Source organism: Capricornis sumatraensis, chromosome 1, assembly GCF_032405125.1.
Source record: "Capricornis sumatraensis isolate serow.1 chromosome 1, serow.2, whole genome shotgun sequence".
In the NCBI taxonomy this organism is placed as follows: domain Eukaryota; kingdom Metazoa; phylum Chordata; class Mammalia; order Artiodactyla; family Bovidae; genus Capricornis; species Capricornis sumatraensis.
Genome location: NC_091069.1, coordinates 25890294 through 25962382, shown reverse-complemented (window position 1 = coordinate 25962382; position 72089 = coordinate 25890294). Strand labels below are relative to the sequence as shown.

The following is a 72089-nucleotide window of genomic DNA, read 5'->3' as shown; positions in this document are numbered from 1 at the left end:
AAGAGGGAAGGGCTAGAATGTGCCACCGAATTCAACCTATCATCCTGATTTCTCCAGCAGTGTCCGCAAGGTCAAAGTCTCCCTCCTGGAACTCAAGCATAGCAAAAACGGCTTTCTGCGGCTTTGTGATCCATCTCAAGGTCATCTCCAACTCAGATGCAACAACTCACTGAATTGCGTCTCTCTTTGAGAATTCAAAGGCACAAGCGACGAACGTCTGTAGAGCCCTCACATACACTTCATGCCTCAGAAAAAGTGGCAGTCATATCCCAAAACTTCTCTGGCTTCAGCTTCATGGAAGTTAGGTGCCAGCTTGCCACTGGGATGCCCTGAGAAAATGAACTTATCTACCACCTTCCCTGATAATACTTGATTTCTCAAAGTTGTCTACAGGCTTACAGAGATGGACTATGACCTCACTATGACCCTGAAAGCTTGGATGAGCATAACAGAGAGCAGAGTCCACTTTCATTCCTGCAAACAGAACAGAAGGGTCTGGAGCAGAGCTCTGAAGAGCCTGTGTTCCCCTCTGACCTAGAATTCACTGCTCAGGATTCTCCCAGGGCAGGAGAGCTAAAGGCTCTTGGATCTTCATGTGTGCACATGCACGTGCTCAGGCGTGTCCAATTCTTTGCAACCCCATGGACTGTAGCCCACCAGGCTTCTCTGCCCATGGGATTCTCCAGGCAAGAATACCAGGGTGGGTTGCCATGCCCTTCTCCAGGGAATCTTTCTGATCCAGAGAAGGAACCTGCGTCTCTTGTGTCTCCTGCATTGGCAGGCAGATTCTTTACCACTAGTGCCACCTGGGAAGCCTTGCATCTTCATGAGGCCTCGCTAAAAACCAAAGTGCTCTTAGAAGGAAGGGAGATGAGAGTACATGGAAATTTATCCCCCACCCCCAACAAACTTCTAATCCTAGCTTCTAGTTTTGACTAATCTGCTGTGTGAAAGGGATAAGTGACAGGGATGGGCAGTCTAAGAGGTGAGAAGGTAAGAAAGAGTTGGAGAAGATAGGCTGTGCCCAGAGCCAGCACTACCCTCCACCCTCCTTTGCATCCACACGTGCAGGGGAGACTATGAATCTCTGACACACTGTGCACTTGCCATGAGGGTCTTGACTCAGATGTACGCTTGTTGGCCCCAAAGCAGTCATTCATTCACAGAACCATTTAAATGTTTTCATTCACTCATTAGACAAATATCCACTGAAGGCTTATTATCTGCCTTTAAAAACCCAGCTAATGGAGAGACACTTATATACACATTTTATATTACCATGGGACTAAATATAGCAAGATATAGATAGATGATGGATGGATGAATGGATGGATGGAGAGATCAGAGGGAGAAGGTGAGAAATTAACTAGGAACATTAAGTTTAGTTGTTTTATTTTTAAGGGAAGAGGAGAAGGAGTTCTTGAGCTGATTCATGAAGGATGAACAGGAATGAGCAGGAAACAAAGCTTTCCAGAGAGACAGAGCAGTGTAAGCAAAAACATGAAAAGCTGAAAAACCAGCTGTGCGTGTGTATGTGTGAGTACGAACAATACCACTTTCAGTCTAGCTGGTTAGTGAAGTCTAAGGGGCAGAGAAGAGATGGAGCAGAAGTGGCAGAGCTGGGCCAGTTCACAGAGGTCGCATGACCTGAGCTGTGGAGTCAGAACTTCACCCTTAGACAGTGAGCACAACAGAGGGACTGGGAGCAACAGTGCCAGGATCAGAAAGAGAAAGCTAGGTTGAGTTAGGGTAGTCGAAGAAAACTCCCTGGGGAAGGGAGATCGCTTGCCTGTGTCTCACTGGTTGAGAGAGGAAGGATCAGCAATTATTCAAACAATCTGAGTAACTGTAGCCACATCACCATTTTCCTCAATACAAAGAAATTTTTCTTAACTCTGCATTGCGGGTGTAGATAAGCAAAGATCTTGACATTTTTCACTATGATTTTGATCAAAACTCTGACCTCTATATCTGCAGGTAATAAGTACTCATATACCCTTTAGAAAAGGAAAGAAAAAGTCAATAAGCAACAGCTAGAAGGTTCGTAGAGGTTGCATAGGGCACATCACAAACAAACAAATGAGCCGTGATTGGAGCTCAGGTCTGACCCCAAGTGCAAAGCCCTGTATGATTGAATACCTAGCCTCAGCTGTGACGCTACGTAAAATGTTCACCCTTTTTTCACTCTCCAATTTCTTCTGCTTAGTGTAATAGCTCCTCTTTCATACTTCTATACCCCTCGCAGCTCACAGTGACTTTCCCCTCTAAGAGGCCCTTTATATTTGTGGTCAAACTATACAATCCCTCTATATTACTCAGACGTTGTTTCATGTCTGTTGTTCATACCCACACAATGAAATTCTAGAGTCTTCTTAGGAGTCTAGGGACCTGTTAGGAGACAATTCATGCTCACAAGATGAGAAGAAACCCAAGAGACCCATGAATTGCCTTCATTCTAAACTACCTTTTCAAGGATGTTTATAGAACAAACAGCCTCAGACAATGGAAAGAGTGTCTCCAGGTGGTGCCTGGAAACAAAAGGTAAGTTTGCCAACTGTGCAGTATAATAAAGTTAACGCCACCCTCTGGGGCAAAGGGTGGACATGCTTACTTCCCAATATAAGACATCTGAGATCCCTCAGCTCTAGTGTCTTCTTCAGGCCCACTTTGCATCACCCTAAGGAAACGGGCTTGGAAACAGGAGTCAACGCTGACACTCTGGTGACTGTTATTGCTGTGATTAATGAACTGCCCATTGTCTCTGAGCCCGGAATCCTGTGTTCTCCACCAGCATCGGTGAATCTATGGCAGATAGGCTCAGGACCACGCAAGCAGGGTAAAACTTCAGACTCTATACAGTCCTCTACAGGACTGTATCTAGTGATCCTCCAGTCTTCTCCCCCTTAAATCAAGAAAATCCTCATCGCAGAGCAGGGTCTCCATAAAAACAGCCATGACAAGAAGAGCAGCAACTGATTTTCAACATTCAGATTTGGAAGTCACACTTTCACTAAAGGTTAAAAACTCAGCCTTTTGAGATAGTCAAAATCCCATCAATCAAATTTCTGAAAAACTGTTAATTGTGTGACTTAAATTAGTACTGAGTCAGTAAATTGTGGGGCTTCCCTGGTGACTCAGATGGTAAAGAATCTGCCTGTAATGCAAGAGACTCAGCTTTGATCCCTGCGTGGGGAAGATTCCCTGAAGAAGGGAACGGCTACCCACTCCAGTATTCTTGCCTGGAGAATCCCATGGAAAGAATAACCTGGGGGGCATAGGGTTGCAAAAGAATTGAACATGACTGAGTGACTAACACTTTCTTTTCAATAATTGTAACGGTTGAGAACATGAATTCTGAGGTCAAACCAATGGCCTTGGTTCAAATTCTAGCTTCCATATTAGCAGCTGGGTGACTTGGGGCAGGTTTCATAACCCCTCTGTTCTTTAGTTTTCTTAATGGTAAAATGAGGGTAAAGGCAGTAACTTACTTCATGGGGTTGTTGTAAGGATTAAATGAGTGTATTTATATAAAGCACTCAATCCAATGCCAAGGATACATGTAATATTATTACTGTACAGCTGCCACTTCAAATGCAACTGCACATCCCAAAGGCACAAAAATTACTTTAAAAACTCCAGCTTTATTAGATCTGCTGATTGCAGATGATTTCCTGAGATGGACTGAAGCATTTCACCATCATAAATGAAGGAGGCTTGTCCCAGGACAAAACTGTGCAGCTCCATTGTAAAAACCTGGTACTCAATGAAGGATGGAAACCTTTGCCAAAATTTTATGGGCCATGGTGATGACTGTCATCACTCAAATACTGTTCATGAGGCAGTTATTTTGGGCCCATGTTGTTTTTAGAATCCCTCATTGTTTGACAAGGCAACACCGAACTCACAAACCTCAGCTAGTCTGTAGCTGCTCCAGGAAGTTCCCGTGGTTCAGGGATCTCCTGATTCAGAATGCACATGATCATCAGGGGAAGATAAAAAGGTCAGTATCAGCAATCAGTCAGGGGTGGAAGAGGTTACTCTTGACCTCAGAGCACTAAGGGCATTTAATATTCTGAGGAGCCAACACAAATTTATCAGGCAATGGATGAGGTGACGAGCAAGAAGATGGTAAGTCTGAATCATCTGGCTTACTGTCCACATTATTCAGATTCACTAAATACATGCCCAGGCTTCAGTTCTTCTTATCTAGAAAGCTTAGCCAAGAGTGCAATACTGGTTAATGGAAAGAAGAGGAAAATAATGTTTATTGAGCCCCCACTATGCATCTTTGGGCTTCCCTTGTGGCTCAACTGGTAAAGAATCTGCCTTCAAAGGGGGAGACCTGGGTTTGATCCCTGCATTGGGAAGATCTCCTGGAGAAGGGAAAGGCTACCCACTCTAGTATTCCATGGATTGTATAGTCCTTGCGGTCACAAAGAGTCGGACACGACTGAGCAACTTTCACTTTCTTTTCATGCATCTTTAATGTGCATTATCTGAACCTTGTGAAATGGGCTGGATTAGCCCCTTTTGACTTGTTGAGAAAACAGAGGTCTTCAGAGAGGTTCAATAACCTAACCACGATCAGAGAAGTAAGTGATGAAGCCAGACCCTCAATAAGGTCCATACTCCAAGGCTTGTGCTCTCTTATTTATTTATTTTTTTGGCTGTGTCACATGGCATGTGGGATCTTAGTTCCCCAACCAGGGATCCAACTTGTGCTCCCAGCAGTGGAAGCTCAGAGTCTTAACCACAGGACCACCAGGGAAATCCCTCCAAGGCTTGTACCCTGTTCCTGCTCTCCCTCGGACACCTCAGCTCAGTTGCCCATTCCATTACACCATGAGCTTCCTGGAAGCAGGATCTGTGTCCTTTTCACATGTATATCAGAATATACAGACATATGTATTAAATAAATATATATTAATATAGAGCCCTTAATAAACTTACATTGAACAAATGAAATTGTAAAGCGGGCAAAATCATAAGAAGTAATCTGGATCCTTGAAAGCAATCACACAGAATAAGCACTCGAGTGAGTGAGTACTCAGTCATGTCCAGCCCTTTTGTGACCCTATGGACTATAGCCCACCAGGCTCCTCTGTCCATGGAATTTTCCAGACAAGAATACTGGAGTAGGTTGTCATTCCTTTTTCCAAGGAACTTCCCAACCCAGGGATCAAAACTGTGTCTCTGCATCGCCTGCATTGGCAGGTGGATTCTTTCCCACTGAGCTACCTGAAAAGCTCTAAGAGCTCTAGGGTCCTCTTACAACAACCTGAGAAGCTACCACAAGTAACTACCCAATTCCACAAAGTCCCACCAAGAGCAGCTGGGACTGCTGGTTATAACTGCTAGTTATACTGGAGGTCCCAAGAATATGCAAAGGGAAGGGTGGTCCATTCAAAACCCTACTACCCATCATGCATTTTCTTAGGTTTGACCCTGGGCTCCTACTGTTAGCTGATAACTCTTGCTATGAAGCCTGGAGTGAAGTCTAATTGGTCCTACATCAATCAGCTGAGCTCATGGATTTTAACAGCCAGAAATGTCATTTCTCCCTGCAGAACTTTCAGGGGGTTGGGCTGATCCCTGGCTGGTTGGGGTTTGGGGTTTTCCTAAGAGGCCAGCTGGGGGTAGATTCACATTAAAAATGGTTTGAAATGAACAGACAAATATACAGAGGGTATGAGGGCAAATAATGTGAGGAACAGAGAAATCACTTGCCAAGATCCACATTACTTTGCCAACAAATGTCCGTCTAGTCAAGCCTATGGTTTTTTCCAGTAGTCATGTATGGATGTGAGAGTTGGACTATAAAGAAAGCTAAGCACTGAAGAATTGATGCTTTTAAACTGTGATGTTGGAGAAGACTCTTGAGAGTCCCTTGAACTGCAAGGAGATCAAACCTGTCCATCCTAAAGGAAATCAGTCCTGAATATTTACTGGAAAGACTGATGTTGAAGCTGAAACTCCAATACTTTGGCCACCTGATGCGAAGAACTGACTCATTGGAAAAGGCCCTGATGCTGGGAAAGATTGAAGGCGAGAAGAGAAGGGGACAACAGAGGATGAGATGGTTGGATGGCATCACCTACTCAATGGACATGAGTTTGAGTCATCTGGGAGTTGGTGATGGACAGGGAGGCCTGGTGTGCTGCAGTCCATGGGGTTGTAAAGAGTCAGACATGACTGAGTGACTGAACTGAACTGAACTGATAGGAAGATGATAAACAAAAGCCAAACCTGAGAGTCAAGAGTCAGATCACACCCAGATCCATTGGAAGCTGGAAGGGACCAGTGAAGAGGGCCTAAGTCTGTTGCTGTGAACAAGAGGGTCTGGGTCGATGGCTGTGAACTTTTGTAGTTCACTTTCATGAGCTAGGCAGCTGGGTTGGCCAGGAGACAAAAGGAATAGAAACCATGAACCACTCTTGCCCCTATCCTAACAGAGCCAACCCCCTTGAGAACCTGAAAAGCATTCAAATGTCCTGGTCTTTGCAGATCCCAGCCCCCAGCATGGCAGCGAAATATATCTGAGATGGTTCTGAAAGCTCTCTTGCTGGGCAATGGCAGGGATGAAGATGAATACTGTAAGTGAGCTGACCTTCCATGATACATCTTCTCTGTGTCACCAAGGACTCTACACTATGACTCTTCCCTTGCTTCTGGAATCTGCTGGGATTGATCCAGGGAAGAATGGGCCAAGAGTCTGATCTGGGTCCTTGCACTTAATTCAGTCCACAATCAGAACTGCACATCCTAGAATCATTACCTTCCATGGAGAGAATCCCATGCAGCAATAACTCTGCTGACAGAATTTATGAATCCATCATTAGTTCTCCAGAAACAATAAGGCTGTTTCTTGCCAGTACTCAGGGATGAAAGTATGTGCTGTGCATGCTGACAAACATCTTTTACAGTTTATAAATACCACAGCACGTGCTCCCTACTCCAATGGGAATAGATCCGGTTTGCCTGCTGCAGACAAGGCGCAATTTCATCAGATAATTGCTACTGGAAAAAGAGCTCTCTGCGTGCTTCATACATCTGGCCTTACAGCACCATGGAACTTCACAATAAAATGTATACTCACATTGGTAGCTTGCAGGATTCATTTGAAAAGAAAGCTTTGTTCAAATAAAGCTACGCAAAGCTTCAGGAGCCATGTTCATTGATTTTTTTTTTTTTAATGAGGCAGTAAAGTCCATCATAGATAGACACCATGTGTAGTTGCTTCTCTCTCTTGCTTATAAAAAGGCCTCATGATAGCTTCTTACTATGCAGTGTTTGTGGAACATAAGTGAAGCATTTTACATCCTCACAACCATGACCTTGTTCCCTTTTCATACATTAAGACAATGAGGCTGAGAGAGGTGAAGTGGCTTTCCAAGTCCATTCAGAAAGAAATCAGCAGATCTGGATGTGAACAAAAGGTATTCTGACTCCAGGTCCAATGCTTTTTTTTCATCTTCAAATTCGTTACATCTCAGTGACATTTTCTGTTTTCCTAAAGCCCTTACTATCTACTTAAAAGTTGACCTAACATTAAATGTGATTCTTCTGTTTTAGATTTATATCTCTTGATTTTGTATTAGCTTCAGTGTCTTTTCACACAAAACTACTTCATAAATAATTTTTCTGCCGACACCTGTAAATGTCTTACAGGTGTCAGTAGAAATTGTATTTGATTTCATTAATGTACTACATCAGATGGAAAATACCAGGTCCTGCCTGGGTACCACTTGAGATAAATCAAAAGATGCCTTGCACTAAAATAACATGAAAGACCATTTACCGGGTGTATCCTATATGCCAGGCACTGCACCAGAAAGTTTATATTGACTAGCCAATTTAATCCTTATACTATCTCTCTGAGAAGATCGGTATCAACCCCATGCATAGATGAAAAGATGAGACTCAAGAGAGGTTAAAGAGCTTGTCTATGATTACAGACCAGGCTAGGATTAGAGCTCAAGCTTATCAGATGCCAAAACCCACGTTCTTATCCAATGTTCCTTTCTCCCAACCAATAAGATTATTGATATTAGCATATGATTGAAATGAAGGCTTCTTGGACTTCCCTGGTGGTGCAGTGGATAACAAAGTCCACCTGCCAATGCAGGGGATGTAGGTTCAACCCCTGGTCCGGGAAGACTACACATGCCGTGGAGCAAATAAGCCTCTGCACCATAATAACTGAGTCTGTGCTCTAGAGCCCACCAGCTGCAACTACTGAAGTCCTTGTGCCTAGTCTGTGCTCCACAACAAGAAAAGCCACCACAATGAGAACCCCATGCACTGCAAGGAAGAGTAGCCTCTGCTGGCCACAACTTGAGAATGTCTCAGCAAAGAAACAAAGACCCAGCGCGGCCATAAATAAATAAATAAAATGAAAGCTTCTCAGTAACAGTGTAATTTTTGGTATAGTAGGCTGAAATGGGCCCTGGAAGATATCCAAGACCTCATTCCTGGCAGCTGGAACCTTACAGGGAAAGGTACTTCCAGCTTTGGTTAAACTGGAGATCTTGACATGGGGAGATTACCCTGAATTATCTGAGTGGATTCTAACAGCAATCACAAAGTGAAAGTTGCTCAGCTGTGTCTATTTGTGACCCCATGGACTATATGGAATTCTCCAGGCAGAGTACCAGAGTGGGTAGCCTTTCCCTTCTCCAGGGCATCTTCCCAAACCAGGGATCGAACCCAGGTCTCCCGCATTGCAGGCAGATTCTTCACCAGCTGAGCCACAGGGGAAGCTCTGTAATCACAAGCATCCTTATAAATGGGAGGCAGAGAGAAGTGTAACACAGAAGAGGAGGCAGTGTGATCACACTGGCAGAGACTGGAGTGGTGCACCCACAAGCTGAGGCAGCCATCAGAGGCTGGAAGATGCACAGAATTGACCCCCACTTCCCCAAGCCCAGGGCCTCCAGAAGCAGCAGCTCTGCCAGCACCTCAATTTTAGCCTCTTTTAGACTAAGTTCAAATTTCCAGCCTCCAGAACTGGGACGGAATCCATTTCTATTGTTTTAAGTCACCCAGTTGGTGATGGTTTGTCACAGCAGCCTCAGGAAACTATCACTCTTGGGAAAGTCGTTTAAGCACTCTACTAAAATACCTTCCTTCATTTGACCGTTGTTCAAATTGAGTAACACCTAATAAATATTTTATCTTCTTCTCTTACCTTCCTGGAAAAATACTGAGTTAAGTTTTCAAAACTGGGATCCTTTAGAGAACTCAGGATGAGTTTAGAGATTTTTAAGAAGAGAACTCAGGATGGAAACTGAATAGCTCAGACACAGACATTCCTTATTCAGAGGCAGCTGTAGTTGGTTCCACCTTTAGGGAGAGTGAAACAAGGATGAATGAACTTGAAACTGCTGTTAACAAGTGTTGAACGTGTTAGTTGCTCACTCTTTTGCGACGCCATGGACTGTAGCCTGCCAGGCTCCTCTGTCCACGGGATTTCCCAGGCAACAATACTAGAGTGGGTAGCCACGCCCCTCTCTAGGGGATTTTCCTAACCCAGGGATCAAATTCAGGTCTCCATTACAGGCAGATTCTTTACCATCTGAGCCGCCATGTTGGCAACATTTAGCTATAAGCTGTAACATTAAATGTAAGCTGTAAGGTGTGCTCTCAGCTGTAAGCTGAGCCTCTGGAAATTTTTAAATCTGGAGAAAATAGTTGTGTCTCAGATAATTTGCAGGTCTCAGCAGAAGTCACTTCAATTACTTCTTGAGGCTCCTTGCTTTCCTGTGACTCTTCTAGCCTTGATTTGTAGAAATTCTTACCTAAACCAGGTGTTCAAAGATGCCAGGAAACTGGAAAGTAATGGCTCTGCAGTATCTTCTAAGACTGTATCATTCAGAGTACTGAGAAATTATTTTTAAGTTTCCTAATGGCCCTGCAATTGTGTTTAGAAAAAATTTATTCTTTTAAATATACTGAAATACTTATGGATTCAATGATATGCCTGACAATTGCTTCAAAATAACCTGAGGAGGAGAGCAAGTGAGTTGAGGAAGAGAAAATGTTTTGATAATAGCAGAAGCTGAATAGCAGGCACATAATGCAGAAGACCCGGGTTCGATTCCTGGGTCGGGAAGATCCCCTGGAGAAAGAAATGGCAACCCACTCCAGCATTCTTGCCTGGTGAACCCCATGGACAGAGGAGCCTGGCAGGCTACAGTCCATGGGGTCGCAAGAGTCGGACATGACTTAGCGACTAAACCACTACTACTATAGCTACATGATGGGCATCCCAGGGGACCCGGGCATGCACTCAGTCATGTCCGACTCTTTGTAACCCCATGGACTGCACCCCACCAGGCTTCTCTGTCCATGGGACTCTCCAGACAAGAATACTGGAGTATTCATACCCTCTTCCAGGGGATCTTCCTGACCCAGGGATCAAACCCCTGTCTCCTGCATTGGCAGGCAGGTTCTTTATCACTAACACTGTCTGGGAAGCCCCTCTTGATGCCCACTTCTTCCTTAAACTAGACATACAGATGGGACCAGCCACAGAGTTTGCCTAAGAAATTGAGAAATTCCTTTTTGCTAACACAAGGCAAACTTTTAACCTTAAATTGGACCATATTGAAACTGCTATTATTCTAAGTCAAAATAATAGCACGAATAATCCCTTTCTGGACGTTAGAAAACCTTCTTCAATAACATCAATCAATCTCTATAAAATAGAACAGGGGTTTCCGAGCATGGAAGTCCCAAGGCAATGGCTCATCTTGATCCTCTAGACAGGGACAATACCAAGTGCCCCCAAAACTCGAAGTTAAATATCAGATCAACACAGGAGGATGGGCTCAGGCTCATACAAAAGCAACGGTGACCAAATATTGCTGGCAACAGCAAACAAACCAAAGAGAGGACAAGCAAGCAAAGACACAAAGTCCACCTATATGGGCATCGCTAAAGCCCCACAGTAAAAAAAAAGGGATCATTGCAACTAAAGGCAGAAGATCCTTCAGCTAAAGAGGGGTGGTCAGCAGGGGTGGGGGAAGAAGCCCTGAAGGCAGAGATTAGCTCTGTCTGTGACTGGGACCTGTCCTCAATCAGTGAAGTTTTTATCCCTAAGACTGAACTGAACTCGCCACGATCATTGATCTGAGATCAATGATCCCCAACAGAGGATGTCACCTCCTCCAGGAAGCCTTCCTTCTCTCTTTCTCTCTCTCTCTCTCTCACATACACACACACACACATATGCAAGTCAATGGATTTATCCATCTCTCATCAGCCTTTTAAAGACTCCCTGAGGGCAATGACTGTCTCATTCTTTTATTTTCAGTGCCTGCCCTGAGCACACACCCCAGTAAGCACTCATGTCGTGCTGAGTGGAGACACAGTAAACTAAAACTATTTCCGAAAGGGAAGGACTGGGACGGAGGAAACCATGCCTGGTGGGATAGGTCCTTGGGTGCTCCAAGGACCTTCCAAAGCAACATAGGAACTGCTGTTGAGAATGAATCAACAAATCCAAGGAAATGGAGAAAGTGGCCACAAGGTAGGTACAGGAGTTTGAAAGAACGAGAAGACAAAATTCTACAAGGTTATCTGGTCCCACTAAAACAAATGAACCCCAGTGGCTGGGACTGATCAACTCCAAGAGAAGCCATGCCAGTTAGGGTAGGTTGCCTGGCTTCCTCCTCTGCCCTCAGCACCCACTCCACCTCCAGAATCCCTATGCAGTGGGCATTCAGCCACTCACTCAGCTCCTCCCTCAAGAAGGAACCCCCATCTCACCACGTGGGAGTGACCAACAGGTGACCTGCGTGCATCCCAGGAAAGCTGAGAGAGCCATAAACACAAGAAGAGTCTGCAGCTCAGCTGCTAGAGCCTTAATGATGCGGCACAAATTTCAACTGAAGAGCATGGCAGGGACTGAGGTGAGGCTCTGGGAGAGAGAGTTCCAGCTGGCAAAGCCCTACCACTCACTCCACACGCCATCACGTGCTCTGGCCAGCCACCCTTAGGAATTAACGCATGATACCAGTGGAGATGGCTGGATAGCGTCACCGATTCAATGGACATGAACTTGGGCAAACTCCAGGAGATGGTAGGGGACAGGGAGGCCTGGCAAGCTGCAGTCCATGGTGTCACAGAGTCAGACACGACCAAGTGACTGAACAACAACAGGCAGAAACACAAGTCCTTTACAGCTTGTAAGAACTCAAGAGCAAAAGGATCCAGAAAGCTCTTCTTAAGGACCCACTAATTGGGAGATGCTCTGGATTCTCACAGAACCATAAGTTTCCCACTGCATCTGCCACTCAGGATCAGGGAAGGACCCTTAGAGGCTGCTTCAGCTTCTAGAAAACCCTGCTCTGTCAACAACTGTGTCAGCTTTGTGAGTCGGGAGGAGGAAGGTACACACGCCACTATTTTCCCTTTCTACTCACGTACTGGAAAAATCAACATCTGACAGAGTTTGTTGCTTTTTGCCTCTTCAGATGCACATGGCCCTGACGCATCCTTAAATCCACTCCTGAACCCAGTGCAGCAGGAGGCAGTGCAGTTCAAGGGACAGGCTCCAGAATCTGGCTCCCAAGGTTCTGAGCCCAAGTCTGTTACTTGCCATGAGAGCTCGAGCCATTTTCCTATGACCTGTGTCCTCATTTTTTAATTGTGGTAAAAGTCACATAACAGAAAACGTACTATTTTAACCATGTTTAAGTGTACAGTAGCACTAAACACATTCACGTGGTTGTGTAATTCTCACCATCACCCATCTCCTGAACTTTTCCTACACTGAAACTCTGTCCCTATTAAAACACTCACTCCCCACCCCCTCCCTGCTCTCCCCTATCCTCCAGACCCAACATTAATCAAACCTTGCTGCTAGGGACGTTGTAAGGAATAAATGAGATTATATAGGTAAAGCCTTTACATAGTAGCTTATTATTATTATTATTGCTATTGCTGTTTATTACCACTACTATTGCTATTACCATGACTACTCCTATCACTATTACTATCTAAGCAGTCTTCAATTACTTCATTACTATTTAGGAAGTCTTAAATAAAATTGGGTTCCAAATCCTATTGCCATGCTTCAAAGTCAACATAATTATGCCAACATCAAAGGCATTTGGGAAAAAGGAAACATTTCTTCAAATGGGCAGTAGCCCACCAGGCTCCTCTGTCCATGGAATTATCCAGGCAAGAATACTGGAATGAGCAGCCTTTCCCTTCTCCAGGGGATCTTCCTGACCCAGGGATCAAACCCGGGTCTTCTGCATTGCAGGTGGATTCTTTACCAACTGAGCCACCAGAGAAGTCCCAGGAGATGACACATATACACGTAATAAGCCTTCAGATTTAAAAGTGACTATAAACCCTGTTAGTTGTAGCCATCTCAAAAGTCAAAGAAACAGCAGGAGTGGTGACTCAAAAAATTACCTTCATCAGATAACCTAGAGAGAACAACCTTCTTTCAACAAAACACATCTGCAAACCTAAAAAACTGGAGCATAAATCCATGCAGCTCCTCCATTTAGAAGATCTCACAGGAAGAACCCAACCTGACAGCATGAGTTAGAGTCGCCATTGGTGGTGCTTACTAGCTCAGTCATGTCCGACTCTGTGACTGCATGGACTGTAGCCCGCCAGGCCCCTCTGTCCATGGGGATTCTCCAGGCAAGGAACTGGAGTGGACTGCCATGCCCTCCTCCAGGGGATCTTCCCAACCCAGGGATCAAACCCAGGTCTCCCTCATTGCAGGCAGATTCTTCACTGTCTGAGCCACCAGGGAAGCCATGCATCTCCAAAATTAAGATTTTAGCTACATTCTCTTCACATTGGCTAGAACTGCTGTCACTGCTCTGGAAATGAGTGTGTACTAATATTTCTCTCCCGTTATGAGGAGTAGAAACATAAGAGGTGGACATGACTGCCTCTCAGGCTATTTTTAAATATTGGCTCATTTCACAGCTGCTGGCATAGCCGTGTTCAGTGATTTAAGTCTCACTCCTCTGGCCACAGTGAGTCACATCTGTGGGTTTGGACAGCATTTCTCTTTCCTTCCAGTCACTGAATGTTATCTCTGTCTGTGAATGTGTAGGTTCACTCTGCTCCACAATTTTCAGGTGATGAGGTTTTATTCTAGCAGTTGAAATTAGAAAATAAATACTGGAAATAGATCTGTAGGGGCACATGTTTTATGCACATATACCAATTTGAGTATGTCCTAAACGTGTACATGCATAATCAGGTTACACTGGAAAGTGTGGTTTAATCATGAACATGACCCTTCTACCTGCCAACCTCCACCAATGCTACTGAACAGAAGGACTAGCCCACTGCTGATGTATATCCAAAATTCAAAAACATACAGAAAGGGCTCTTGATGTGCTAAAAAGAGCATTTTCTCTACCAAGTCGACTGTGAACGTATTGAAATATAGTTACTTTACATCAAAACATACCACCAAGACATTCTCTGTACTGAATTAGGCAATTTATTAGGCTCCTATTGTCCATGTCTAGAGTGTGAACATGGATTGACATGCACTGTCTCATTTTGTGGATCTTACATGCATGTAGCCTCCAGCTTGGCCTTTGATTCTACTTGTCAGTTAGCTCAATGTGAGTAAATGATAAACACAGAATGATACAGAAGCCAGAGCAAGAAATCCCACCCAATACCATATACCATATTCTTTTTTTTGCAAAATCAAAATCATATCACAACTCTCTTGTAAAAAATAAATTTCAGAGCAAGGCATTTCATTCGCCTCACTGAGAAAAATAAAGACGTTTCTATCATTTCAGAGCAATGAAATGTCCAACTATGGCTGAAGAGTACACCCTGAGAAGAAAATGATTTTAACGAACCCATTGAGGTTGATAAAGCTGTGTTAACCTAACATAGGGAAGGGACACAAGGTCCAGGCACAAAGTCCCTGCTCACGTTGGGGGTAAATTCTCCAAGGATGCTGTGTTATAAACATCCTCGTCTTCAATGCTTGAAGCATCTGTGGAGTCGGGGTCGCTCACCACGATTCCCACCGAAGAGAGACTGGTGATGAAGGCATGCATCCGCTGGGCATAAATGTCTCTAATGTTAAAGTAAGGGAGCTCCTGACACTTCTCTGGCGCGTCCTCACTACACTGGTCCACATCGATGTCCTTTTGCTTCTGGTAGTACTTGGAGAACTTGTTGAAGATAATGGTGATGGGAAGGGCCACTACCAAGATGCCACAGATGATGCATGTGCTGGCAATCAGCTTCCCCACCAAGGTGACCGGGTGGGTGTCTCCATAGCCCACGGTCGTCATGCTGATGGTGGCCCACCACCAGCAGACGGGGATGCTGGTGAGGCTGGAGGTGTGGTCGTCTTTCTCCACAGAGTAGATAAGCACAGAAAAGATGGAGATGCCCACCGACAGGAAGAGAAGCAGCAGGCCAACCTCATGGTAGCTATGCCTCAGTGTGGCACCAAGAGATCGAAGTCCCACTGAGTGCCGGGCAAGCTTGAGAATTCGGAAAATCCTCATGAGCCTGAGGATCTGGACCACCTTGCCCATGTTCTCAATGTCCTCACTCTCTTCCTCCTTGGTGTCTACAGCCAACGTGGCATAAAAGGGAACGATGGACACGAAGTCAATTATGTTCAGAGGGTTCTTCCAGAATTTCTTTTGACAGGGAGCGGTAACCAGCCGGATGGCCAGCTCGCCCGTGAACCAGGTGATGCACGCAATCTCCACGCCCTCCAGCACGGGGTCATCCACGTCCCCATCCTCGTTCTGGAATTCCGACATGCTGTGGATGCACATGGCCACGATGGAGGCCAGCACCACGCTCAGGGAGGAGATGGCAATGAGCTTGGCCGACAGGCAGTAGGCTGGGTTCTCCATCCGGATCCAGATCTTCTTCCGGAGCTGGCCAAATCGCAGCTTGTTGAACTTTTCCAGCTCCTTCTCAAAGAGAGACGACTCTTCGAAGGAGGAGTCGGTACTCACGTCGTTGCTCTTCTGGTCCCAGTCCTTCTCGTGGTTCTCCTCCTTGCGCTCCTGGTAGCGATTACTGCAGCAGGAATCCAGGAAGAGCTCGTTGATGCCCCAGTACTCAATCTCCTGGCAGAACGAGAACACGCACAGCTCCTCCATGACGTGCAGCTTCCCCGTGTAATAGAAGTTCAAGACGTATCTGAACAGCGAGGGGTTGCGATCAAAGTAGTACTCTTTATCGGCCACGCTGTAGTCATCGCACAGTTCCAGGATGGCCTCCTCCGAGTGGCAGCTGAGCAGTTTCCCGAGCCTGGTGTGAGGGAAGCGCAGGAGGGTGCTCTGGTCGACCGTCTGCTTAAAGCCCCCCACGTTCAAGTTGACAAGTTCCTCGTCTGGTCCCGGGCGATGGAAAAACTCACCAAACACCATGGTGGATCCAGGCAGTGGAGAGCTGGCTGGGAAGGGAGACGAGGGAGTTCACGCTGGCCCTGGAAGGAACACAAGACGGCGTGAGCCCTGTTCCGAGCAGCCCTGCCAAGCTTATTTTTAATCTGCCCTTTCGAGGATGATGGGCTACATTAAAAGCAAAAACAGAGGGACTTTCCTGGCGGTCCAGGGGTTGGGATGCCATGCCTCCAACGCAGGGGGTGCGGATTCGATCCCTGGTTGGGGAACTGAGATCCCACATGCCACATGACTCAACCAGAAAAAATAAATAAATGAAACAAAAGTCATCTTATTAAAAAAGAAAGACTACATACCATTAAAAAAAAAAAAAGAAAGTAAAATAGAAAACAGAATAAAAAAGAATACACTATCCCCCTTTGACTATAAGAAATTCAACATAAAATAGGGTTTTGGTTTTTTAAAAATGGGTTTATATATCCATTTTCTGGAAAAGACTGCCATATAATTTTTATGAATTTCCAGTTCCTACTTCTCTATTTTTGAGGCATTCATAATAACATGCCATACCCCAAAAGCAATGCATTTGAGATCACTTACTCAATACAAGCATCTCCAGCCTCGACCATGAGGCTTCTTCATTTGGAAATGCTCAGTTCAGACGTGGCAGGCTATTTGCTGCCTGGCTTGCAGCTCATCTCTCCTGTTCCCTATGGTTTGGTCAAGCACACTCAGAACCAGCTCTCTGCTCTCCACCTCAAACACAAGCCACACATCACTGGGGCTCAGATCAGCTCTTACAAAAGATGTAGGTTTCCTCTTATGCTCCCATGTTTCACTCCTTTTAGAGAAAGCTCTATTCCCCACATTTGGATATGGACAATCCAGAGGATATAATTACCTCCTTGTCCCATTTGTATCTTAAAGATACAGTTACACTTCATGGGATGGGGTTTCAGGTGCATCCACAAGGGAAGAAAGTGACTTAGGGAAACCTTTTTATGTTAATTGCAGTATCAGTTTCCTGACACAACTATGCTCTTCTCCTTCCTCCCTTCACAAACAGTCTCCTACACACTCCCAATCTTTGATACTCAAGTCTATATTGGCCCAGCATATACAGGCTATTTCAGTCTTGACTCTAACTAAACTGTACCAAAACTGTTTCTCAGAGAGAAAATAATAGGTTTTGACCATCATCCAATACAATGCTGATTCCTCAGAGCTGATGATGCAAATAAAAGAAAGGTAGGAGATTGTCATGTACTGCGTTCCAACCAAGTACTAATAAATTTTTGCATATATCATATGATTTCATCCTTTCAACACTACACAGTAGACGTATAGGAAAGTAAACACTCAGAGAAGTCCAAGATCACAAGATAAGCAAATGGCAAAGCCATGATTTAAACCCAGGTTGATAAACTCCAAAGCCCACGCTATATCCACTACACACATATCCCTCCCACCTCTTTCTGGTTTTTTTCCTTATTATAATCCAATAACCCAATATAGGTAGTAGTATTATGACCAAAGTGAGTCAAGCATCTTTGGGGTTACTGGGGAACCACCAATGACCTCTGTCTGGAGAAGCTTCATAGCAAAAGTTCTATTTAAGTAAATGTTAAAGGTTTAAGCAGAGCTGAGCAATGAGGGCAAAGGACATTCCCAACATTGGGCATCAAAAGGTGGGTATTCACATGCTAGCAAGGTAATGCTCAAAATTCTCCAACCTAGGCTTCAGCAGTATGTGAACATAGAACTTCCAGATGTTCAAGCTGGATTTAGAAAAGGGAAGAGGAATCAGAAATTAAATTGCCAACATCAACTATATCATAGAAAAAGCAAGGGAATCCCAAAAAACATCTACTTCTGCTTCATTTACTATGCTAAAGCCTTTGATCGTGTGGATCACAACAAACTGTGGAAAATTCTTAAACAGACAGGAATACCAGATCACCTTACCTGCCCTCCTGCGAAACCTGTATGCAGGACAAGAAGGAACAGTTAGAACTGGACAAGGAACAATGGACTAGTTCAAAATTGGGAAAGGAGCATATCAATGCTGTATATTGTCACTCTGCTGATTTAACTTATATGCAAAGTACATCATACGAAATGCTAGGCTGGATGACTCACAAACTGAAATCAAGACTGCCCAGAAATATCAATAACCTCAGACATGCAGATGATACCACTTTAATGGCAGACAGTGAAGAAGAACTAAAGAGCCTCTTGATGAAGGTGAAAGAGGAGTGAAAAAGCTGGCTTAAAACTCAACATTCAAAAAACTAAGATCACAGCATTCAGTCCCATCACTTCATGCCAAATAGAAGGGTAAAAAGTGGAAACGGTGACAGATTTTATTTTTCTGGGCTCCAAAATCACTGCAGACCATGACCATAGCCACAAAATTAAAAGACACTTGCTTTTTTCAAGAAAAGCTATGATAAACCTAGACAGGGTATTAAGAAGCAGAGACATCACTTTGCCAACAAAGGGCCATATAGTCAAAGCTATGGTTTTTCCAGTAGTCATGTATGGATGTGAAAATTGGACCATAAAGAAAGTTGATTGCCAAAGAATTGACGCTCTTGAACTGTGGTCCTGGAGAAGATTTGAGAGTCCCTTGGACTGCAAGAAGATCAAACCAGTCAATCCTAAAGGAAATCAAATCTGAATATTCATTGGAAGGAGTGATGCTGAAGGTGAAGCTCCAATACTTTGGCCATCTGATGTGAAGGGCTGACTCATTGGAAAAGACCTTGATGATGGGAAAGATTGAAGGCAGGAGGAGAAGGGGGTGACAGAGGATGACATGGTTGGATGGCATCACTGACTTAATGGATATGAGTTTGAGCAAGCTCTGGGAGATAGTGAAGGACAGGGAAGGCTGGTATGCTGAAGTTCCTGGGGTTGCAAAGAGTCGAACATGACTTAGTGACTGAACAACAAATAAAGTGGAATCAAGAGGACTTGGTCATTGATTGGAAGGAAAAGATAAGGAAGAAGAAAGTCAAAGGAAGATGTGTTTTCTACTCTGTACAACCGGATGACATCATTAAAGGAAACAAAAAGGTCAGGTAGGAATTTCTTGTCCTTATGTTTACAAAGAGACAAAGCCGTCAGCGAGACAAGAGAGTCCACCTCTGAAAAGGACACTCCAGAGAACACAGCCTGAAAACACAGCCCTCTGCCATCCACCCTAGGAGGAAGCTCACTGTGAGAGAGAATACAAGGCTATTTGCTCCATTTGCTCTGGACGCACCAGCACTGACAATGTTCCCATGAAACCAGAGACCACGGCCTGGCATAGCAAAACACTTCACAGATGTGCTGACCTCTCCAAAAGACATGATTTTTTTCCTGCCTCAGCTTTCTATTTTTAGTTAGAGATCTTCTTTGAAGGGCCTAAATCAAGAGCTCATGGCGTGGTCCAAATATTTATGGAACCTCAGATCTCTGAAAGCAGGCTTATGTTCGTGGCAAGTACAAGAGTAAAATGTTCCAAGGAATGAGTTTTAGCTAAGCTAGCATTAAGGCTTTCATGGACATTTTCTTCTGGTGGATTATTTTTTATCTCCTTAGCTTTCCCGGAAACCCACAGTGGTTGAAAGCCACTGTCTCCCTTCATGATACAACCTGCTGAAGTCAGTCTCATAATCAGAAAGTGTGCCATCCATTTCCCAACTGCTCCAAAATCACTTTTCCAAAGAATGTTGTTATCAACCATAATAGCCATCTTCCTGTTCTGTCCTCCTTGCTTTGTATTCACTCTATGCCAGTAAAAAGGAGCCTGTTCTGAGGTCCACACACTCCACAAAAAGTGTTAGTCACTCAGTCATGTCCAGCTCTTTTTGACCCCATGGACTATAGCCCACCAGGCTCCTCTGTCCATGGAATTCTCCAGGCAAGAATACTGAAGTGGGTTGCCATTCCCTCCTCCAGGGGAATCTTCCCAACCCAGGGATCAAACCTGGGTCTCCTGCTTGGCAGGCAGATTCTTTACCACCTGAGCCACCAGGAAAGTCCTCATTCCACAAAGCCTAATCACAATAGCAACACACAGCATAAAACCAGGGATCTCTCATTATGGGACTTTTAGAGGAGAGAAAAAAGAAAGCAACTCTATATCAGATCAAAGGCTTCAGCTCAGAGGACAGGATGAGATTCTCCACATTATGGCTGCCAGAGTACACTGCTGATTTCCTTGGCTGCGTCTGGCCCACAGCACCCTATGGAGAGCAGGGAAGAAGAAGACCTCACCTTTATAAACTGTAGCAAGGTTCCCTTACGTGAAGCTAGTCCCTGGCCAATTACAATCTGCTCCTCACTAGTACCTTGAGATTTTACAGGTGAGGAAGCAGGATTAGAAGACACGGGCATCACACACCTATTAAGGGTTAGAGCAAAACTCAAGCCAGGGCTCCCTATGTCGGCCCCCCTGCTTTGCAGTGTGCTGGTTCACCCACTCGAAGGAGTAAGTAAGAAAAGCAGATAATGAACATCGTTATTTACAAGACTGCTATATTCAGGCCAGCATTTAACAGCATCATTCATTCCCATTCAGAAAATACAATGCGTCAAAGGTATATTTATATATATATTCAATATGTACCTATGGTATACTTTATATATAATTATCTTACATATATTTTATACATGAAGCTCTACGTAAATGTACACATAAAGGAATGTATGTAATACACATATAGTGTGAACCATATTTAGAGAGAGTTATACAAATACTAACTAAAGATTTGGGTCAATTTCTCTATAAGTGAGACAAATCTCTTTAATTTTGACTAAAAACACACAAAAAAACTTTTGATTATATAGAAGTAAAATTTTGGTATGGAAAACTATGCCATAATAAATGTTAAAAAAATATTTGCAACTTATATCACAAACAAGTGGTTAATATACCTAGCATATAAAAGGCTTTAGACTGAGAAGAAAAAGAGAAAAACAATATAGAAAAATGGGCCAGATATGAATAGACAATTTACCAAAAAAAAAAAAGTCAATGGGTCTTAAAACAGGAAAACAATGTTCTACCTTGCTCGTAGTAAGATAAATGCACATTAAAATTACGGAGTAGTATTATATCTAACGGGCTTCCCAGGTGGTTCAATGGTAAAGAATTCACCTGCCAAGCAGGAGGCGTGAGTTCGATCCCTGGGTCGGAAAGATCCCCTGAAGAATGAAATGTCAACCCACTCCAGTATTCTTGCCTGGGAAACCCCATGGAGAGAGGAGCCTGGAGGGCTTCAGACCACAGGGTCACAAAGAGCTGGACATGACTTAGCAACTAAACAACAACAAATCATATCTAATACCAAAATGGGAAAAAAAAATACAAAAACTGAGCTACATACTCTATTACTAAGTATGTGGGGAAGCAGGTACTTTTGCACACTGCAATTGGGGAAACAAAATGAAGGGAAACTCTTATGAAGGGGAATTTGGAAATATTGAGCAAAACTGCCCAAAAATTAGGAGAAAATATTTGCAAGTTGTTGGGCTTCCCTGGGATTCACTCAGATGGTAAAGAATCTGCCTCCAATGCAGGAGACACAAGTTGAATCCCTGGGTCAGGAAGATCCCCTGGAGAAGGGAATGGCAACCCACTCCAGAATTTTTAGCCTGGAGAATTCCATGGACAGAGGAGCCCGGTGGTCCATGAGGTCGCAAAGAGTCAGACACAACTGAGTGACTAACACTTGACTTGACTTGATAGATCTAATAGGAGTCTAGAATCCAAAACAGATTTAAAAAATCAAAAACTGTTACAACAGTAAAAAGACAAATGGGCAAAGGATTTTATAGACATTTCTTCAAAGATATATAAATGGCCAAAAAAACACATGAAAAGATGCTCAACGTCATTGGTCACTAGGAAGCACAAGTCAGAGTCACAATGCGATACCATTTCACACAGCTAGGATGGATATAATCAAAAAGTAATAATAATACAAGTCTTATGTTATAACACAGTTAAGTGTTTGTGACGATGCAGAGAAATTAGAACCTTCAAGCATAATGAGTAGTAGTAGAAAATGGTGTGACCAAGTTGGAAAATAGTGAAGGAATGATAGAATTAAAATCTCACCATTGTGCAACTCATAATAAAATAACAGATCTGAATGTGCTCATAAACAGCTGCTAAAACCCAGTTAAAAAATGAATAGGGAACTCCACAATGGTTAGCTCAGAGGAAAAATACCTGAACTCACTGTTCAAGCCAGTGTAACAAAAAAAGACAAGACAGAATGTGCCTCCTGATGGAAACACGTACACAATTCTAAACTATCCCAGCCAAAAAATAAAATAAGACATAAATTTGATCTAGCTCTAGGTCTAACAGTCAAAATCAAATAGAATATTTCAGAGGAACATGTTCAAAGACACTATAGGGATGCAATCAGCAAAAACCAGACTGTGGGAAATTATACAAGACAAATGATGGATCAAATAAATGACACATCAAATAGATTCAGTGTGTGGCTTTGTGTGGATACTGATTCGAGCTAGCCAAATGCTTTCAAATATATATATATGAAAATAAGGAGTATCTGAACACTAAACTAGACACTTGATAATGTAAAATTATAATTGTTTGATTTTTCAATGTGCTAATGGTATTGTAATTATGTGCTAAAAAATACCTTTATCTTTTGGAAATATATGCTAAGATTTTATGGATAAAATTTTACTGCATTGAGAATTTACTTCAAAATAATTCATTGGTGTGGGGTTGGGAGGACAGGGAGGAATCACTGATCATATAAGATGGCTATGAATTAATAATTATGACAATTATTTTAGCTGAGTGACAAGTACAGAGGAATTTAATGAATTATTCTCTTTTTTTGCATATATAAAAATTCTCCATCAAAAAATGTTTTAAGAAAAATCTATTAAGCACCTTGTGTGGCTATGCACTGTGATACATGTTTTCATATACATTATTATGCATTCTTTAATTCCCAGCAACTCACATAGTACCTCAGTATAAGCAATGAGTAATTATCATTGAATGAATGACTTCATTTAATTCTCCCGCAGTCCTAGCGGTAGATCCTATACCTGTGTCACAAATAGAGAAACCTGAGGCTCAGGCTTCAGCCAACATTATACAGATTTATATGGCAAACTTTTTCCACTATGCTTCAAACATTTAACTTTTTTAACTGGAAGGAGGAAGGTCTCTAACTGGCTGGTCTTCAATTTTATATATTTTATTAGTCAGCCTCAATAAAGAATGTTCTATACTCTGGTAGGGGATTTGGTACTAGCATGTCAAGGATACATGCAGTCTCTGATCAGGCACATCCACGTGTACCAAAGGCATCTGGCCACAGGGTAGAAAACTCAAGTGCTATTTTCATTCTCTTCCTCAAGAGCTTCACTTCATTGCATCAATCCTCCTGCCTACTATCGACACAAATCACAAATGGTGAGGACACCATATACTGTATTTGGCCACCTTGTGTCTCCTGGTGTTTGTCAGATTGAAAAGAAAGAAAAAAGATGTCAAAAATCCAAGATATTCTCTGACAGTTTAAACTAAACTCCACATTGATCTACTTCTCTCCAAGTGGCATCCATAAAGCCTTTCCAAAGCCATTAACCTCTTACCACTCTCTTTGCTTTATGCTCTCAAACTCACTTTATAAATGCTCTCAAAACTGTGTCTTCTAAAGGTTGACACATATCCATGCACACATGTGCATGGGTGGCTTTGATAACACACTTGATTTGCTCAAAAAAGTAAGAAAGGCATAACAAATACAAGCCACTTCTACTTGCTTTATTGGGCAGAACCACTCTTTAAAATCAAGTCCATAAAAGTAAACAAACAAACAAAAAAAAAACCTAGATTCTTTTGTCCTTCCCACTTGTCGAAAATCTACATTAGTCCTATCATCGAAGGAGAAGTGGGGGGCATTTTTCTGCATTAATACTGCAGTCTTTAAGAAATAATCATCTGGAAAAGCTGTATTTCATTCTATTAACTTTCAAAGAAAAATCATATTTTTTTAAAAGGGTGATGTGCTGTGCTTCAGTCGTGTCCAACTCTGTGTGACCTCATGGACTCTAGCCCACCGGGCTCCAAGGGAATTCTCCAGGCAAGAATACTGGAGTGGGTTGCCATGCCCTCCTCCAGGGGATCTTCCCAACCCAGGGATCGAACCATGGTCTCCTGCACTGCAGGCGGATTCTTTACCATCATGCAAAATTCTATTTCCAGCCATGCTGTGTGAGAATATTCCAAATAAAATGAAACAAATGTAAACAGAAGTGAAAATCTAAATTCCATCCACACCCAAGTATTGAGCATCCTCTCACCAGGAACCTTCCCTGGTGATGACCTTCTCCCAGAGCAAGCTCCCCATGCACTGGGGTGGGTAGCATGTAAGGAAAAGAAAATCAGAAGTTGGCGTTGGGTCACAGAGGAGCAGATAGTATAATGAAATGTCGGTGGCATTGCATGGTCCACCTTGACTGTGGATTTGGAAATGGAGATGCTAGTGGTCCTTGATTCAGATCTTTGCGGATCAGATGTCTTTTTATAGCACAATCCTGAAAAAGAAATAGCTCTTTATGAGACATCGAGGAGGACATGCCCAGAGCCACTGTGCAGGCCATACGAAGCCTCAAAGACCCATCTAGATTTAAGTCTTTGTTTGCAGGGATCAGCATTTCCTGGGTATCCTGAGGCTTCTAAGTGGAGCCAATCCCCCCAGTAACCTTCCAAATGGCCCTTCCCAGCCCATGAGGAAGCCTGGATGCAAAGTGAGTCCCACTGCCCAAACAAAGAAAGGAAACTCCCTCCTGGTCTCTTCCACATCCGTGTTCCAACAGCATTACGTGCAGCTGACAACACACCAGTGGCATAGGTCCCCAGTCACCCTAATTCAGAAGATTCATAACCCAAACGCAACTTTTAAATGTTGCACTGAAAGAAATGAACCCACCAGGTCCCCCTATCCATGCTGAACTATCAGAAGCACCTAAAGAAAAGAAGACAAGGCTAAGACTCTGAAAACTTGTGCCTGAAGTGCCACTTCCCAGCTCTGTGACCTTGGATGTGAGGTTCTTGCTCAATAAAAGACGATGTACACACTTTGATGATACTATAACAAACACAAAAGTCTTCTGAAAGCACAAAGCATAAGATACATGTAAAGTCTTATTTCAAAAATAAGAGATTAAGATAAGAGCCCCCTGGAGAAGGAAATGGCAACCCAATCCAGTATCCTTGCCTGGAAAATTCCATGGACAGAAGAGCCTGGTAGGGCTGTAGTCCATGGGGTCACAAGACGGAACACACATGCCTGAGGCGGGTGGAGGGAGATGGGTTGGTAGCAATAAATAGGTAGAACTAAAAAAAAACAAAAGGTGAGTCCCCTTACCTTCTTGTTCCTGCCCCTACTTACTCCTCTCCCTCTCTTGCCACCTCCATCTGGGCAGTCATACTAGAGAGGTGCTCATTTCCTCCGGATTCCATTTAGAATGGCTGACTCCCTTGGCAAACTCCAGGGATCCCTGTAACTCACCCAGCTCATCTCTAAGCAGGAGAGCTGCTTTAGAAGGCTAATTCAGTGAACCCGAAAGCCAGAAATCTGTCCTATTTGTAAAAAGCAAAGAACCAGAGGTGAAAGATATTCAACTAGAAATTGGAAAAATGTGGACTTTGCCACAAGAGGGGAGACTTAACTCTCCAGTAGCTACCTCATCACATCTCCAACTGAGTCACATTACATAGAGGAACCCTCATGCAGACAGCTGGCCACCTGATGTGAAGAGCCCACTCACTGGAGAAGACCCTAAAGACTGCTGTCAGGGTGACGCAATGAGGGGGGGTGGAGTGCTGGAGCACTGAATGATCTGCACCACATGAATCATTCCCCCTGCCCTTACTTCCCAGCTCTGTTCACCTTCTCCCATAGTCTTTCAGGTGCCTCTTTATCTGCGCTAAACAAGCCCATCCCCCCACCCCCGCCCCGGCAAGGGATTACAGTGCCTTTACAGTTCTCTTTACCCTTAGTTATCTTTATATCCTTATAGTTATCTTTATCCTCTTTATCCTTCTCTTTCTTGCCTTTATAGTTCTCTTTATCCTCCACAACTCTGACCATTACGGTCACCAGACTCCAAGCTTTTCCATGGAGGGGACTATGTCTTGTCATCACCACAGCCCCAGTCCCTTATGCTAACTGCTGCCCATGGTCTAGGGAAAGATATTCATTTTGACCTGGAAGAATCAATAAAAACTAGCACTGTGACCAGACGGAGCACAGAGCATTCGGGGGCAGTGAAACTATCCTATATGATGCTGTGATGGTCCATACATGCCACTACATGTTTGTCAAAACCCATAGAAAGTTCCACACCAAGAGTGAACCCTAATACGCACTATGGACTTAAGTCAATAATAATATGTCAGTAATAAACACTGCACCAAGGCAAGATGTGAAAAGTACCATGAACTGTGTGGATAAGGGGAGGGTGTACATGGGAACTCAGCAATTTCTGCACAATTTTTCTGTAAACTGTTCTTAAAAAAAAAAAAAAAAAAAAAAACTGTTTTTGTGAAAGAGCTAGCAGAAGGCTATAGATCAGGCATGGTGAAATGTCACATGTCTCCAGTGACCAAACAACCAAACAAGTAAGTGACACAAATGAAGTGGGCTGGTTGGGACTGTGGTGAACTACCCAGGCTTATCTCAGAGGCAAAGACTATTCGGCATGAGTCCTTTTGGAGAACAGAAGGCCAGTTTGGGTGTATCTTCCAGCATTCCTGGAAAACCCAGAAATCCTCATTTTTATTTGAAATATCTCAATCAGAATTGATCCAAAAAGTTTTTAACACTATAGGAAGTGTCAGTTGTGCAGTTGTGTCCAATTCTTTGGGACCCCATAAACTGTAGCCCACCAAGATCCTCTGTCTATGGGATTTCCCAGTCAAGAATACTGGAGGGGTTTGCCATTTCTTTCTCCAGTGGATCCTCTCAACCCAGGAATCAAACTCGGGTCTCCTGAATTGGAGGCAGATTCTTTACCATCTGAGCCATCTATATAGCTCAAGCAAAAGTGTGTCTCCAGGCCCAGTACTGCCAATAAGTCCTCAATCTGGGACTAGAGCGAGATTCTTCTCAGCTTCAGCACCATAGCACTCATTTCAGGCCAGGCTAACTCAAATGGACACAAATGGAACCTTGTCACAGTAAGGAGTGTCACTTCCTCAAGTCTGAATTACAACCACAGAAGACAGTGGGCCACGTGGACAACAGGATCTTCCAAAGTTGACCTGCTGTGTCTCCCAGCACACAGCAACCCAGTCCTTCCAGGCCAGCGCTCTCCCTTCCTTCCTCAGTCATCTACCCCAACTGCCCCATGGATTTTTACAAACAGAAGAGTCTCCCGGATGTTTAACCCTCATTTCTGTCACTCGGTTTTTCTCCCCTTCCTTTGGTAAATGCTGGCATCAGAGAAAACACCAGACAGGCAGCTCTTACCCTTGTGGTGTTGATGTCACACACTCTGCCCTCATCCTGCCCAGCGGAATATCCATCATCATCCAAGAAGCTCCAGCCTTCTCCCCTCACTGGAAAGTGTGGGGTACAGAGGCATTTAGCGGCCCAAAAGAAAAGAATCCTGTTCTCTGGTTGTACCGGCCGAAGCAATCGCTGGGAAATCACTCTCACCTGCAGAAGAAAGTATCAGTCATGTTGTAACTCCAAGGAGAAAACACATCCAAGAAGTTTTATCTCAGACTCAATGCTCTGGGCATTTTACTAATTAGACTCATATCATAGAGCCCAATTAGACTCCCAGGACCCATCACTCCCCCTGGTCACGTGGCTAATGGAGACATCACGAAGTGATTCGCAACCACTTTCAGGCTCCAGGACTCAGATCTTGACTGCAGTGGACACCTGGGGCATCTGCACTGACCCCAAAGCCAACAAAACATCCATAACATGAGGTCCTAGAATTAGGACATTAGTCACTCATCTCCCGCACTGTTTCTTCCAGGAGCATCATTTTCCTAGCTAATTCATCAAGGATATACTTATGAAAAGACCCTGATGTTGGGAAAGATTGAGGGCAGAAGGGGGCAACAGGGGATGAGATGTTGGATACCATCACCAACTGCAGTTCACGGTGTCACAAAGAGTCAGACATGACTTAGCAACTGAACAACAACATATTTATAAACTTCTAATTGAATACCTTTAATCCATATTAGAGACCAACTTTTGAGTGTGACTGCACTAATAGAATGAATACTGCTGCTCTAATTTGAAATCGATAGGTTTCAAAGGCTGGCCAAATTCAATGTTGCTTCATTAGTCACTGTCGTCTTTCACAGATCAGAAATGACTACACAGGCTAGATCAAAGTTCTCTAGTTAAAGTGTGTGTGTGTGTGTGTGTGTGTGTTATGTATGAGGGAGAGTTAATATGAAAATAAAAGGAAATTTTTCATTTTTTCTCTCTGAATAAATGAAAGAAAGCAAAAAAAAAAAAAATGTTACTTGCCAACAAGGTAAGCTTTGCCTCATGGTGGTGCTTTCCCATAGTAGTATCTAAGCATCTACCTATCGATTTTCATGTTTTCCAATCAATGCTAAGTTCAAAGGGGAAATGGGGAAGATAAAGAAGAAAGGATTGATCATGAGCTTCAGAAAAAGTGAAAGACATGCTTCCAGCTGCGTCAGTCACTGCAAACTTTCATTATAGCCGAAGCTCTGCCTGATATTATCCGGGCACTGGGATTACAAACAAGATGCAGCCCCTACCCTCGCCCCGATCTCGGAGCCCATAGGACCGAAGCCAAAGAACAAACACGCGGAGGTGTCCTACCAACACCCAGAGGGCAACGGGACAGGAAGCAAGGCAGGAACCACAAGCCGGTCCCAGCAAGGGCCAGAGCAACCCTGCAGTGAATTTCCACCTCTAACAGAGATGACAACGAGGAAAGATACAGAAAAAGCGCAGCTCTACCCACACTGAACTTCTGTGATTGGGACCCTTGGCAAAGAGGTAGAGAAATTTCAACACGGATAAATAAAATTCAGGAGCTAGCCTCCTCCTCCATTCCTTCTGCCCTCCCCCTCCTCACCCCCTCCCCCTCCTCCTTACTCTCCTCCCCCTCATGGTCCTCCCGTTTCCCCTTCCCCTCCTTTCCTCCCTCCTCCCTCCACCTCCTCCTTATTCTCTCCCTCCTCCCCCTTAACGTCCTCCTTCTCATCTTCCACGGCCTCCCGGCAGCACCTCAAAGGGTTACCCTCAGATATTTGTGTTCCACTGGAAATGTAGAAATGTCGTGCCTTTTTTAAAGGGTACAGCACACAAATATAGGCTTCCTTTCCCTATCAGACACCTTTCCAAAAGTAGCACATTTTAAAGGAAGGTAAGATTAATCTGGCTAGGAGATAATTAACCAGCTACAAACAGCTTTGATATGATTACATTAATTACTGAAGAAAAAAAAAATCAACAAAGTCATTAGGCTATTCAGCACTTCTGAGAAACCTCAGCACTGCTGGACACTGGCTCATCACCTTCTCAGGATGGGGCTGGTCCAGGGACAGACTGTGACCTTACCCAAATGTATCATTTTTACAGAAACTGGTGCCCAGTGGGCATCAATGTCTGATGCATGAACAACATCCTAAGCTGTCTTTTTCTCTCTTCTTCCCCTGAAAATTAGAATTCTTGTGCCTTGCCTCATTTCCCCTCACCATGATTTCTGTCCAAAAGACTGGGTTTTTCAAAAACACGTAAACTCAATCAATATTTCTCTATCTGAATTTATGTAAGTTCGGGCATCTCTATAGTGGGGTTAATGGTGACCTCTTCCAAGAGGACTTATGCCATACCCACACCCAGAGGCCCTGTCCCTGAGGCAGAGCACTGCCGACCCATACCTCCAAAGGAAATGCTCAAACACAGTTCTGTCTCAGTCTCATTTGAATAGAGTTCTAAAGAATATCAAGGAGAGCTAAGAAAGTCTTCCTCAGTGATCAGTGCAAAGAAATAGAGGAAAAGAACAGAATGGTAAAGACTGGAGATCTCTTCAAGGAAATTAGAGATACCAAGGGAACATTTCATGCAAAGATGGGCTCAATAAAGGACAGAAATGGTATGGACCTAACAGAAGCAGAAGATATTAAGAAGAGGTGGCAAGAATACACAGAAGAACTGTACAAAAAAGATCTTCACGACCCAGAAAATCACGATGGTGTGATCGCTCTCTTAGAGCCAGGTATCTTGGAATGTGAAGTCAAGTGGGCCTTAGAAAGCATCACTACGAACAAAGCTAGTGGAGGTGATGGAATTCCAGTGGAGCTGTTTCAAAGCCTAAAAGATGATTCTGTGAAAGGGCTGCACTCAATATGCCAGCAAATTTGGAAAACTCAGCAGTGGCCACAGGACTGGAAAAGGTCAGTTTTCATTCCAATCCCAAAAAAAGGCAATGCCAAAGAATGCTCAAATGACCACACAATTCCACTCATCTCACACACTAGTAAAGTAATGCTCAACATTCTCCAAGCCAGGCTTCAACAATACATGAACCATGAACTTCCAGATGTTTAAGCTGGTTTTAGAAAAGGCAGAGGAACCAGAGATCAAATTGCCAATATCCGCTGGATCATCGAAAAAGCAAGAGAGTTCCAGAAAAACATCTACTTCTGCTTTATTGACTATGCCAAAACCTTTGACCATGTGCATCACAGTAAACTGTAGAAAATTCTTGAAGAGATGGGAATACCAGACCACCTGACTTGCCTCTTGAGAAACCTATAAGCAGGTCAGGAAGCAACAGTTAGAACTGGACATGGAACAACAGACTGGTTTCAAGACTGGGTTTCAAATAGGAAAAGGAGTACATCAAGGCTGTATATTGTCACTCTGCTTATTTAACTTATATGCAGAGTACATCATGAGAAACACTGGGCTGGATGAATCCAGATTGCCGGGAGAAATATCAATCACCTCAGATATGCAGATGACACCACCCTTATGGCAGAAAGTGAAGAACAACTAAACAGCCTCTTGATGAAAGTGAAAATGGAGAGTGAAAAGGTTGGCTTAAAGCTCAACATTCAGAAAACTAAGATTGTGGCATCCAGTCCCATCACTTCATGGCAAATAGATGGAGAAACAGTGGAAACAGTTGTCAGACTTTATTTTTTTGGGCTCCAAAATCACTGCAGATGGTGACCGCAGCCATGAAATTAAAAGATACTTACTCTTTGGAAGAAAAGTTATGACCAATCTAGACAAAATGTTAAAAAGCAGAGACATTACTTTGCCAACAAAGGTCCATGTAGTCAAGGCTATTGTTTTTCCAGTGGTCATGTATGGATATGAGAGTTGGACTGTGAAGAAAGCTGAGCGCCAAAGAATTGATACTTTTGAACTGTGGTGTTGGAGAAGAGTCCCTTGGACTGCAAGGAGATCCAACCAGTCAATCCTCCAGGAAATCAGTCCTGAATGTTCACTGGAAGGACTGATGTTGAAGCTGAAGCTCCAATACTTTGGCCACCTGATGCGAAAAACTGATTCACTGGAAAAGACCCTGATGCTGGGAAAGATTGAAGGCAGGAGAAGAACGGGATGATAGAGGATAGAGATGGTTGGATGGCATCACCAACTCAATGGACATGAGTTTGAGTAAACTCTGGGAGTTGGGTGATGGACAGGGAGGCCTGGTGTGCTGCAGTCCATGGGGTCACAAAGAATCGGACAAGACTGAGTGACTGAACTGAACTGATGTGAATTTACGTCAGTTCACCCCCTGCTTACAGCATTCATACACTGGGTGTGACCTTTCCATGTAAAATGATAACTAGCATTTTCTGAGTCCCTACAACACACCAGGAACCTTCCCATTTTACTTGTGGGAAACTGAGGTTCAAAGACACTGTTTGCCCAAAGCTCCACATCTGTGAGTACCAGAGATGGGATTCAAACTCAGGTAGGTCTGCCTGATTTCAATGAGTATAGAAAATCAAGATCCTCTTCTAGCCCTTGGGGGAAAATAAGGAAGGGTTGGGAGAGATGGCAGACATGGCCCAAACCAGCAGGTTTGAGGGGAAGAAAAATGTGTACACCTGACACATTCCCCTCTTCCTGCTGAACAATCCCACCAACTGGCTCTGTTTCTGTGTTCCCATCATCCCTATCTGTGTGCAACTGTTCAAAAAAAAAAAAAAAAAAAAGGCTGGAGCATTCATGATTTTGCACTTATGCACTTATGCTGGTTTCTGACTTTGTTGAGTGATTCAGCAGGATCCTGGCAAAACACATCAACCTCATTCAAGTATCTCCAGCCTCCACAGAATTCCTCTCTTTACAGGACAAAGGGAGACCCTCGGTGGCATCCTTGGGCTCCCATCCAGCCTGGCTATATTTCCTGCTGGGCTAAGTACAGCTTTCAAAAATGAACATGATGTCCGCCTCCAATACTGAGAGGGGAAAGGTGAAGATTAAGTGGCAGAGCGGACTCTTTCATCACCCGGAGGCCTGACATCCAGTCTTGGAACAGAACGAGGAGAATCAAACGGCCGAGCAGACAGTACACAAGACTGCTAATGATGCCCTGCATCATTCTCCCGGAGAATCACAGGAACAATGTTGCTCTCCCAAAATTAAACTTTAAAACCAGCGCCTGAGAACTTAAAGCAGCACGCCAAGTGACACTGCCGCCTAGGTCTGTGTCCTCTGAGTGTATAGAGAATGCTGAGAGCACCTGTCACTGCCCTGCTGACATTCTTCTGAAATGTCACTTCAGTGCCACCCACAAGACTGAGAAGCCTGCAGCTAGGGACAGTATCCTAATATCAATCTTCAAATTAATTGTCTCTGTTATACAACGACACCAGACAGGTTTTTGTTTTTATTTTTGTTTTTAGCCAATTCCTCTCCCCCAGGCCAAGAAGACTAATGAGTAAATTAATTAAAAGAATCAATATGGATAATGAAAGGCAGAGGATCAGCAATGGAAGCAGAGGAAGAAAGTGTCAAAGATCAAAATTGGTTGCCAAGATCCATTCCAGCACTTTCTAAAGGAGAAGAGTTTTATCCTGAAGACACAGCATCTCCAACACTGATATGATACATCTTAAGTGGGGTTTTAAGTCTCCAGAGCTCAGAGTCTCAGGTATCATTACATACTCCCAAACCTCCCCTTGTTCTGCCTCTCAGCTCCTTGAGGCACCTGCTGGAGATTTCAGTTCCCAGCTTCCTTGCCAACACAGAGCAAATAAGCTATGCGGCTGACACAAGTGTCCACTCTGTCCACCACTTCTATTTAAAGAGTGGAACTTAGTAAAGCAAACAGAAGTTTATTTACTCAGCTCTGGGACACCTGAGTTTCTGAAGTCACAAGTCTGAGACAGAGCTGACTCCGATCCGTGATAAGGTTACCAGGTAAATGACACCTTGGAGCACCCGCCCCTAGCAACCGGCCAACTTCCCTGGAGACATGCTGACCTTGCAAACTTCTATAGCAGGGACTCTTAGCCTCAGCATCACTGACATTGAGGCCAGATAATTCTTTTTTTCCTGGGGGATGGCCTATGCACTACAGGACATTTAGCAGCATCTCTGGCCTCTACCCAAAGGCTTCCCAGGTGTCTCAGTCACAAAGAATCTACCTGGCAATGCAGGAGACACAGGTGTGATCCCTGGGTAGGGAAGATGCCCTAGAGGAGCAAGATCCTTCCTGGAGGAGCGAATGGCAACCCACTCCAGGATTCTTGCCTGGGAAATCCCACGGACAGAGGAGCCTGGTGGGCTACAGACCATGGGGTCACAGGAGTCAGGCATAACTGAGTATGCAGACATGCCTGGACGCTACCTGCTAGATGCCAGCAGTATACCTCCTTACTGCCCCAAGGGTGTGACAATCAAAATGTCTCCAGATACTGCCAAATGTCCCCCCCAGAGCAAAATCAACAAGCAGCGTGAAAAACACGTCAGACACCTATATGGGAGCTGGAAGTTCAGAAAGGTCAGAATGACAGATTGTACTAATACTTCATCTGCTGACAGGGGCTGGGGAAATTTCCCCAAAACACATATTCTTTTAGAATTCAGTGCTGGCATTTCTGGTGTCAAACAAGCAAAATTTTGCAAATGAGGAAAGATAAAAGCAAGGTTAACCTTTTGTTGAAAGTCAAAGCATGCGTCACACAACTTGAATCTTGAGTCTAGTGTAAAGATAAGTGATTTTCTCAGAGTCAGTCTTCTGTTTGCTAATATTTTCAGTGCTAGAATAACACCCAGGGCCACACATTCATACAGTTTCAACGATATGGCCTGCTTCCTGTGGGCTGGGTGCTCCTGCTGGCCACACCCACTCCTAATCAAATCTGCCAATCTTGTGGAAACTCTGATCTGCCACAAAATATCAGTTTGGTAGTCTTGCCCCTATTTATCATCTACAGACCAATTTCCCATAAAATCTAAGAGTAATGATGCAATTCAAGTACAAAGAAAAGGTAAACGCTGACCCTACCTCTAGCTTGCTTCATTAGTAAGAACTGTGGTCAAGGATTTTGCTTAAATAAAGCTAAAATAACACAATCAGGCCACCATAGTAGAATTTAATGTGCCGGTAAAATCATATTTAAATCCTATAATCCAAAGCAATCAGAATAATACAACCCTGTCTAGTCAATTCAGAAAGTAGTTTACTAAGAATATCCATCTCCAAATGACTTATTTTTTCCAAATTATCAAATTTCAGTGGAGAATGAGCATGTGGACTAGGAAGGGGAGGTGGGACAAACTGGGAGACCAGCACTGACATATATGCCTACCATGTGTAAAAACAGCTAGTGCGAAGCTGCTGAGTAGCACAGAAAGCTGGTGCTCTAATGACCTGGAGGGGTGGGATGGGGGAAGTGAGAGGAGGCTCAAGAGGGAAGGGATATATGTGTGTATATATATATATATAGATGATTCACTTTGTCGTACAGCAGAAACTAATACAACATTATAAAGCGATTATACTCCAATAATAAAATAATAAATGAATAAAATATGAAAGTGATAGTGAAAGTCGCTCAGTCATGTCTGACTCTTTGTGACCCCACGGACTATACAGTCCATGGAATTCTCCAGGCCAGAATACTGGAGTGGGTAGCCTTTCCCTTCACCAGGGGATCTTTCCAGCCAAGGGATCAAACCCAGGTCTCCCACATTGCAGGTAGATTCTTTACCACCTGAGCCACAAGGGAAGCCTAAAATATAAAATAGAGAGGCCATTAAAAAAGCAATACCTTAAGTCAATAGGAAAAATCCTTAAATTAACAAAGTTTTTTTTTTTTTCCTTCCTTTTGCTCTGTCTCAAGAGGAAAATAAAAGCTTCCCAGGGTCTAAATATTCAGGAATTAAAAATAAATTGATAGGAATTCTGGTATTCAGAGAGAAAACCAGTAAGTGCTTGCTAAAGCAAGGCCTCTAAATGATATTTGAAAGGTTAATACAAATTATACTTCTCTTGGCCACCCAGAATGAGTGAATGCAATAGCATCCCCAGAAATCCCAAGGGCTGCAAGTGTGGTAACTGAACACCACTGTCCTCCCCCAGGGTTATGTTCCTAGACGACCTCCCCTGGGGAGCAGGAAAAGGCAGCAGGCCGCTGCTGAGTCATCTTCAAACACAACCCACAAACAGGAAGGTAAGGAGGGTCCTGTGGAAGCTGTGCACCTCATACGGAAAAGCAAAACCACACTGCCACTGACCCTAGTCCTCCTCCACGACTGCCACCATTCCACTGGCCCCGGGGAGGAATGCCCTGGCTCCCTCCACTTTGCAGGAGTCCCCCAGCTTCACCGCTGACAAGCAGGGGTTCAGCCTGCGGCCAGGAAACAGGAAAATCATCCCACCTGGGGACTTTAGACTTTGAGTTCAGTCTTATCTGTCCCCACGTTTGCAATGACACGACTGATGCCTCCAACATCTACACTGACACAGTGATAAAATGATCAACTGAAAGGAAACAGTTCTGTGAGTACAGGGCTTGGGTGGGGGGCAGCAGGGGGGTGGGCGTGGAATCTATCATGCAATGATAGTAGCAGTGTCAACTGATTAAAGGAAATCTGGAGGACACTAGTAATGTATATCACAAAATCCCACAGTTTCACCCTTTGGAATGTATCCTGAGGAAATAAATCAGACACATGTCCAAGGATATGGATACAACAATGTCACTGAATCATTAATTATTCATAAGAGTAAAAAAGCAACCTAAAAGTCCATTGATAGGGGAATGGTGAAATAAGATTAGGAGCGGGCCATGGCAAAGAATACTCTGTGGCCATTAAAAATGCTACATGATCATAATAGCTCCGCATACCAGGTCAGGCTCCTCGCTAAGTGTTTACACCTGAACCCATTCAATCCTCACAACACCTGGACTAGTAGTATTTCCACTGGGTTCATTTTACAGAGGGAGCAACTGGCAAACGGAGAAGTTAACTAACTCTCCAGAGTCAGTAGCTCCTAAGTGATGTTTGATGGTTTAAATTCAAATAATAATGCTCTAAAGCCCTGTTCATCCACTGGACTCCACTGCCCAGACAGTCAAGAAAAGTAAGTCACAAAATGGTAAGTAAGAGAAGAAAATAATTATAATACAACAGTGTCATGATCTGATCTTTATAAACTATGTCTGCCTTTATGAAATGGGAAAAAAAAAAAAAAACACTATACAAATATGCCCCAAAATGTTAAACACGTTCTCTCTGAATGATGGAATTTGGGGTGATTTTTGCCTTCTATTCTGTATCTCTCAGCATTCTCTGAGTTTCTGTAAAGTATTACAAAAACACTGGAGAAACAGTTATTTCTACTTGGAAAAATAAAAGGTCATAAGCAACCTCGGTCAGTATTTGGGAAGGGAGGAGAGACAGGCAAGCAGCCACTAAGTCAACTTACAGGTCCGGGTGAGACAGAGCCCTCTGCTGACGTGCTCTGGCGTCATGTGTAGGCTTACAAGCTTCTGCCTTTCATTCCGTCTGCTTTAAGGCAGGCCTGTCCTGGAAATAACGGAAGACAAAACACAACATGGCTCTTGCCCTCTGTGCTTAAGGAGCTTAGACAATGCTGGAGGAGAGTAAATAGGTAAATAAACAACTGCAAACCCAAGGCAGAACAGCAGTACAAGAGGAGATACTGAGAAGGTGCTGCAGTTCAGAGGAGGCAAAGGGTCCCCAGGAACGGGGAAGCAGGGACACTGCCTGACCAGGTGTATCAGAGCTGAGCCCTAAGAGTTGGGTCAGATACGAACAAGCAAAGGAGAACTGTTGAGAGTAAGGCTGCTCTCCAAGTAGAGGAAAGGATTCGTGTAATATGTGGGGACTAAACCGTCTATAGTAGGTAGAGAGCAGAAAATGGATGGACTCGCCCAAGATGTAGCCATATGACCTAGACTTCTTGATCTTACTTTTTTTTTTTTTGGCTGTACCTTGTGACTTGTGGGATCTTAGTTCCCCAACCAGGGATTCCTCAATAGTGGAAGCTCAGAGTCCTAATCACTGGACTGCCAGGGAAGTCCCTGGACATATTTAAATAGATTCTTTCTTCTCAGAATATGAAGAACTTGCACTGTCCACACCTTGGTGAGCTGGGAGTTACCCAGGTGAGAGATGTCTCCATAGAAGCAAAATGGATTGCATGTGGCCATACAGAGAATCTGCTGAAACATCAGACCACACCGCAGGTGTCCTGAACTATTCAGTCACAAGGAACAGTCAGAGAAATTCAGCTTTCAGTTCAGTTGTTTAATCATGTCCGACTCTTTGTGACCCCATGGTCTGCAGCACGCCAGGCTTCCCTGTCCATCACCAACTCCTGGAGCTTGCTCAAACTCATGTTCATTGAGTTGGTGATGCCATCCAATCATCCCATCCTCTGTCGTCCCCTTCTGCTCCCGCCTTCAATCTTTCCCAATATCAGAGTCTTTTCAAATGAGTCAATTCTTCGAATCAGGTGGCCAAAGTATTGGAGTTTCAGCTTTAACACCAGTCCTTCCAATGACTATTAAGGACTGATTTCCTTTAGGATGGACTGGTAGGATGTCCTTGCAGTCCAAGGTATTCTCAAGAGTCTTCTCCAACACCACAGTTCAAAAGCATCAATTTTTCAGCTTTCTTTATAGTCCAACTCTCACAACCATACGTCACTACTGGAAAAACCATAGCTTTGACTATGCCAAAGCCTTTGACTGTGTGGATCACAACAAGCTGTGGAAAATTGTTAAAGAGATAGGAATACCAGACCACCTTACCTGCCTCCTAAGAAATCTGTGTGGAGGTCAAGAAGCAAGTTAGAACCAGACATGGAACAACAGACTGGTTCCAAATCAGAAAAGGAGTACGTCAAGGCTGTATATTGTCACCCTGTTTATTTAACTTCTATGCAGAGTACATCATGAGAAACGCTGGACTGGAAGAAACACAAGCTGGAATCAAGATTGACGGGAGAAATATCAATTACCTCAGATATGCAGATGATACCACCCCTATGGCAGAAAGTGAGGAGAAACTGAAGAGCCTCTTGATGAAGGTGAAAGAGGACAGTGAAAAAGTTGGCTTAAAACTCAACATTCAGAAAACTAAGATCATGGTATCTGGACCCATCACTTCATGGCAAATAGATGGGGAAACAGTGGAAACAGTGACAAACTTCATTTTGGGGGGGGCGGGCTCCAAAATCACTGCAGATGGTAACTGCAGCCATGAAATTAAAAGATGCTTGCTCCTTGGAAATAAAGTTAAGACCAACCTAGACACCTAGACAGCTTATTGGAGAAGGCAATGGCACCCCACTCCAGTACTCTTGCCTGGAAAATCCCATGGATGGAGGAGCCTGGTGGGCTGCAGTCCATGGGATAGCTGGGAGTCGGGCACGACTGAGAGACTTCACTTTCACTTTTCACTTTCATGCACTGGCGAGGGAAATGGCAACCCACTCCAGTGTTCTTGCCTGGAGAATCCCAGGGACAGGGGAGCCTGGTGGGCTGCCATCTATGGGGTAGCACAGAGTCGGACACAACTGAAGTGACTTAGCAGCAATAGCAGACAGCTTACTAAAAAGCAGAGACTTTACTTTGCCAACAAAGGTCCGTCTAGTCAAATCTGTGGTCAGAGAAATTAAAACAAAAAACCCTTTGGCATTAACACTGTTCTAGAATATCTCAAAAATTAGAAGCTACCACTGAGTAGAACAGTGCACCAGGAACTGCAGTGATCCAAAATGGTTAGATCGTCTTTAATGAATTAACATAGAAGAACATATGTTGCTAAGTTATAAATTGGTTTTAATATTCTGGTAACTGTATTTCCATACAGTTGGATTCTTTTATATTCTATCTTTTATATTCTATGGCTTTTTTTTTTTTTGCATTTAAAAATGCTATTTTGAAAAGTGGTCCATAGACATCCCAGGACTGCCAGAGGATTCCATGGCACAAAAAAGTTAAGAATGTAAAATTGTTAATCACGTCATGTTACTCCGGTAGTAACTTCCATCTTACTCAGAGTAAAAGTTCCCTTCCCTGGCCTGACTCATCTGATTTCATCTCCTGCTCCTCTCACTCCCTTTCACTGCCATCTGGCATCAGTTCAGTTCAGTCGCTCAGTCGTGTCCGACTCTTTGCCACCCCATGAATCACAGCACGCCAGGCCTCCCTGTCCATCACCATCTCCCAGAGTTCACTCAGACTCAACGTCCATTGAGTCCGTGATACCATCCAGCCATCTCATCCTCGGTTGTCCCCTTCTCCTCCTGTCCCCAATCCCTCCCAGCATCAGAGTCTTTCCCAATGAGTCAACTCTTCACATGAGGTGGCCAAAGTACTGGAGCTTCAGCTTTAGCATCATTCCTGCCAAAGAAATCCCAGGGTTGATCTCCTTCAGAATGGACTGGTTAGATCTCCTTGCAGTCCAAGGGACTCTCAAGAGTCTTCTCCAACACCACAGTTCAAAAGCATCAATTCTTCGGTGCTCAGCCTTCTTCACAGTCCAACTCTCACATCCATACATGACCACAGAAAAAACCATAGCCTTGACTAGACGGACCTTAGTTGGCAAAGTAATGTCTCTGCTTTTGAATATACTATCTAGGTTTCTTCCAAGGAATAAGCGTCTTTTAATTTCATGGCTGCAGTCACCATCTGCAGTGATTTTGGAGCCCAAAAACATAAAGTCTGACACTGTTTCTACTGTTTCCCCATCTATTTGCGATGAAGTGATGGGACTGGATGCCATGATCTTTGTTTTCTGAATGTTGAGCTTTAAGCCAACTTTTTCACTCTCCTCTTTCACTTCCATCAAGAGGCTTTTTAGCTCCTCCTCACTTTCTGCCATAAGGGTGGTGTCATCTGCATATCTGAGGTGATTGATATTTCTCCCGGCAATCTTGATTCCAGCTTGTGTTTCTTCCAGTCCAGCGTTTCTCATGATGTACTCTGCATAGAAGTTAAATAAGCAGGGTGACAATATACAGCCTTGACGTACTCCTTTTCCTATTTGGAACCAGTCTGTTGTTCCATGTCCAGTTCTAACTGTTGCTTCCTGACCTGAATACAGATTTCTCAAGAGGCAGGTTAGGTGGTCTGGTGTTCCCATCTCTTTAACAATTTTCCACAGTTTATTGTGATCCACACAGTCAAAGGCTTTGGCATAGTATGCCATCTGGCATATTGGTCTCTTTGGTTGCATGCTCAGTTGCTCAGCTGTGTCCAGCTCTGCGACCCATGGACTGTAGCCCGCCAGGCTCCTCTGTGAGTGGAATTTTCCAGGCAAGGATACTGAAGTGAGTTGACATCTCCTTCTCCAGGGGATCTTCCCAATGCAAGTACTGGTCTCTGTAACAGTCCTTAATCCTGCCAAGTGAGGCACATTCCTGCCTCAGGGCCTTTGCACTGGTTGATCTTTGTGCCTCGAATGCTCTGCGTCCAGGTGATTGAATCCCACATCCTTCTTCCTCACATCCTTCAGGTCTTTACTCAAATAACAGCTTCTAAATGATGCTTTCCTTGTTTACCCTATCTAAAATATCCCTCGATGAAACTCCTAGCCCCCTTCCTTACTGTATTTTTTCTCCTTAGCATTTGTTAACCTGTAAAATACATAGAGATATATGCTTTGTTTCTCTATCTTATTTATAGTTTGTTTCCCCACTTGGATATGAGCCCCATAAAGGCAGAAATTTTTGTCTTATGCTTCACTATCCCCAGCACCTTGAACCTCACATGACACATATGAGGTTCTCAAAATTTGCATACTGAATTGATTGATGCATCAATTAGTTGGTTAACATTTGTCACATATCTTGGCTACTCACTGCTTCCACACCATGTCGAATTTGAAAGTCTCTGCTGCCCACTGGGAGGAAAGAAAAATCTCACAAAATATGCTTTTGAAACTGTGGTCACCACAGATGAAAAGGAGCTTACTTATCAGCCACTGCAGATAGGAGATACATTTTTTTCCTTAATAAAAAGAGTTTTACATCAAAGACAAAATAGATAAGTTCTAACACACACAAGTTATGAATCAAGTTATAGCATAACAAATACAAAAAAGTAAATAGAAAAATTGGCATATGGCATACAACCAATAAAAGCACACTAACTCAGAATGCAGTAGAAGTGATGCTGGTTGATATGATCATCACACAGATTTCTCCTGGCAAATGATTTAAAAAAGGAAATGGACAGCTTACAAAGGCATGAGTAAATACACGTAAGAAATCACTACATGGATACTGCTTGACTTAACCTGCTGCTTTTAAAATGCAGAATTACCCGTTTGAAGGCTTTGCTGCTTATCTATTAAAATAGCAGAGCTGCCTCTAGTAATGATAAAATCTGAAGCTCACAGCGCTATCTTCATAGACATATAAAGCACCTCACTCCATGCTACACACCAGGAGCATGTGGTTTTAATAAGTACAACCTTCCTCTTGTAGGATAATCTGCCAACCAGGCAATGTAAGACTGGACTTCTTGTAGTTATAAAAGGTAAGTCAAGGACAAATAAAAGAAGTTCTATTTTATATCACATACATCCCTATACAGACATGCTCAAGTCACTCACATATTAAAAAATAACACAAAATAGGGACTTCCCTGGTGGTCCAGTGGGTAAGACTCCACACTCCCAAAACAGGGGGCCCAGGTTCAATCCCTGGTCAGGGAACTATTTTCCCCCATGTCATAACTAAGACCAGGAACAGTCAAATAATTTTAAAAAAAAAATACAAGAAATCTTCCAAATTCCTCCTTACAACACAGCTTTTCGAAAACAGTTTTTACACTCATCCTTCCTTCTTCTCCTATAATACTTGCCCTAATGCTGCACTGAGTGTTTTGCTAAAGGCACCTCCAAACAACCAAGGCCGAAGTTCACGTCACATCTCTGGGTGACTTGCTTGTTGAAGGCATCTGTCACTGCCCACCTCCCAGCCCTTGCAGTTCACTGATGCCACTTCTCCAGCTACTTATTCTTGGTTTCCTATGAGACTCTGCTTCCTCTCCCCAAACCTTAAATCTGAGTTCACAAAATAAAATACCTGCAGGGACTGGGTAGGATGAGAAAGGAGGTCACCTGGCCACTGTGACAACCTGGAGAGCACCAGTCCTGCCAGAAAAGAATCACTGCCCCTCATCTGTGAGCATCAGGTGGCCAGATGACCCCGCACTGTCAAGGATATCCATTAATCTTATTTTTATGGGAACTTTCCCAACTTTTTCAATGTCATCAATTTCATGGTTAATGTTTTAATACTGTTAGCCAAATCAACAGATCTGTAGCCTGGATACAGCCTATGGACCTCAAATTTGTGTCATTTCCCCCATCCCGTGGGTTTCTCATCTCGCTGTTCTTCTCCCTGAAAATTTCACTCGACTCAACAGCCCAGGTGTGAAACTCCAGCCCAGACCCCCCTCCTATCTTGTGGATTCATGGAACTGCCTACTGGATGTATCCATTCGAATGTCCTAATGGGACCTTGAAATAAAACACATGTACACTTTCCCTTCATCCTCTGTTCCCAAGCATCTCTCAGGTCCCTTTCCTTCCCCTGTCTCTCCTGCCTCTGCTTCAATTCAGACACACAGTGTTTTCCATGGTTTACTCAATAGACTTCTGACTGCCCTCCCCACCCAGGCCTGTCTACGTTCTCTACGCTCAAATTCATTCTTCCATCCAAGCTAAAGCTACCTTCTAAAAGGCACAGCCTTGTATAACACAAGGAACTCAAACTGGTGCTCTGTGACAACCTAGAGTGGGTGGGGTATGGGAGGGAGTGGGTTCAAGAGGGAGTGGACACATGCACACTATGGCTGATTCACGCTGTCGTATAGCAGAAACCAACACATCATGAAGCAATTATCCTCCAATTTAAGGTTTTTTTTAAAGGAAAAAAGATAAATAAATAAAATGCACAACCTTAACATGCTCTGATGGCTCCTTGGCCTTCAGGATAAACTCTGGATCCACACTGCTTGAGTCTGAATCTGCCCAAAACTTAATCTAAGACCAAGGCCATGTGGGCTCAGTCATGTCCAACTCTTTTGTGACCCCATGGGCTGCAGCCCACCAGGCACCTCTGTCCATGGGATTTTTCAGCCCAGAATACTGGAGTGGGCTGCCATTTCCTCCTCCAGGGGATCTTTCCCACCCAGGGATAGAACCCACATCTCCTGCATTGACAGGTGTATTCTTTCCCATTACACCATCTAAGTAGAGCACTATGTAAATACTTATTCTATTTTATCATTAAGCATTGCCAGAGCCCTGAGTGTCATCTGAGTAAGACCTGGAATTCTAAGTACACAGAGACTGACCCATCTCTTTGATGCTACGTTAACCCCCACCCCAGCCCCCCAGGTAGACACACCTGCACCAGGTTCACCCACAGCAACAATGAGAGGCCAGCAAAATTCACCGGCAGAGCTTTAGTGTCCTGTGTCTCTTTCAGTGCACCCCTCACTCGCTTCCAGCCAACACCCTTCTTGCGTTTGCCCTGTTCCCCTTTCAAAACCAGTAGGAAGTGCGGTGAGGTTAGTCTTCGTGCTCAGGTATGAAGTGAGGCCTCTGGACACTTCTCACAACACCAAGGGCTCTTTGGACACAAACAACAGCAACTGGGCTGGCTCACTGACAAATCCAATCTTTGAAGGCTCTTTGAAGCTCTGTGAGCCAAAGAGAAGCCTGAAGACGCACACGTGGCCACAAACAGGAGCCAGGGCACTTCTGAAGGACACAGAGACAGAAACAACAGACAGAAGAAGCAGTCTGGTCAGGGAGAGCAAGGAACACGCCAGGAGGCTCCTCCATCCTGCCGTCCCTCCACTGACAGACGCCTGACAGGCTGGGCGAACCGTCTGTCCGTCCCATGGCTGGACTGGGGCAGAAGGAATCTCAGGGGCATCCTTAACAACCACCATCCCACCAAGACAACAACCAGACGGGGAGGAATAGTTACCCAAAGGAAATGAGAGGGCTGCAGGAAGAGGAAACTGATGTGTGGCTGAAAAGTCCATTCAACTTTCCCACAGAGTTCTCTACTCTCGACCTTGGAACTATAACTATAAATATGAGTATGAATAACGTATGGGCTTCCCTGGTGTCTCAGTGGTAAAGAAGCCACCTGCCAATGCAGGAGACTCGGGTTCAATCCCTGGGGCAGGAAGAGCCCCTGGAGGAGGAAATGACAACCCCCTCCAGTATTCTTGCCTGGGAAATCCCATGGACAGAGGAGCCTGGTGGGCCACAGCCCACGGGGTCACAAAGAGTGGGACAGGACTGAGCAACTGAACAACATGAATACTGCAGAAGTCTAAGGAATTTCAGGTCTCAAGGAACAGGTCAAATTACCTGTGTGGGTGTCTGAGGTCCCTAACGCCCCGAGTCCCATTCGCAGTCAAGTCAGTGACAGCATCTCACCCCTACTTCTCATGAACACCCCTTCCCTCTCCACAAGCAGCCAGAGACATTTCTAAACTACATGTCAGAATGTGTCTACACTTTCCATAAACCTACAGTAGCTCCCCAGTGTGTTCAGGACAGAGTTCAAACTTCTTTCCACAGATGTCAAAGCCAGAACATCCCCACCTGTATCTCTGACCACTGACCCACCATCTACTTCCAACCCCTCTTCCTGGGCTGTGACATATTCCTTCCCATCCCCAGCCATAGGGTACACTCTCTTTCCCAAATCTCACTGAAGCTGTCCCCTTGGTTCCCTCCTTTTTCAGTTAATTCCTGTTTGGTCTTCAAGAAACGAGCTCCAGTGTCATCTCTTCCAGGACACTCTCACTGGAGGCACTGCACACATGTTCACGTGCCCACACATCCATGCACACATCTCTAGTTACACAGGCATGATAGTCGGTGCTTACAGATCTGTACTTCTCAGTAATATCACCAACACACAGTGATATCAGCACCCAATACACAACAGGCAAGTGGGAGATGCCTGGTGGGATCCTGACTAAATGAATGTTCCACCTAACGATAAAAAAAAAAAAAAAAAACCAAGGATTTTCCTGCTCAAGAGTGGAGAAGCCTGCTCAGAGGATGCCTTTACACCATCCAGTCTTCCCTGGAGGCTCCAGGATGTGGGATGAGAATGTTTGACCAAGTTATCATTTCTACCTAGTCTGTGCCCCTGATACATCAAGGTCTTTCCAAAGGATTGTAGAAAAGCATCTATTGCTGCTAGAAGTCACAGATTTTGCTAAATCATAAATCCTCAACATATTTACAACAAAACTCTGAGACAGCCAAATGTCTGTTGCTGTAGTAAGTTGTCACAGAGACTATTTATTTCATGGAGTGAAAAAAGAAGTTTCACTTAACATTTTAAATATGATGGTTTATGTAACATCTAATCCATTATTTGGAAGGGAGAAAAAATGTTTTTATGCTTCACAAATATCCACATCCAGCTCCTGGAAACCAAGCTGGGAGGACTTTTTTTTTTAACGCTTTGCCAAGAACTATCCACTATGACTCACTCCTAACTTTATCAATATAAAAAAATTATAAAATAATGAGATCCCCAGGGGATGCGAGTCAGAATCACATGACTGAGTGGGAGATGCAGCTGGCTCCCACTGCCCAACATCATGAGAAAGAATCTAATGGCATATCCCGAGCCCACAAAAAAGACAAAATTCAAAATTCAAAGTATAGTTTCTATTAAATGTGTATTGCTTTCACACCATCATAAAGAACAACAGTAAGTCAAAATATCATGTCAGGACCATTTGTAGATATAACCAAAAATGCACGGTCCACAAATTCTAAAATACTACTATCTTGCCCTTCATAGAAAAAATTTGCCAACCCTTGAGTAAATAGTTAACACTCAAATAACACAAATGCCAATAACATAGAGATCCCCATACTTGATTATAAACTCTTCCCTTCGATCCTATATGTGCATGCTAAGTCGCTTCACTCATGTCCAACTCTGTGTGACCCTATGGACTATAGCCTGCCAGACTCATCTGTCCATGGGATTCGCCAGACAAGAATACTATAAGTGAGTGAATGAAGTCGCTCAGTCGTGTCCGACTCCTTGCGAGCCCATAGACTGTAGCCTACCAGACGATGTTCCAGACAATAGTACTGGAGTGGATTGCCATTTCCTTCTCCAGGGGATCTTCCCAACCCAGGGCATGAACCCAGGTCTCCCACATTGTACACAGATGCTTTACTGTCTGAGCCACCAGGGAAGTCCAAACACACCGTTGGCAGTGGTGGGATACCATAGTGGGTTGCCATTCCTACTCCAGGGGATTGTCCTGACGCACTGATCAAATCTGCGTCTCTTACATCTCCTGCATTGGCACGTGGGTTCTTTACCATTAGCACCACCCGGGAAGCCCCAGTTTGGAATTCTCCAGGCAAGAATCCTGGAGTGGGTTGCCATTCCCTTCTCCAAGGGATCTTCCCAACCCAGGGATTGAAACTGGGTCTCCTACATTTCAAGCAGATTCTTTACTGTCTGAGTCACCAAGGAAGCCCTATGATCATATATACCTGTTGCAAATTCAAACTGTACACTAGCATTGAAATTAAAAATTCCTAAAATGCCCTAGAATTTCTTTTGTCAGATATGGATAGAACAAATATTGTTTCCAATCCTGCGGTTGCTTTCATCAATTGTTATTGTTGCTGTTTCATTCAAAAGGGAGTTAAAAAAGAGTTTTCAATTTGACTATTAAAATTTATTTGCACACCTCTCCTTTCTCCAATCTACATCCTAAGGGTGCTCACTTCTCTCTGAGTTTCAAAGTTCTCCATACAAGGAAGAACAAGGTGGGGTAGAACAGGAAGGAAGAAAAGGAGAGACCCCAAGCCCTCTGGCAAGCACAGCAGTGACATGGACAGAGCCCCAGAGATGGCTTTTGGCACCATCTCTGGACCAGTGCAGACTTTCTTCCTGACCTTCTAAGCAGAAGTCCTCACTCCACAGTAAATAGAAATGCACACTTGAAAACAACAAATGATATGATACTTCTCTTTTTCAGGAGCCACCTAGTTTTTTCACTTGAAATCGTAGATAAACAATACAGGGAACTGTGAAGGTCCAAAATCAGATAGTATGACATGAAAAGAGACAAAAACATATAACATAACCAACAGTTTATTTGGCTGTGGATTTATTCTATAGCAGTAGTTCTCAAGTGATTCCCCGATGGCTCAGTGGTAAAGAATCCACCTGCCAAGGTAGGAGATGTGAGTTCGATCCCTAGGTCAGGAAGATCCTTGGAGGAGGCAATGGCAACACACTCCATTTTTCTTGCCTGGGAAATCCCATGGACAGAGGAGCCTGGCAGGCTATACAGTCCATGGGGTTGCAAAGAGTCGGGCATGACTGAGCATGCACGCAAGCCAGCCAAGTAGTTCTCAAAGTGTTGTCAGGGACCTCTGGAGTTCCTAAGATTCTTTAAAGGGTTCATGAGGTCAAACCTGTTTTCATAATAAACTAAGATGTTATTTTCCTGTTTCCTTCTCATTCTCTCACAAGTGTCCTATGGAGTTTTCCAGAGGATACAGGATGTTTGAGAACATAACAGACTTAGTAGAGAAGCAAAGCTAAGCGTTCCATTGTGTTCTATTAACCTAGACAAATAAATTTGTAAAAGTGTAAAACAATGTCACTTATAATCTTTTTGTTTAAAAAAGGTAGTTATTTTCCATAAAAATATACCATTTGTGTTAACATGGTATGAGATTATTATCGTTAGTTTAAATGAATTAATGATTAATTTGAAATGTATCTATTTTCATTTCTAATATAAACATTACCTGGTAACTCAGTTGCTAAAGAAATCTGCCTGCAATGCAGGAGACCTTGGTTCAACTCCCAGGTTGGGAAAAAGCCCCTGGAAAAGGGATAGGCTACCCACTTCAGTATTCTTGGGCTTCCCTGGTGGCTCAGGTTGGAAAGAATCTGCCTGCAATGTGGGAGACCTGGGTTCGATCCCTGGGTTGGGAAGCTGCCCTGGAGAAGGGAATAGCTACCTACCCCAGTATTCTAGCCTGAAGAATTCCATGGACTATATAGTCCACGGGGTTGCAAAGAGTTTGACATGACTCAGTGACTTTCACATTAACAAAAGCTTGGAACAAAACCTCTTAAGCATATACAGGTCCTGAGACTAAAACAATTGAAAATGCAATTTCACAGCAATATAATCTCAATTTCTTTTTTTTTTTTTTCTGATTTTTTTATTGTAGTAAAATATACATGACCTAAAATTTACCCTCTCAACCATTCTGAAGTATACAGCTCAATAGTATTAAAAGCATTCATAATAACATGCAAACACCATCTGAAACTTCAGAACTCTTTTCATGCTTAAAACTGGAACTCTCTACCCAATACGGTACTTTTTGTGGATCTGTCTACTTCGTCCAATCAGCTAATCAGTCCACACTAATGGGACCCTTCCTCCTCTAGGGTGTGTAGGGTGTGTAGCTGTGTAGATGAGTGTGTGGGGCAGGACCCTGTGCCCAGGAGAGACAACTCCATCCCCTCCTATCTACACCACACAGTCCCAGATGTCCACTGCTCAAAACCACCTCCAGTTCCACTCCTCATGATTTAACTCTGCCTTCATGGGGCATTCTGAAACTTTACCCCAAAATCTAATAGCATTTCAGTTCAGTTCAGTTCTGTCACTCAATCGTGTCCAACTCTTTGTGACCCCATGGACTGCAGCACACCAGGCCTCTCTGTCTATCACCAACTCCCAAAGTTTACTCAAACTTATGTCCATTGAGTTGGTGATGCCATCCAACCATCTCATCCTCTGTTGTCCCCTTCTCCTCCCACTTTCAATCTTTCCCAGCATCAAGGTCTTTTCAAATGAGTCAGTTCTTCGCATCAGGTGGCCAAAGTATTGGAGCTTCAGCTTCAGCATCAGTCCTTCCAAGGAATATTCAGGACTGGTTTCCTTTAGGATGGACTGGTTGGATCTCCTTGCAGTCCAAGGGACACTCAAGAGTCTTTTCCAACACCACAGTTCAAAAGCATCAATTCTTCGGCACTCAGCTTTCTTTATAGTCCAACTCTCACATCCATACATGACTACTGGAAAAACCATAGCTTTGACTAGACGGACCTTTGTTGACAAAGTAATGTCTCTGCTTTTTAATAAGCTGTCTAGATTGGTCATAGCTTTTCTTCCAAGAAGCAAGCATCTTTTAATTTCATGGCTGCAGTCACCATCTGCAGAGATTTTGGAGATCAAAATATATATATATATATTAAGTCTGTCACTGTTTCCACTGTTTCCCCATCTATGTGCCATGAAGTGATGGGACCAGATGCCATGATCTTAGTTTTTTGCATGTTGAGTTTTAAGTCAAATTTTTCACTCTCCTCCTCTTTCACTTTCATCAAGAGGCTCTACGGGCTTCCCGGGTGGCTCAGCAGTAAAAAGATCTGCCTGCGATGCAGGAGCCTTAAGAGATCTGGGTTCTTTCCCTGAGTCAGGAAGATCCCCTGGAGCTGGGCATGGCAACCCACTCCAGTATTCTTGCCTGGAGAATCCCGTGGACAGAGGAGCCTAGTGGGCTACAGTCCATGGGATCCTAAGAGTCAGACATGACTGAAGCAACTGAGCACAAGACGCTCTTTAGTTCTTTAGTTCTTCTTCACTTTCTTGCCATAAGGGTAGTGTTATCTGCATGTCTGAGATTATTGATATTACACCTGGCAATCTTGATTCCAGCTTCCACAGAGTCTGAGACAGAACCGGCTTTTTTGTTTGTTTGTTTGGGAGTCTCCTGAGGAGGTACAGGTCAGCAGTGGACTGCTGTGGGGGTAGGGGCTTTGGGTACAGTAGACCTGGGTATGGCATAAGCCCTCTTGGAGGAAGTCGCCATTAACCACCATAGAGCCACCAGAGCTTACACAGGACTGGGGAAACAGACTCTTGGAGGGCACAAATAGAACCTTGGGGGCACCAGGACCCAGGAGAAAGGAGCAATGACCCCACAAGAGACTGACCCAGACTTGCCCGTGAGTGTCCAGGAGTCTCAGGCAGAGGCACAAGTCGGTGGTGGCCTGCTGCAGGGCTGGGGGCACTGAGTGCAGCAGTGCATGCATGGGACCTTTTGAAGGAGGTCGCCGTTATCTTCCTTACCTCTACCATAGTTTGACCTCAGGTCACATAACAGGGAGGGAACACAGCCCTGCCCTGCAACAGAAATAGCATGTAAGTGGGGATTATTTCCAAGTTCGGAGAAGGCAATGGCACCCCACTCCATTACTCTCGCCCCATGGATGGAGGAGCCTGGTAAGGCTGCAGTCCATGGGGTCACTAAGAGTTGGACACAACTGAGTGACTTCAATTTCACTTTTCTCTTTCATGCATTGGAGAAGGAAATGGCAGCCCACTCCACAGTGTTCCTGCCTGGAGAATCCCAGAGATGGCGGAGCCTGGTGGGCTGCCGTCTATGGGGTCGCACAGAGTCGGACACGACTGAAGCGACTTAGCAGTAGCAGTACTTCCAAGTTGCTGATACTAACTTATAAATGAAGGGTTTGCTGGTGTGCCCTTATCTGCTGATGTGGGTGAGAGAAGCAACTGGTAAAAAAGCAACTAAAAGCTAACTCAGGAGCTGTGAGGGTCCCGTTACATAACTGGACATCCTACTGGATACTCTCTACTTCAAAGCCCCGAATAAAAGGCATGAGATGAGAAGGCAAAGTGTGCTGCAGCTTCCACATTCTAAGTCTGGAGGAGCTGGAAGAAGAGAAGTCAGGGCTCATGACCAAAAAGAGGCACCACGCTGACATTTGATTTCTAATTAGATCCAGAAGCTAGGGGAAACGGCTTAAAGGTAAAGCTCTCAGGCACCATATGAACTTTCATGAGATTCCTATTTTTGCATATCCGGAGCGCCTACACCATAGGATGTGTGATTTAGGGAGGTGATGAGAAGGTATGAGGATACTGATACCTTTTTATACTTCCTCAAAGACAGAAAGATAGATAAACACTGTTACATGATGACACTTTGTACTTACACATTTAGGGAGGAGGAGACAAGCTTCACCAAGAAGGTTCAACCCTGAAAGAGCCAAGGGGCTAAATCTTAGCCAGGGAAGAGCTAATCACCAAGAGGAGGAGGGTGGGCAGAGTCCACATGAGGTGGTGCTGTTTAGTCCTCAGGTGTGTCTTACTCTCTGCGACCCCGTGAACTGTTACCCACTAGGCTCCTGTGTCCATGGAATTCTCCAGGCGAGAATACTGGAATGGGTTGCCATTTCCTTCTCCAGGGGATCTTCCCGACCCAGGGATCGACCCCGCATCTCCTGCATTGGCAGGTGGATTCTCATGACCCCCCCTCATGAAGGTACCACACTTAGAAAACTGGGATCTTAAGAACCCAATATCCGGAAGGTATGATTTATTGACCTCAAAGACCAAAATGCTGAAATACCCTTGCCAGAATCCAGGCATCTCTTCTCAATCCAAATATGCAAACTACAGTCTTTAACCCTGGAGTTCTCCCATCTCTTTAGCCAATAAATTTGTTACCATAAGTAAACCATTAAGTGTTAACTGTTCGTCACTCAGTTGTGTCCGACTCTTTGTGACCCCATGGACTGTAGTCCGCCAGGCTCCTCTGTCCATGAAAGAATACTGGAGTGGGTAGCCCCTCCCTTCTCCAGAGGATCTTCCCAACCCAGGAAACGAACTGGGGTCTCCTGCATTGCAGGCAGATTCTTTACCATCTGAGCCACTAGGGAAGCCCAAGTACATGATTTTAGGTTCACCTTGGCAGGCTGATCAGAACTTAGGAAAGCCAAACAAGATGACAGAAGAATGAAAGCAAAAAAAAAGCAAACATGTTCAAGCCCAAAATGTTAGTCTGCTGGCATTCTTTTATCTGAACACACTAATGATTTGTCAGGATATAAGTCAGCACTACTGAAAGCAGCCTTCAAGAGGCAGATGCCTCTTCACTGATCTTTGGAGTAATTTTCAATTCCATTGTCCTGTTTATGCTGTCATTTCCCTTCAACGATTGATTGGTCACTGGGTAGTCCATCATTTCTTCAAGACTCCATCAGGCTCCCTGTGATGTTCCTTGTTGATCTACAGGCCAGCATATTCTGCTACACGTGGGTTCCCAGATGATAGACCATATGTCACTCTCTTGCATCTTTTTACGGGATCCCCGTGGGTACAAAGGAAGAGTCCCATGTGATGAGGAAGACCCGGTAAAGAAGGATTCCACTGAGATGCAGAAAGCTGGCTTCTAGCCATGCCTGACGCTCCCCATCAGGCCTCGCCCCCATACATCTTGAGCGACGCTCCGCATCTCCCCGGCAGCACGCTGATCACGGATGTCTTTTCCATTTAAGTCAGTTTGAAAGCAGCTTGCTGGTGATCATCAAAGACCAAATGCTTAGAATCTCACCACAAATGTTCCCACATACCCACTCATAGTTCTCCTAATTCAATTTATAAAAACGATCCAAATTAACACATCTAAATGACTCTATGGAAGAAGAATATTTGTAGAAAGATCATCTATTTTTTAAATCATAAAATTGCCAGGTTGTGGGGAGAAAAGCAGGGAAGGACAAGTAACACACTCAAACTTAGCGACTGGAGACAAAGCCAGAGGAATCTCTAATCTTCCAGAAGTGCTAGTATTGTATAACTCCCCATTCAGAGACGGGTGCGTGTTGGTTTACCGAGGAGCTGGCTTCAGCTCCCTAACCTTGGCCACAGTCGCCTTCCACACGGACAGACATAGACGCCAAGCCTCCCCTGCCCTCACCCCCGTGTTTGTTCCCTTTGATAACTGGCCTACACCTGTAGGATCTCCACTTCCTCACTCCCTATTCATTCTCACTCAGTCCCAGCTGGCTTGAGGTCTCACCTCTCCAACATGCCTCTAACTAGCCTCCCAATGGCCACGCCAGAACCTCTCCAGTCTCTTCGTCTCTACTCTCATTTTCACAGCCTTCACGGGTGATCTTCTAGAAACATAAACTGGCTCCTGACACTGCCCTGCCACAAATCCATGAACTCCTCCCCAGAGCCCTGGTGATAAGCTCTTAAGATCCTGAACTTGGCCCTAAGTGCACAGCGTGACCTGGCCCCTGCCTTCCTCTCTGAACTCCTCCCAGCACCTTGGCCGATTCTCCTAGAGTTCCTCCAACTGTCCAGGTTCATTCCTGTCTTAGAATCTTCACACCCTCCGCAGCCTGGAAATCTCTCTCTCTCTGCCTTTTCAATGTAATAAACTCCTCTTCACCTCTCAGAAAGAAAAGTCTCTTCCTCAGTACGGTCTTCCCAGCTCCCCCACCTAAACGAGCACCCGCAACCCCATCCCTGCTACTCTCCCAGATGCAATTCTTTGGAACTCTTGCCACTCCTTAAGTGTTTGCATTTATTTGTTTAACATCTGTCTTCTCACCAGCCCCAGCCTAGTACATAACCCAGGGTAGATACTCAAATACTTGTTGAACAAATGCTTGTGCAAATGTATATATGTAAAGAGGATATATACACGACCACAGAAGCTAATCATTAAGTCAACATGGGTGAGCATCTGCTGGGTGCTCAGTTGGCTCAGGTGATCTGCTCAGGACATCAGCAGGATGCTTCATTTGTTGGGAACTTCAGCAAGCACACTGAAGCCAGCTGCTATCAGCACTAACTGCTTATCTATAATGCTAAGTCACTTCAGTCGTTTCCAACTCTGGGATCCCATGGACTGTAGCCCGCCAGGCTGCTCTGTCCATGAGATTCTCCAGGCAAGAACACTGAAGCGAATTGCTTATCTATAGTGTTACTGGCTAAAAGGAGGTCTTGTGTCATTATCATCCAACATGGGTGCAATTAAAGACAATTTTATAAGGTATCTACTCCAAACAAACTATGGTGCAGGAAGGAACTTTGCTCAATATTATGTAACAACCTAAACAGGAAAATAAATTTTAAAAAAAGAAGAGATACATATCTATGTATAACTGAATCACTTTACTGTACCCCTGAAACTAACACAACATTGTTACTCAACTATACAACAATTAAAAAGCTTAATAATTATATTTAATTTTTAAATAAAAGGCTGCTTTCTTTCTCTGCCTCTTACACAATTCTGGCCAATAGGATGTAAGCAGAAATGTGCTGGAAAAACTTTTGAAAAAAATAACAAACAACATGCAAGGCTCTGCAGGATCCCAAAGAGGGCAAGACCCCCTTGTCTGCAAACAAAAAAAATACTACAAACAAATCTAGGAACTACTTAGAGCTTAGCAAGAAGAGTTAACTTTTATAGCCCATAGATGTATGTTAGAAAGTTGCAAAGGCTCATCTTAAGAAATGATAAAGGAAAACAAGGATGGACTTTCTCTAAATCAGCTTCTACATTTGACTGCACATTCCAAATATTGTTGTGTTCATCACAATTGTGATTTCTCTCCAAGTTTCACCTACCAGGTCACTGAATGCAAAAATAAAACAACAACATAAAAGGTACTTTCTTCTTCTCCCCTGCCCCAACTAAGCATTCTAGCTACCCAAGAGTAACAGCCAAAATCCAGCTTCAGGATGAAATTCAAACTCCACCACTTCCAGGGACCCTCCCCATCTACTGCCCTCATTGTGAGACACAAAAATGATGGACCTGGAGTCAGAAGACTCCTGTGTGTGTTGCTAGCTCAGGCATGTCCAATTCTTTGCAGCCTCATGTGCTGTAGCCTGCCAGGCTCCTCTGTCCATGAGATTTCCCCGGGCAAGAATACTGGACTGGGATGCCATTTCCTAGAAATGGCCAAATCCAAGTCTCACTCACTTTGCCTTATTTTTTTCATCTGCAACTTGAACTTCCTAACCTTCCCTCAGCCTGTCACTTCTTGCACTCGATTACTGTGAGAACTGAAATGAGATAACCTTGTGAGGTTTCTACAAACTGCAATAGGCTAGACAGAGATGACAAAGTCAGTGCGATTTTTATCAGGACTCATATTTAGCATCTTGGTGGTTCTGTCTTACGCATGCTAATCTTGAGTCTCCAAGTCTGCTATAAGTTCAAGCTTGCAGAATATATCTTAGATTCTGCCTGTCCTTAGTGCCTGCAGTACTAGACACAAGGTGGTGGTGGTTGTTGTTGTTTAGTCACTAAGTCATGTACTTAGTGATTCTTTGTAAACCAATGGACTGTAGCTTGCCATGCTTCTCCATCCTCCACTATCTCACAGAGATAGTTTGATCAAATTCACATCCATTGAGTCGGTGATGCCATCTCACCATCTCATCCTCTGCTGCTTGCTTCTCCTTTTGCCTTCAACCTTTTCTAGCATCAGGTAATCACACAATAATTTTTTGTGAGTTGGTTACTGGCTGGCTTTTTTAATGGATTTGACAGAAAGTGCACTGTCCTGTGATTTTCCTGGATTTCTCACTGATAATAAACAACCTTTCTGGAAATAGCCATAATGTTTACCTACCCCATGACCTTTATGGTCTGTTTCCCTTTTTCCCAACCAGCTGGGCAGAGTTCCACCGGAGAGAGGATAACATTGGCCAAAGAAAAAAGAATATTTTTCTAGCATAGTTTTCAAGTTTCTTTTCAAGGGGAGATGGGGAGAATGGGGATGGAGAGATGGGGAGTTTCAAGGGGATAAGCAACCAAAAAGTTGCTTCGTAACAGCAAGCCACCTCTCAAGGTCACCATCCAACAAGCTCAGCCTGAGTCCTACTAAGCGCAGGGCAGAGGGAGACACAAAAAGGAATAGAGCAGTGGCTCCAGCTCCACAGCCAGACTGCAAGGGACAGAATTCTAGCTTCCCATCATCCTCATTATGTGACTTTGCACATGATGCTCAGTTGTCTTTTTTTCTCATCTACAATAGGGTGATTCATAGGGGCAGAGATCAGAGCTATGTAGCAATAAGCCAAGGGATGCCTGGAGCCACCCAAAACTGGACTAGACCAGGAACAGATTCCCCTTGCCTGTGGGCAAACTTGATTTGGGTCTGCTAGCCTCCAGAACGGAGAAGGCAATAGCACCCCACTCCAGTACCCTTGCCTGGAAAATCCCACGGACGGAGGAGCCTGGTAGGCTGCAGTCCATAAGGTCACTGAGAGTCGGACACGACTGAGTGACTTCACTTTCACTTTTCACTTTCATGCATTGGAGAAGGAAATGGCAACCCACTCCCGTGTTCTTGACTGGAGAATCCCAGGGACAGGGGAGCCTGGTAGCAGGCCATCTATGGGGTCACACAGAGCTGGACACGACTGAAGTGACTTAGCAGCAGCAGCAGCAGCCTCCAGAACTGTAGAAGAATATTTTTTTCTGTTGTTTTAAGCCAATAAAATAAAAAAGGGAGTGTTAAAACAGCCTATCTCCTAAGGTTGTCATCAGGATGAAATGAGTTAATGCATCAAGAGCTTTCAACCTGGTGCTTCATTCAGGGTAACAACAATGTCCAGCAGCAAGATCCTCACAGCTAAATGAGAAGCAAAGTAAGTCTAGGAGCCATGAGCAGGTAGAAATCAGGCTGGAACCCAGGTCCCCAGTCTTAGTAGGTTTTTCACACAAGTGGTACTTGGGCAGATCTACATTCTTGATAATTGATCAGCAGGGACTGTAAGCACACCCACCCTTCCCTCTGCCTCCAACCCCCCTGGGTAGCTGTCCTTGCCTGCTAGTGAGACCTTGGGTCCAGCCCCATCCTGCGGTCTCCCATTAGCTCAGAGCGCCCTGCAGGGGCTCCATGTATTGCTGGCTCCCACAGATACACTGTGACCAAGAAAGGAAGCCTCACTTCCCAATGGGAGTGTTTTGAGGATTAAATGAGATAATGCCTGGAAAAGTGCCAAGCAGAGTAGCTGGTATAGGTATCCAGCCAATAATGCTATTGTTTATATAGATAGATATTGTGATAAAAAGTGAATGTCGCTCAGTCGTGTCCGATTCTTTGCGACCCCATGCAGTCCAGGGAATTCTCCAGGCCAGAATACTGGAGTGGGTAGCCTTTCCCTTTTCCAGGGGATCGCCTCAACCCAGGGATCAAACCCAGGTCTCCCACATTGCAGGATAAAGAAGAGGACTTCTCTGGCAGTCCAGTGATTAAGACTCCACACTTCCACTGCAGCGGGCCTGGGTTCCATCCCTTGTCTGGAGAACTGGAGAATGAAGATCCTGCATGCCTCAAGGCATGGCCAAAAAAAAAAAAAAGGAGGAAAACCCTTGTGATGCCTGCTCTCTTGGAGCTGACACACATCCCAGCCCCAACTGCCAGACACAGGGCAAATGGAGAACTCTGGTAGAACAGGGAGGCAGTCTCTGAAGGATGAAATTCACTGGACACAGAAGAAGTGGCTGAAGTGCCCACTCTTCCCTCCCTTTCTTTAAAATAATACAGAAGAAGAAAAAAACTTAGCCGGTGCTTTGCTGGCAGGCTCAAGTGTCAGAGCATTGGCTTTTTAATATTTTAATATTTCTGAACAGAACAAAGATTGCTTCCAACCTCCCCATTTGCTCTCACATACTTGACCAGGAAAACCTTAGCTTTGCTGCATTCATTAAGGGCTTTTCTTGTTCAGGCTGATTTTCCAGGTAATGATGGCTCAGACACAAGACAGAGGCAAAACAGATTCTGCAAGTCTCCTTAAAATATTCACAGCAAGCTCTGGATTCCGAGTTTCTGAGCACTTCATGATCATCTTTTCCCTACCCCAATACTGATCATTCCTAGTTCTGAAATGACTAATTTAATATTAGAACAGGAGAAGAAAGGAATCTGGTGAGAAATGAAAAAAAAAAAAAAAAAAAACTGGGAGCAGAAACTTCACCTTACTGCATATGACCAAGGCCTGGCCCAACCCCTGTGGTCTGGTTGTAAACACATACTGAGTGAATCAATGTCCTTAAGCAGTTTACCACCCGGGGAAAGAGTGAGACCTACCTAGTACAGCAAGTTCAACCACAGAATCAATGCCACCCTCTCTCAGCCTGAGACATGTGCAGAGGGAAGGACTAGGGCATCTGCCTTTAGCAAGAGGGCAGGTGCTCAGCAAACGCTTGCATTCTGTTTACCTGGGCAGGTATTTGCAAGTAGTCAGAAAGGGGAGCAAAAGGGGGTAACTTACCCAGTTCTAAGCGAATGCTTATGCAAATCCCTTAAGCAAATACATGAAAAGGGATGGGAAGGTTTCTGATCTGGTTTTTCTCACTTGCCCTACTCTGGGGGCCTGTGAGATGAAAGACAAAAATCAAGTCAGAGGGCGATGAGAAACAATACCTCCACACCCCAGCCTCAAACCAGGTCTTCCAGGGTGATTCTGGCGTGTAGAGAGGTGTTTCTCTGTTGCCCTCCACCCCTGTCCTGGGTTGCCAGAGTTAGGCTACCGTCTCAGGGTCCCCAGCCGAGACGATCAGACACCAATGGCGCAAAGGGTGCTCCTTTCCCACAAGAGACCACAAGAGGCAGAGCAGGAGAAGCGCGCGGGGCAGGGAAGGGGGGGTGCGTGGGGGGCGGGGGGGTGCGTGGGGGGCGGGGGGGGGGGTGCGGGGGAGGTTGTTCAAAATGATCCCTGCAATGCGAAAGGCACCCAGCCCGGCTCGCCGCGGCCCCTGCCAGCAGGTCTGGCTCACTCGCCAGCCGATTCACCTCGAGAAGTCGGGCAGCCAACCAGCCGAGCGCGGGAAATGGAAGTTTGCGACCCCGAAGTACCCACTCCCATCACGAGCACTAATCCAGACGCATGGTCGGCGGGCGACCTGACACGGGCCGGGCCCTGCCAGCCCCAAGCGGCTCCCAGCCGGAGCGCGCCGGCAGTCCCCGGGCGCAGCGCGGCACCGGAGCCAGCTCCCTGCGCCCCGGGTGCGCTCATCCCAGCAACTGTCGCGGGGCGCCCTGCACTGCTGCGGGGCAAAGGGGAGGGAAGAGTGACAGGGAAGAAGGCGGAGCAGGCGGCCAGGGAAGCACTTACAGCCGTCCGGAAAGCGCCTCCTCCTCTTCTCTAGGAAGAGAAGGAACGGCTTCCAGGCTAAGGAAACGCCCCAGGGCTGCCCCTCCGCGAAGTGCCTTTCCGCGGCTCCTCGCTTCTCCCGCCTCCGTCCGTCCCCCACCCGGCGCCCAAGAATGGATTCTAGACACCCTCCCTGCGGCTTTCCGAGGGACCCAGACACTGTCTCGGCTGCCGGCGGCTCGCGCAACAGGCGGATCCTTAGGGCTCCAGCGACGACGGGCTCTGGGGACCGGAGGATGGAGCGCGCCGGAGAGAGGCGCGCCCGGCAGGACTCCAAGTGGCCTGCAGGTGTAGGTCTGCGGGGGTCGTGCACTCGTGACCTGGGCCATGGCGGGGCTGGGCAGCAGATGATGGGGAAAGTTGCGGGGTCGCACGGAGAAGTCTCCGGAGTGCGCGGGGAGGAGGGGATACAAGCATGTACCTGCAGGCGTCCCGGCGCCTTAGGCTGGTTCCGCTCCGCGGCCGCCCGCCCGCGCTGCAGATATCAGGCGTCCCCGCGCGGCCCCGCGCCCGCCGCACCGGCGGCGAGGAGAGCCCGGTGGCCCGCGTCGGTCGGTCTGGTCCGTCCAGTCCGGCAGGAGCGCGGCGCCCGGGAGCCGCCGGCGGGGCGGGGCGGGGCGGGGCCCCCCGCTTGGCCGGCACCCCATTGGTCGCAGCCCCGTCCGCCGCCTGGCTTCGGGTTCACAGTCGGCGCTCCGGGCCGAGGGCGCGGCGCGGTGCCGCGGGCGATCGCTGGCTGCAGAACTCAGGCTGCGCGACGAGCGGACTGTTGGATGGACCGAGAGGCGGCCCCGCGGGGCGCGCGCCCCCGCCCGGACCCAAGTGCAGAGTCACCCCTGGGGCGGCGCGCCGGGGCCAGGCGGGAGCAGCACGAGCGCGCCCCGCGCCTCCCACCTGCGCGCCCTCCGGGGATGAGTGCACCTTGACCCTGCGGGAGACCGGTGACCTCCTCTGCGGCCCCAGCGGCCCCCGCAACGCCTCTCCGCCCGCCAGCAAAGCTCTGCGAATTTGCTAGAATTTTCTTCCCAAGGACTGCGGCCCCCAACTTGTTTTAAAACAAGTGCGAAGGAAGCAGCCCCAGGTCCTGCCTGTTTGCCACCAGCCCCGCTGCCTGAAGACTTGTGCAGTGTCTTCAAGATTGTTTTACACGCTCCGTTTCTCCACTTACCATGTCAGAAGAGCGGGCGGACATGTGCACTGAGCGGAAGGAAGACGAGTCAGCCCCCCTTCTCTAAGAATGGACGAGGGGTTTGGAGGGAGATACCTCGGAACAAACCCAGAACCCCGGCGAGGGCGGCGTGTGGTCCAGAAGGCCTCGCCCGCCCCTCCGCACTGAGCTAGGACGCTCAGCCAACCGCCCGGAGGCGAAATGGGACGCTTGGGGACCCACCCCCGCGCTCCCCCGCCCGCCCCCAAACTGCAGATTTTTAAGTTGTGCAGACTTGCAATAATTTTTCGGAGCCAGCTGCTCCGAGCTGTAGGCGCCCAGTGTTCCTCGGATTCCCGCCCCATATCTCGCAGTCTGCCAGCCGCCCGCAACCCAGCACCCTCTCTCCCATCACTTGTCCCAGACCAGCACCTAGCAAGACCACACACACATAGTTAAGTTCCAGGCCCTGAGCCAGGCCCTTGGGAGGGGATGAGGGCAAATGGGTGTGAAGAAAGAGTGAAAGACACTTTCTCTGACCTCACCGAAGTACCCCCATGGTGTCTTTGGGGTTTTTCTCGTCATTTATGGTTGATCAAAGCCTACAGAGGGAGTCAGATAAGGGAACAGTACTTACAAAGTCTGGTAGGCTTCTAGAAGGAGGTCAAACCTGAACCTTACAGGGCGGTTTGGCTAAAGGAGAGGATGGTGGCCAGCAGGAATGGCTGAGGAGAAGAGAAAGTTGTCTGCCCTCAGCCTCCACCATTTTCATTTGGCAAGGAAAGGATGCTGGATTCACGGAAGGCGAGATGGGCATGCAGATGACTGGAGAACAGGTGTTTTGGGGGGGAGCTCTCTGACCCTGATCCCATCACTCTTTGAACACTCTAGGCTGCCCCATCTCTTACGGAAAAGGATTCAAAGCATTTATCTACACTGCCTTAGCAAGCGGACTGGAAAGGTAAATTTTCATGCAGCATCCATTATCTTATCATCAAAGCAAAGATTATTCTAAAAATATATTTACTTTGTATCAGCACCTGAGAAGAATGCTTCCAGGTCTCTCCAGCAGTTAGCAGTTTAATCATTTTCAAATCACCAAGTTTATCCCAAAAGTCCAGCGTTGTTTACTTGAGGATGAAGTATGTTCCGTATCTCTAAGCACTGCAGAAGGCATCTGCAGTGCAGAAGAGTCTGAGTTCCTTCCTTCCCGTGGGGTCTGGCTGGCACATGTGAACTGAACGGAAGGCACACGCAGGGGGCTCTTTGGCGTCTGTGAGACCTCAGGACAGAAAGGACAGGCCTCCACTCTGGGCATATTTAAGGGAGAGGTTAGGTTAAAAGGGGCACAGATTTGAGAGCCAGACAGAGTTCTCATCCTGCTGTACCCTGTGGGGAACCCTGAGAACAAGTCACTTGGCTTTTCAGCCCTAGTTTATTCATCTATAGGAAAAGTTTCTCCCTCAAAGGGTGATCATGTGAAGCCAATGAAATAACAGGAAAGCTTTGCATGGACCATAAAAAGCATGTCTATTTCCTATTCCAAGGTTGAGCCAGGCCACGTGGTGAATGCATACACATTCAGCCACACACACAGCCACACTTTTGCCCCCCTCCCCAAATCTAGAGCCCCTTCCTCTGACCACAGTCTCCATCACTAAAGTCCATGCTCTGATCTATCTGACCGCTTCTTTTCTCCCACACACCCACCTCCCACCCCACCAAAATGTCTTTTTGCCCCATGATATGACACCCCATTTTCTTTTCACTAACCCTGCCCACAGGGAAACCTGGGCAAGCAATGCATCAGCCTGGAAGGGGTTAATCACCATCTGACACTAGTACTCACCCCTCCATGGTTTCAGAGAAGATTCCAGGAGTTAGTGGAGGTGTCTCAAGCAAGCAGGCCTCATGCAGCCTGTCTTCAGGGCTCCATATTCTCCTTGCTCTTGATACCTCCCATTTTCAGGGTCTCCTCTCACCCACTTACCCACAAGTCTATGTGATCTCTTCCCTCTCCCCGCCCAAAGCTGTCCTTGACCTTCCATTCTCAGGAAAGTAGACAGAAAACAGCTGGGTGGCATCCCTGGAGGCGAGAGCAGTACTCATTTGTTTTTAAATCGGGACAGGTCTACAGGTGAAAAGGAAGAGGCTCTCATCTCTGGCAGCAAGGTGAGTGAGACGGTATCAGGAATGATGGGCAACATTTACTCATTTGGTGGCTCTGATTTGCTAGTCTTTATCCAGCAGTTTCAATGTCAGTCCAGCCAATCTAAGCACATTAAACACTTAAATTCCTTAAGCTCACCAGCCATTTTCATGTTGTCCCACCTTCACACTGGTGCTTCCTCTCCTTAAACCCTCTACCAAATCTTTCTTTGCTCAACAAACTCCCCTTCTGTTAGCACACCATTCAACTGATAATCACTACCCTCAGGAAAACCACCCCTTTCCTGTCCTGAATGATACATCTCCTCTCCCTTTGGAAACAGTAACAGACTTTGTTTTCTTGGGCTCCAAAATCACTGCAGCCATGAAATTAAAAGGCACTTGCTCTTTGGAAGAAAAGCTATGACCAACCTAGAGAGCATATTAAAAAGCTGTCATTAAAAAGCTATCATATTAAAAAGAGACATTACTTTGGCAACAGAGGTCCATCTAGTCCAAGCTATGGTTTTTCCAGTAGTCATGTATGGGTGTGAGAGTTGGACCATAAAAAAAGCTGAGGACTAAAGAACTGGTGCATTTGAATTGCAGTGTTGGAGAAGACTCTTGAGAATCCCTTGGACTGCAAGGAGATCAAACCAGTCAATCCTAAAGGAAATCAGTCCTGAATACTCATTTGAAGGGACTGATGTTGAAGCTGAAGCTCCAATACTTTGGCCACCTGATGCAAATAACTTATTCATTGGAAAAGACCCTGATGCTGGCAAAAATGGAAGGCAGGAGGAGAAGGGGCCAACAGAGGATGAGATGGTTGGATGGCATCACCAACTCAATGGAGATGAGTTTGAGCAAGCTCTAGGAGTTGGTGATGGACAGGGAAGCCTGGCATGCTGCAGTCCATGGGGTGGCAAAGAGTTAGACACGACTGAGCAACTGAATTGAAATCTGGTGACTGATGGCTATAGTCACCACCTGCAGTAATTTTGGAGCCCAAGAAAATAGTCTTTCACTGTTTCCATTGTTTCCCCATCTATTTGCCGTGAAGTGATGGGACCAGATGGCATGATCTTAGTTTTCTGAATGTTGAGTTTTAAGCCAACTTTTTCACTCTCCTCTTTCACTTTTATCGAGAGGCTCTTTAGTTCCTCTTCACTTTCTGCCACAAGGGTGGTATCATCTGCATATCTGAGGTTATTGATATTTCTCTCAGCAATCTTGATTCCAGCTTGCGCTTCATCCAGCTCAGCATTTCTCATGATGTACTTTGCATAGAAGTTAAATAAGCAGGGTGGCAATATACAGCCTTGATGTATTCCTTTCCCAATTTGGAACCAGTCCATTGTTCCATGTCCGACTCTAACTGTTGCTTCTTGACCTGCGTATTCAGATTTCTCAGGAGGTAGGTCAGGTGGTCTGGTATTCTCATCTCTTTAAGAATCTTCCACAGTTTGTTGAGATCCACACATTCAAAGGCTTTGGTGTAGTCAATAAAGCAGAAGTAGATGTTTTTCTGGAATTCCCTTGCTTTTTCTATGATCCAGTGGATGTTGGCAATGTATTTATTTATTTATTGGTTTTTACCATGCAACAACATGAATTGGCCGTAGGCATATGTATGTCCCCTCCCTCCTGAATCCCCCCCACCTCCCTCCCAACCCACCCCACCCCAGGTTGTCACAGACCACCACTGGCTTTGGGTTCCCTACATCATACAACAAACTCCCACTGGCTATCTGTTTTACATATGATAATGTATATGTTTCAATGCTATTCTCTCAAGTATGTTTTAGTTTTTTGACCACAAGAAATATGGAACCTTAGCTCCCCCACCAGGAATTGAACCCACACCCCCTGTGTTGGAAGGCTAAGTCTTAACCACTAGACAAGGGAAGTTCCTCCATATTGAGGTTTGTGTGTGTGTGTGTGTGAGCATACTTTTTATTTATTGTATTATTTTTTAAATTAACTTATTTATTTTAATTGGAGGCTAATTACTTTACAATATTGTAGTGGTTTTTGCCATACATTGACATGAATCAGCCATGGGTATACATGTGTTCCCCATCCTGAACCTGCCTCCCACCTCCCTCCTTATCCCATCCCTCAGGGTCATCTCAGTGCACCAGCCCTGAGCACCCTGTCTCATGCATTGAACCTGGACTGGCGATCTGTTTCACATATGATAATATACATGTTTCAATGCTATTCTCTCAAATCATCCCACTCTCGCCTTCTCCCACAGAGTCCAAAAGACTGTTCTTTATATCTGTGTCTCTTTTGCTCTCTCATATATAGGGTCATCATTATCATCTTTCTAAATTCCATGTATATGCATTAATATACTGTATTGGTGTTTTTCTTTCTGACTTACTTCACTCTGTATAATAGGCTCCAGTTTCATCCACCTCATTAGAACTGATTCAAATGTATTCTTTTTAATGGCTGAGTAATATTCCATTGTGTATATGTACCACAGCTTTCTTATCCATTCATCTGCTGATGGACATCTAGGTTGCTTCCATGTCCTGGCTATTATAAACAGTGCTGCGGTGAACATTGCAGTACACGTGTCTCTTTCAATTCTGGTTTCCTCAGTGTGTATGCCCAGCAGTGGGATTGCTGGGTCTTATGGCAGTTCTATTTGCAGTTTTTTAAGGAATCTCCACACTGTTCTCCATAGTGGCTGTACTAGTTTGCATTCCCACCAACGGTGTAAGAGGGTTCCCTTTTCTCCACACCCTCTCCAGCATTTATTGCTTGCAGACTTTTGGATAGCAGCCATTCTCACCGGTGTGAGATGGTACCTCATTGTGGTTTTGATTTGCATTTCTATGCTAATGAGTGATGTTGAGCATTTCTCATGTGTTTGTTAGCCATCTGTATATCTTCTTTGGAGAAATGTCTGTTTAGTTCTTGGGCCCATTTTTTGATTGGGTCATTTTTTTTCTGGGATTGAACTGCAGGAGCTACTTGTATATTTTTGAGATTAATTCTTTGTCAGTTGCTTCATTTGCTATTATTTTCTGCCATGCTGAAGGCTGTCTTTTCACCTTGCTTATAGTTTCCTTCATTGTGCAAAAGTTTTAAGTTTATATAGGTCCCATTTGTTTATTTTTGCTTTTATTTCTACTACTCTGGGAGGTGGGTCGTAGATGATCCTGCTGTGATTTATGTCAGAGAGTGTTTTGCCTATGTTTTCCTCTAGGAGTTTTATAGTTTCTGGTCTTACATTTAGATCTTTAATCCATTTTGAGTTTATTTTTGTGTATGGTGTTAGAAAATGTTCTAGTTTCATTCTTTTACAAGTGGTTGACCAGTTTTCCCAGCACCATTTGTTAAAGAAATTGTCTTTTCTCCATTGTATATTCTTGCCTCCTTGGTCAAAGATAAGTTTTAATTGTTTATGCTCAACCAGGCAATGAGGGCCTTGAAGACTGAATTTCCACAATCTTCTCTAGGGTATGCATATTTGTGAAATGAATTACACTGGCTTTGTCATAGGATTGCTCAACTCAATCTGCTCCTAGAAGGAACTGACATTCTTGTTTTCCTCTGTTACCTTTTATCAGGTTAAAGTAAACATATAAACTTTCACATTGATGTCTTTGCTTGGATGCCAGGCAGCTCAAGACTAAATCTTGTTAATTAACTAGAATGCTTTTATTCCAGGTTATTACTACAATCATCGCTCTTCTTTCACAAAGTCACTTGTATGCTTACTTTAAATGCCCTCTGTTATATTAATTTTGAAAATGCCTTAAATATTTATAGCCTTAAAGTTCAAAGACTTGAATTCTAATCCACTTCAGCCTTTGAACAGGACAGTGATATCTCCTTTTCAGTTCTCTTTGGACTTGGATTAAATAATGTCTAAAGTCCTTGTGCGGAGAAGGCAATGGCAATTGCCTTTCTTGCCTTGAAAAATCCCATGGACGGAGGAGCCTGGTAGGCTGCAGTCCATGGGGTCACTAAGAGTCAGACACAACTGAGTGACTTCACTTTCCCTTTTCACTTTCATGCATTGGAGAAGGAAATGGCAACCCACTCCAGTGTTCTTGCCTGGAGAATCCCAGGGACAGGGAGCCTGGTGGGCTGCTGTCTATGGGGTCACACAGAGTCAGACATGACTGAAGCGACTTAGCAGCAGCAGCAGCAGCAGAGTCCTTGTGAGTTCTAAAAGCTTACAGTTCTACAGATAAAGGGACATGGTTTATACTTTATTAAAGGAAAAAAACCCTGTGACAGAATGTGACTTAAATCTCTAGGCACAAAGGAATGCTCTCCTAGGTACTTGGAGATTTCCTTTGAGAACCCCCAAGGTGAGTTCCATGGAACATCTGTGCCTTGGTCAAAGGCTTTGGGCAAATGCATACTGCATCCCACTTGTCAATACACACAGTACAGTTTAGTACAGTAAAGGCTCTGTCTAAGAAGGTTAGGTCATAGGAATACTGCAGGGGATGGACTTCTAGATTGCTCGTTATCTGGCCAAGGCCTGCCTTTTCAGCCAATGACAGTGTCACACTCTTTTCTCTGCCTGTCCATTCCTATACATCTTCCCCCACTCCAACATACTTCTCACTCTTGCAATCCAGCCTAACATGTGAGCTCCATGCTTCCCCTGGGCTCTTCACGTGCTCTTTGAGCCTTTGCTCTACGTACTCTATTTTGATAATGCCTCCTTCTTTATCTGGCAAATGCCAATGCAACCTCCAGTATCATTATCACCCATTCTCTGAGGCTTTCCTTTAACCCACAAAACCAATTTAGTTGTTCCTTCCACTGGGCCCCATTTTGCTTTGTACAGTTATACTCCTATACTACTGTAGCCTCCTTGGATTGAGTCTCCTGTGTTAAACCGTAGCTCCTTGAAGGTTGACATTATGTGGTATTATTCAGCTCAATAGCACAAAGCCTGGCCCATTACAGATGCTCTGTGACTGCTTTAAGCATAAAAGAATGAGATGGATGGATGGATGGATGGATAGATGATGGATACAAGGATGGAATACAGGCTTTCAGGCTTCAGGGAGGGGTCAGCAAAGCAAATTCAGAGGCACCAAAGACCACCTCTGATGTGTGAACCTGGTGGGTTTTCCTTTGGGGGACTCCTGCACCTGTTTTAATAATCGTTCATTTGTATGATATAACTTAGGGGTCTAGCCTTCATTTCCAACTAGAAGAAGGAAGATTTTTATCTGTGATGGAGACTGCTAGGAACAACCTCGTGATCTTTTCTCTTCTGCTTCCTCAGTAGTAATATCCCCAATGGTTACCTGAGTCATAAGGTAACCAACTCTTCCTGGTTTTCCTGGGATTGTTCCAGTTTTAAAACTGAAAGTCCAGTGTCCCAAGAACCTCCCCAGTCCAAACAAACCAGGAGAGTTGCTCAGCCTACAAGTTACGCTGCTGGCCAGGGATAAAGTCTACATGTCCAAGCCTCTTGTGCCACTAAGGGAGAGCATACAACTGAGGTCTTTCCAATGGGATGTCAGTGGAAGTGACCCATTCAGTCACTGTGCTTAGTTGTTCCGTCATGTCCGACTCTTTGCAACCCCACGGACTGGAGCCCACCAAGCTCTTCTGTCCATGAAATTTCCCAGGCAAGAATACTGGAGTGGATTGTCATTTCCTTCTCCGGGGATCTTCCTGGCCCAGGGATCGAACCATGTCTCTTGTGTCTACTGCATTGCGGGCAGATTCTTTACCCATTGAGCCATTTGGGAAGCCACATTCAGCCACTGAGACAGGAGAAGTTTTCTATTAAAATTTATTTTGAAAAAAAAAAAAATCACAGCTTTTACCATAATAATAAGGCAGTCCTGCCCTAACAAGACATGGTGGTGCAAAGGAACCAAAAGATCTTTCTGGATCTTTCAAATACACCCATGCTTCCTCTTTAAATTCAGCTGCAGTGACCTATGAGTGCTGGTCAGCTCGACTGACCAGTCATCTCTCTTTCCTCTTTCTTTTCTTCCCATGGTTACAGAAAGCTAAATTACTCATACTCCTCAGTTACATCATATTATCATCATTAGCACTCAAGGCCTGTCTCCTGTTCTAATTGTTTATTTTGCCTTTATCCCTGCTTCCACACTGATACCGCCACCTGCTCTCTGTAGGCTGCCATTCTAATGAGCTCATTGATCGCCTTCGTTTCCATGTGTCCTTGCAAAATATGTATGGCTGTTTTGAATGCATACATATAAAATGTATGCAGATAGTCATTTGGCCTTTATCTCAATCTTCTCATGTGTTTCATTCCATATGGTGCTGTGGTTTTCACCTCCATCCCCACTGGTCTGTGTGTATCTCCATTTTATTACTGTGTACATTATCCACTCTCCAATGATGGGCACCCAGAATAGCAGAAAGTCCCCATCACCATAAACATCACTGGGATGAACAACCTCTCTCATGTCAACCTTATGGACCCGGGAAAAATTAAGCATGGTAATATATTACCAGGGTTTCTGGTTGTAGAATACAGAGAGGACAGATACAGAAATACTGAAATACTTCTAGGCCAGTTGGTAAGTAGCTCTGCCCCCAGGATCCTTGAATATCTTTCTTGTTACCCCAGGAGCCCTTAGAAATTTCCACCATCTGCCAACTAAAGGGTTAATGCCTGGGCCAGTGAGAACTGACAGTCTCTCTAGCAATTGATAAGTATTTTGAATATTACCCCTGTATACACATATAGTTAATTTAATGGTCCCCAGACATGACTGAAGTGACTCAGCAGCAGCAGCCATTATTTTTCCATACAGCAAACAAAACAAATAAAAACCCCTTTACCTAAATGAAACCTGGGGCCCTCACCACTTCACAGAGCTATTATATCAATGGCTGCACTTCTTTTACTTGAGAGAAAAATAAGTAATTTATTTGTATGTCTATGTGTGTGTCTGTATTAATGCAACCAATTCTAATCTCAATTGAGACAACAAATATTTAGTATTAATAAATATTACATAGTTACTATTTTATTCAGTTCCTAAAGAACTTAGGAGATTCTTTTAAAACATAAGACTCTTCAAAGATTCAAGAATTTATTTTAGCTTCTGAAATGTCAGGTTTCATGGTGGCATAGCATTGTATTGCAAGTATTTTCACAACCAGGCGAGCCAGATCAAGGTTTGGGTTCAGATCATTTTAAGACTGAAAAATCTGGAAAATTCTGTCTACTGAATTAGGAGTAGATTTCTGGGACCATAAATCTGCCATCCTGGACTTGGGGCCACAGGCACTGTTATCCACATGCCTATACACTCACAGGCACACACCTGCATGGGCACACACATATTCTCAGGAAATTGCTTACATGCATCACACACACTCAACAGCCACACACAGGTAACATCCTCATATCCACACCCAGTGACGGCTCTGGTGGTTCCCTGCGATTGTGAAAGCCCCATATTTCTCCAGAGCACTAAACTCTTATATGAGTTAGTATTTTCAATAACCTGTATCCTGGGCTGGAAGTGGGATGCTGAGTCATAAGGAGGAAGAAAGCTTGAGAAGTCAGCCCTTGACCATGGAGACGCACTCATGGTGAAGCAGTAAGAAGAGGGTCCCCTCCCCCACTCCAGATCAGGGTCAGAAGGAAAATCCTGGTGAGCCAGGGGCAATCTGGACTCCATGAAACCTTACCTTCATGGAGGATACCTCCTTGAGCCTACAAGTTAAGCTCCTACCTGCGTCTCCATCCTTCTCTCTCCAGGGCTGTTCCTCTAAATGAGCATATCGATTGAGTCAACCCCAGCTTATATGTCTAAAGCCCACCCTCTGGCTCTGATACCAGTCCTCTGAGAGCCTGCTCAGCACTGCACATTGTGTGAAGGGCTTCGGAAAACACAAGATGAAGAAACGTAGTCCTTGCCCTCAAGAGGTGGGCATTCTATCCAATAGTCAACTGAGAAACGAATATAGAGAGCAGACTCCATAAAAATATACAGGTAATTACAGAAGTTGATGTGAATCTAAAATGCCACTTACTGCCTTTAGAAATGGAGCTTCCCTGGTGAGCTCAGACAGGTTCAGAATCTGCCTGCAATGCAGGAGAGCCGGTTTTGATGTGTGCATTGGGGAGATCCCCTGGAAGGAAATGGCAATCTGCTCCAGCATCCTTGCCTGGAGAATTCCATGGACAGAGAAGCGTGGCAAGCTACAGTCCACGGGGTTGCAAAGAACTGGACATGACTGAGTGACTAACACTTTTCACTTTTTTCCCCTTTAGAATCTTAAGAAATTCTTAAGTTTTCTCATCCACAAGTTGGGAATAATTTAATTATTTTGGGATTTCCCCCACTGGTACTTAGCAAATCTTTTATTCAACTTTAATTTTATCTTAATTGAAATATAGTTGATTTACAATACTGGGTCAGCTTCAAGTGTAACAGCAAAGTGATTCAGTTAATTATATATATTCTTTTTCAGATTCTTCTCCATTATAAAGGTTACTACAAGATATTGAAATAGTTCCCTGTGCTATTAATCCCAAACTCCTGTTTATCCCCTCTTTCCCCCTTTGATGGGGGCTTCCCTGGTGGCTCAGAGGGTAAAGCATCTGCCTGCAATGCGGGAGACCCAGGTTCAATCCCTGGGTCGGGAAGATCCCCTGGAGAAGGAAATGGCAACCCACTCCACTATTCTTGCCTGGAGAACCCCACGGATGGAGGAGCCTGGTAGGCTACAGTCCATGGGGTCGCAAAGAGTCGGACACAACTGAGTGACTTCACTTTCTTTCTTCCCCCTTTGATAACTACAAGTTTGTTTTCAATATCTGTAAGTCTATTTCTGTTTTGTAAATAAGTTCATTTGC

The 72089-nt window shown here is 44.8% G+C and overlaps 1 protein-coding gene across 3 annotated transcripts; it reads right to left on the bottom strand.

Annotated features, from left to right (window-relative positions):
• Positions 1 to 14553: 14553 nt before the first annotated feature.
• On the bottom strand, positions 14554 to 60484 carry KCNS3 (potassium voltage-gated channel modifier subfamily S member 3). Of its 3 annotated transcripts, XM_068974562.1 has the most exons (4): positions 60371 to 60484; positions 37347 to 37447; positions 27905 to 28093; positions 14554 to 16462 (listed from the first exon to the last, which is right to left on the bottom strand). In XM_068974562.1, the coding sequence occupies exon 4, from the start codon at positions 16401 to 16403 to the stop codon at positions 14931 to 14933; it is 1473 nt and encodes a 490-aa protein (XP_068830663.1). In that variant the 5' UTR covers positions 16404 to 16462; positions 27905 to 28093; positions 37347 to 37447; positions 60371 to 60484; the 3' UTR covers positions 14554 to 14930. The 3 variants fall into 3 exon arrangements, with proteins under 3 accessions (XP_068830663.1, XP_068830671.1, XP_068830679.1); XM_068974570.1 differs by lacking the exon at positions 37347 to 37447 and having other exon boundaries at positions 60371 to 60479; XM_068974578.1 differs by lacking the exons at positions 27905 to 28093; positions 37347 to 37447 and having other exon boundaries at positions 60371 to 60483.
• Between the last annotated feature and the right edge of the window lie 11605 nt (positions 60485 to 72089).

Excerpts from the sequence above, each read along its gene's own strand:
- KCNS3 (XM_068974562.1), bottom strand. The coding sequence starts at position 16,403 with ATGGTGTTTGGTGAGTTTTTCCATCGCCCGGGACCAGACGAGGAACTT.